The following is a 72,089-nucleotide window of genomic DNA, read 5'->3' on the forward strand; positions in this document are numbered from 1 at the left end:
CACCCGAATGCACCCTTGGACCATGCAGATAAATATTCCTGGAGCCGGGCCTGTATGTAAGAAGCTTATTGGAAAGTTGTCTGAACAACGCAAAATAATTTTGGTCAAATGATGCAACTTCCTGTGCTGTTGCTTTCTGTGAGATTACATCATACGAAAATTAAAGCGTCCATGCATGTTCTTTTACTGCCTAGCGCCCCACAAATCCAAACACTGGTCCTGCCCCTTGGGCTAGCCACCCTTCCTAAGGAGAGAGGATATGGCAGACCAAGGGCCTTAGCTGAGACCACCACCGGGGAGCAGAGCCTGGACTACTAATGGAGCGAGCTAAAGAATGCATGGAATGTACTTGATTTCACTGCCAGGACTCATGGTCCGGCCCACTCATGTATGTAGAGTAATTTGGGCCTCATGAGGGATGGGGAGAATATTTAACCCCTGTATGCAGGTCAGAGTACCCTCTTTCTCCCGGGATTCAGCAAAGGAAAGAGGTGCAGCAGCGTCATTGTGTAAGGGGAGGGGGATGTGATGGGAGGGAGAGGAAGGGAGGGCTAGAACCGGAATGGGTTCAAGAGGGATATAAAGTTATGCATAAATAGATGTCACATTACAGGGGCTAGGGGGCGATGGCACAAGGGGGGAGGGAGTCAGAGGGCACGGGGTACCAGGGAGCGACCGCCCTGGGATAGCAATGTTTTGGAGAGTTAGCACTAAGCAGAGAGTTCTCCAAGCGCCTGCAATGAAGCTCCATCAATTCACTTCTCTGCACCGGTGCATAAAAACTGTCTGGGTGGGGAAATAGCACCCTCACAGGCTGCCCCACAGTAGGCCTGTACTGCTGGTAAATAAGCAGGGTGCGTCCCACAAGCTTGGTGGCGAGGGCCAGCATGTCAGAGGTACAGGGCCGGCTGACTGTATACACTATTTCCTCGCCTCTTCTCAATCTTCTTCCTAACACTCGCTCCGGAGCAAGGCGGTAAGACGGTGGGGTGTGACAGAGCAGAGTATCAGCTAATTCAGAGTATGGTGCACAGTTTTATGTTGGCACCAAGGTGCTAACGATCCTTGAGAGGCTGGTGCAACAATATAATACACAGGGGGATCAGTCGGAGAAGCCTCAGCTGGATTGGAGGACTGGGGATTTGGCGGCTAATTGGGTAGATGGTGGGTCTGATGGTGCAGGATGAGGTCAGATAATTTGGGAGGGGGGCATTGTACTATGACAAAGTCAAGGTTCTGAGACACATTGCACCCCCACCAAACATTATGCTAAATCGCCCAGCGGTTGCCATTACTCAAGTTGTGTAGTGTATATCTGGTCCAATAAAGCCAAGTCTGGTGTGTTGTAGGACACAGTGGGTCTTTAATCTTCTATATTAATGAGGCCCGAAAAGTCTGAGAACCCGTATCAGAGGTCTATGGGCTCAGGGCCAGATGTAGCAAAGAAACATTTTGCGACTTGCAAATAGCGAGTCATAGCGACTCGCTATTTGCAACTTGCAAAATGTTATGCAGTACGGTGTCTCAGACACCGACTGCGACTCGCTATGGGGTCGCAATGACCCACCTCATTAATATTCATGAGGTGAGTCGCAAATTGCGGCCCCATAGCGAGTCTAGGCACTCGAAAACATGGAGGCCTGCTGTCGTCAGCAGACCTCCATGTTCGTGACTGCTTTAAATAAAGCAGTTTTTTTTTTTTTTAAGTGTAGCCCGTTTTCCTTAAAGGAAAACGAGCTGCACTTAAAAAAAAAACCGAAACCTTTAGTTTCGGTATTTTTTCAGGGTAGGGAGTGGTCCGTTGGACCACTCCCTGCCCTGAAAAAATATTTGTGGGTCCATTCACAAAGTGGAAGGGGTCCCATGGGGACCCCTTCCAATTTGCGAGTGGGTTACCATCCACTTCAAGTGGATGGTAACTGCGACTCCATTTGCGACCGCATATGCGGTCGCAAATGTAATTGCATTCCACTCCGAATCGCAAATAGGAAGGGAACACCCCTTCCTATTTGCGATTCTGAAATGCATATTGCGAGTCGGTCCCGACTCGCAATATGCATTTCTGAATAGCAAAGAGGCTTTTGCGCCTCGCAAACAGCGATTTTCGCCGTTTGCGAGGCGCAAACCCTTTGCTACAGCTGGCCCTCAGTGAGTTAAATTCTGCGCTGCCACTAAGATTAAATGTGGCGCATACCAATCCATCCAGACTTCAGGCTGCCTTTCACTTCGGGTAGCCTTGAAGCCGACGAATAGTTGCGTTTGGAATAGTCCCATAAACAGAACAACCACCTCACAACTGATGTGCAGGCACCGAAAGGAGGAATGGAGAAAAATACAGCAACCAAGCACTACACGGCGTTATACAATATTTAAAAAAACTAAGTGCACTAGTTTTTTCAGTGGTATGTGTAAACCTGGGTAAATCATAGAATGTGGAGCACAAACTCAGCTGTTGGGTGCACCAAGTGATTCAGTTTCCTTTCACTCGAAGTGGCAGCATTAGGGCGTAACCCACCCGCAAGATGGGTAGCTAAATTATACTAGTAGCCAGGACAAGGGTGGAACAGCGAGTCCAATTATCGGCATCAGCGAAAGGTGATAGTCTGAAAGACATAACATCTGTCTTGGCAAGGAGACCAGGGGGAGAGTGTTAAGAGTCCATGCTTGTTGGGACATGTATGATATGAATTCCTAAGTACTTAAAAGTCCCTTTGTGAGTTAGAGATGTGGCTGCCATGTTACATTTTCCACAGAGCCATCAAGAGGAACTAATAAATATTTTCCCCAATTTTCCAGCACTCTTGTTGCATCCGCGTATGGATGCAAGCTTTGCACTATGCAAGTGTCAGGTAATAATGGAGTCCTCGGAAACAGGAGCATGTCATCTGCAAATAAGGATATGCCCTGTTCCAGTGGATTTGCCCCTTGGAAGCCTTCAATTAATGTGTATATTCTCATCCACTCCTCCAATAAAAGTGGGGAAAAGGACTTCTCCGTCAGGTGCTTCTCTCTATGGAAAGTGGTTTGAAAATGCCCACTGACTCTCGTTTGCACTCAGAGTGATGAATACAGGCTCTTCAAGTAGGCAATGACTCTGGGACTCAAGTTTATCTTTTGAAGTACTTGCAGTAGAAACCTCCAGCTTATGGAATCAAAATCTTACCAAAATCTTATAAGAAAGGTACAGGGGCCCAGTAATTCAGTCTCATGACCATAGACACATGCAGTCACCGTAGGCAGTGTTTTTTGCTACACACAAGCATGAAACCAATTTGCTCTCTATGCACTGATGTTGTGAAAACCATGACTGGCTGATTTGAGAGAATCTTTGCAAGGATTTCAGCTTGACATTTATCAGTCAAATCTGTCAGTAGGAAGCCACGCTGTAATTTTACTACATCAGATGGTTAGCGGAAACCAGAACCAGCCTACTCTAACCAGGTCACTCTGAAGCGCCTGACCCTCCAAGAGGCAGCAAACAAAAACGGGATGCTCTCCACAAAATGCCCCTTTGGTGCACCCCCACCCTTTCTCACCTATGGCTTGGCGGGACAGCAGTGCTTCAATTGAGCTGGTGGTTTCCGGTGGGCAGGGGACTACGGCATCTAATTTCTGCACCATCCATTAAGTGCGAGCAAAAGACACATTTGGGAAAATCGGAGGAAGAGAGGAACAAAAAAGTGCTAGGAAGGGAGTTCGCAGAAAGCTGCAAGAGTGAGATGAAGGGCAGGGAGTGGCTGTGAATGGATTTAAGAGGCCTGAGCTGGCTTTAGGATTACGTAGACTCACTATTCCGTGCTCGCATTTAATTGCAGTTGCTGCGCTCAAACGAGAGCTTGGGCACAGACAGGTTTCTATATACAAATTAACCACAGGCGTACTGCATTATTATATAATGTGCTGGAATGGCTGGGTGAGCTGTGTAATATAAGGCTGTGAAATGTACACTGTTAGAAATGGCCCTTTTTCCAGGGTTATCCCCAAACATTTTGCCTTCTTCCTCCTATTTTTTCTGATCTGTTTTTGCTGGTTTATTGTCTCTGCGCACTTTACCACTACTGATCAGTGCTAAAGTGCAAGTGCTCCCTGTGTAAATTGTATTTATGATTGGCATATTTGATTTACTAGTAAGTCCCTAGTAAGATGCACTAGAGGTGCCCAGGGCCTGTAAATCAAATGCTACTAGTGGGCCTGCAGTACTGGTGCCACCCACATGAGTAGCCCTGTGAACATGTCTCAGACCTGCCACTGCAGTGTCTATGTATGCAATTTTAAACTGCCAATTCGACCTGGCAAGTGTACCCACTTGCCAGGCCTAAACCTTCCCTTTTACTACATGTAAGGCACCCCTAAGGTAGGCCCTGGGTAGTCCCATGGGCAGGGTGCAGTGTATGTTAAAGGAGGGACATGTACTGATGTGTGTTACATGTCTTAACAGTGAAATACTGCTAAATTCAGTCTTCTCTCTCATAGGTGAACATGGGGGCTGCCTTTAAATAACTTTAAAGTGCAGATTCCCTTCAAAAGCAGATAGAAATGTGGAGTTTGGGGTCTCTGAACTCACAATTTAAAAATACATATTTTTATTGAAGTTGGTTTTTAGATTGTTAGTTTTAAAATGCCACTTTTAGAACGTAGGCATTTACTTGCTTAAACCATCCTGCGACTTTGCCTGTTTGTGGATTCCCTCTCTGGGTCAATTTGACAGTTGGGTGGTTTACACCTCTCCTCTAGACAGTGACACAAAGGGAGCTGGGACGTAGCCTGCACATCCTGATTAGCCATCTGAGCTAGAGTGGAGGGAGTGGTCACTTACACTTGAAAGGACTGTGCCTGCCCTCACACAATGCAGTCTCCAAAACCCTGGTGTATGTCTTGGGCATGGCCTGGACAAGGAAGGATCTTGCAAACAACTGAGACTTTCCTTTTGACGTTTGCCAACTTCAAAGGCAGAAAGGGGTATAAGTATTGGACCCAAAACCCCATACTTTTAGAATCAAGAAGAACCTCAGCCAAGGAGGATGGCTGAAGAGCTGGAGGAGAAGTACTGTCCCTTTGCTGTGTTGCTTTGCTGGATTGGCCTGCAGTTGCTGCTTCTGCCTTAAAAGAGAGCTAAATGCGAACTTTGCTGTGTATCCTGCTTGAGAAAGTTCTCCAATGGCTTGGAGTAGAGCTTGCCTCCTGTTAGAAGTCTCAGGAATATCAACGACTTCAGTTTCATCTTCCTACAGCGCTGGGAACTGTGTGTTTTGTGCTGTTCAAGGACAAAAACCACCACAATGCTGTCAACGACGCTGCTGGCCTGCACCATGAACTGCTTCCGCACGGAGCCGCACTGCCCTGCTTCGCAGCGCAACACTGGTCTCACCGACGCCACCATCAGGCAACTTCACCAAGCCACTGCTCGCACTGCGACCTGTGGGCCCTGCACTCCGGCATCACCTTGCTCACACCGCAGCCTGGGGATCCCGACGCCACCGCTCCTGCAGACTCCGGTGCCACTACCTGCACCGTGGCCTGTGGACACTGCTTGTGAGGAACATGAAGCACCGTCCCGTACTGCAGCCCCGGTCCACCGATGCCAGTGTCATCTACAGATGTCCCTGTCTGCACTGTGGATGCCGCACGGAGGCCATCCTGTGGCGCACTGCCGACTTGGGCCTACCGACGAGAGCGCTTCAGCAAGGATGCCGCCACTGCCTGCACCGTGACCTGGTTACACTGCACGTTGCACTGCCCCGCTTCACACCGCAGCCCGGGTCTCACTGACGCCACTAGACACCATCATCGAGTCGATGCCTGCACCGTGACCTGTGGGCACCGCACGTCGCATCATCCCGTTTCGCATCACAGCCCCGACACCATCCACACCAGTGCTCCTGACTTAATCAGCCCGGGCTTTGATCAGCAAAGCGTGTGACTTCAAGGGCCTGATGACCCCCGCAGTGACTCCGGAACCGACAGTGACGCCAGCGAATCCGCTCTCCGGATCTCATCGCGAGGATCACAACGTTCTGCAATTCCAAAGGTACTGTTTGCGGGTCTTTCTGACACCGTAGCCAGCCTGCAATGCCTTGGCTGGCCTGAACTGTTGGTTTTATTGATCATGACGCTGTGATAGTCCTAGGTGGAGCTACTGACTTCAAGGAACTGTATTTTTAAGTTATTTCTAGCAAAATTCATATCTGTATAACTGTATGTTGGTTTTTGATCATTCTGGTCTTGTTTTATATGGATAAATATTGGCTATGTTTCTAAAAACTGGTGTGGTGTCCTTCTGTACTGTTTTCACTGTGTTGCATGCAAATGCTTTACACACTGCTTCTGCGATAAGCCTGACTGCTTGTGCCAAGCTACCAAGCAGGTGAGCAGGGGTTATCTCAGCGGGTATCTCCCTCATCCTGACGAGAGTGAGGGTCCCTACTTGGACAGGGTACAAACCGACTGCCAACTAGAGACCCCTTTTCTAACACTAGTCAACGGTGAGGATAAAACTTGCATTTGCACTTGACCTACAGTGATTGGTGTACACTACTACCATATCGCAGACCACTACGTGCCACATACAGATTTTTGATTTTCTTTTCTCTTTGACCTATTTTTGATCTTGAGTTCAAGTGAACTCCATCAAAATCATGTCTTAGTCAAGAGCATCATCAGTGGGATCCCAGGATTTGATTTTTGAGGAGGATAGGTTGGAAACCTACGCCCTTAAGGAACTGAAGGCAGTTTGCAAAAAGCTCTAAGTCCAAGGCAGAGGTCTCACCAAAAAGGAGGAGCTACAAAAAGTGCTGAGGGCCTGGGTAGCAGCCAGTGGACAGTCTTTGGATTCAATGGGGGAGTCTGTGGACCCAAATCCTAGGAAGATGTGCTGAGGGTGCAGGAGCTGCTGGGGGGGGGGTATCCCCTGGGTCAAGCAGCAGCGATGGAGCAAAACGCCTTACTCCAGAGGAGCTGGAGGACAGGAGAGAAGCTAGGAGGCATCAGATAGAATTGGGGAGATTAAAAATAGAGGCTCAGAGGGAGCAGCGAACCATGGAGGAGAAAAAGATGCTTTTAGACCATGAGCTTAGAGTAAAGAAGCTGGATGTGAGGCGCAGATCCAGCAAGGATGGTGGCAGCAATACCTCAGTGCAGTCAGATAGAATTGTGCACATTCCTAAGAACGTAGGGAGAGACTACAAGAATGGAGAGGACACACAGAGGTTTGTTTCAGGGATATGAGGCATTCAGCCACATGAATAGGGTCCCTGAGAAGAATTGGGGGGCAAGATTGTGGAACCACTTTACAAAGGAGGGGAGGACACTTTACTAGCTTTGGGTAAGGGGTACAACCTCACCTATGCTGACATGAAGGAAGCCCTTCTCACCAGGTATGGCCTCACTCCTGAGAAGTACAGGGATCAGTTTAGAGGGAGTAAGAGTAAGAAAACTGAGTCCCAGACCTGGTTGTAATGTGTAGATTCGTTTTGCAGAGCACTGGATGGTTGGATGAAGGGCAGTAATGTGACAGATTTTCAGGGGCTGTACAACTTGATTGTGTGGGAGCACTTGTCTAGTCTGTGTTTTGCAGAGCTGTGCCAGCACTTGACAGATAGTAAGCTGACTGACTCCAGGAAGCTTGCTATGAAGGTGGGCCGCTGGGTGAGTACCAGGGTCCAAAAGGAGGTGTATGGGGAGGCTCCACCAAAAGTGGGCAGGGTTTCCAACAGAGGAAGGAGAGGGAGGTCATGGGAGTCACAGGCAGGCCCTAGGATAAGAGGGGAGAAAAGGGGTCCCAGGTCCCTTCTGACAGGAAGGAGGGAGGTTCTGGTGGGTGATGGCCCCGGGCATTCCATTTTCAACCCCGGTGCTTTGAGTGTTCCCAGTTAGGACGCATGAAAGTGGACGGTGTCTGTCCTAAGACAACCCCCACTGGTGGCCTCTCCACCGAGGTGGCCAATGTGGCCTAAGGGGGAGGTAGCCCCCAGAGGCAAGTCATAGATCATGCCATGATATCTCTTAGTTGGGAGGTGGACTCAGAGGGTGAGTTGGTGATCCCCGAGGGTGGGAGTCGTCACTTCCACCAGGTGACAGAGAATGGGGTCCCAGTCACTGCTCTGAGGTACAGTGGGGTTAGCCATACCAGGATGGTGGAAAGGCTTGTCTCCCCAAGGCAGTATACTGGCCAGGTGTGTAGGGTGACACTAGCCTATAGGCAGGACTTCTTCCGTCCTATGGCCCTGGTATCCCTAGAGTGGGGTGAGGAGGTGACCCAGAGGCGAGTCTTAGTCAGTCCACAGATGCCCATAGACTGCCTTCTGGGGAATGAGTTGCCCCAGGTGTCAAGGGAACTAGGACGGGTGGCCCCCAGAGGCACTCTCACAGTTCAGCTGTCTGGGAGTACCACTCCAAGGCAGAAGGTACAGGGCGCCAGCAAGAGAGACAGGAGGGGGGAGGACCCATGTCCTCTGCTCCTCCTGAGGGTACAGACCCTCAGTTGAGTAACCAGTCTCAGGATAACATACCTGGACTGGTGGGAGGTGAAGTGGAAAAAGGATGCAAGTCACCTGGGGTTATTGCCCCCCACTTTTCTAAACCACAGAGACTAGAGACCCTAGGATGGCCTGGGGCCTGGCTGTTGACACTGACAGCTGTCAGTGGCCTCTGTTGGTTGTTATCCTTGTGGTCAGAGTTTTCCCTAGGAGGGGAACTGAAGTCAGACCCCAGGGGTGGCAGGGGCCACATCACACTGTTGGCCATGGTAGAACTGTCTGCCTACTGGGATGCATCTGTGAGCAAGGTAAGGTTAGGTGCTGCACAGATGGAGTCCTCGGATGAGAAGAAGGGTTCCCCCAAGGTTAGTTCAGTGGGCCTGAAAGTGATGATCGAGGGTTTCACCTAGGTTCAGAGAGGCGTAGAACTGGCAAGAGCCCCTGCAGTAGTGGGCCATTGTCCAGGTTGTATCGCCCTGGGCAGGGAAGTCCAGCAAGGTATTGATTGGCCTACCCTGGCTTTAGGCTGAGAGGGGGCTGTGCTGGAAATGGCCCTTTTGCAGGGTTACCCCCAAACTTTTCACCTTCTTCCTCCTGTTTTTTCTGATTTGTTTTTGCTGTTTTATTGTCTCTGCGCACTTTACCACTGCTGATCAGTGCTAACGTGCAAGTGCTCCCTATGCAAATTGTATTGGTGATTGGTTTATCCATGATTGGCATATTTGATTTACTAGTAAGTCCCTAGTAAAGTGCACTAGAGGTGCCCAGGCCCTGTAAATCAAACGCTACTAGAGGGCCTGCAGCACTGGTTTTGCCACGCATATGAGTAGCCCTGTGAACATGTCTCAGACCTGCCACTGCAGTGTCTGTGTGTGCAATTTTAAAAAGCCAATTCGACCTGGCAACTTTACCCACTTGCCAGGCCTACACCTTCCCTTTTACTACAAGTAAGGCAACCGTAAGGTAGGCCTTAGGTAGTCCCATGGGCAGGGTGCAGTGTATGTTAAAGGTGGGACATGTACTGATGTGTTACGTGTCCTAACAGTGAAATACTGCTAAATTAAATCTTCAGTGTTGCAAGGCCTATCTCTCCCATAGATTGACATGGGGGCTGCCTTTAAATAACTTTAAAGTGCAGATTCCTTTTGAAAGCAGATAGAAATGTGGAGTTTGGGGTCTCTGACCTCACAATTTAAAAATACATTTTTTAGTGAAGTTGGTTTTTAGATTGTTAGTTTGAAAATGCCACTTTTAAAAAGTAGGCATTTACTTGCTTAAACCATCCTGTGACTCTCCCTGTTTGTGGATTCCCTGTCTGGGTCAGTTTGACAGTTGGGCTGTTTACACCTCTCCTCTAGAGAGTGACACAAAGGGAGCTGGGGTGTATGCATATCCTGATGAGCCATCTGAGCTAGAGTGGAGAGAGGAGTGGTCACTTACACCTGAAAGGACTGTGCCTGCCCTCACACAATGCAGTATCCAACCCGCTGGTATGTGTCTGGGGCCTGGCCTGGACAAGGAAAGAACTTGCAAACAACTGAGACTTTCCTTTGAAGTTTGCCAACTTCAAAGGACGAAAGGGGTATAAGTATTGTACCCAAAATCCCATACTTTTAGAATCTTTCTGGAATCAAGAGGAACCTCTGCCAAGGAGGAGAGCTAAAGAGCTGGAGGAGGAGGGCTGTCCATTTGCTGTGTTGCTTTGCTGGATAGGCCTGCAGTTCCAACGTCTGCCTTAAAAGAGAGCTAAGGGTGAACTTTGCTGTGTATCCTGCTTGAGAAACTTCTCCAAGGGCTTGGAGTAGAGCTTCCCTCCTGTTAGAAGTCTCAGGGATATCAAAGACTTCAGTTTCATCTTCCTACACCACTGTGAACTGTGTTTTGTGCTGTTCAAGGAGAAAAACCACAAAAATGCCGTCAACTACGCCGCTGGCCTGCAACGTGACCTGCTGACGCCGCACGGAGCCACATTGCCCCGCTTCACACCGCAACCCTAGTCTCACCAACACAGTCATCGGACAACTTCACCAAGCCACTACTTGCACCGCGACCTGGGGGCTCCACACTCTAGCATCACCTTGCTCACACTACAACCTAGGCATCCCCAACGCCACTCCTGCTGACACCGGCGCCGCTGCCTGCACCATAGCCTGTGGACACCACTAGTGAGGAACACAAAGCACCGTCCCGTCCCGCACCACAGCCCTGGTCCTCCGACACCAGCATCTTCAACTCCAGTGTCGTCAACAGACGTCCCTGCCTGCACCGCGACCCATGGACGCCATACGGAGCCCGTCCCGCGCCATACCGCCAACTTGGTCCTACCGACAACAGCCCTTCAGCAACAACGATGCCGATGCCTGCACTGTGACCTGGTGACACTGCATGTTGCACCGCCCCCCTTTACACCGCAGCCCTGGTCTCACAGACGCCGTCACCGAGCCGCTCCCTGCACTGTACCCTTTGGGCAGCGCACGTCATACCGCCCTGCTTCACACCACAGCCCTGACGGCATCCGTGCCAGCGCTCTCGACTTCATCAGCCCGGAGTTTGATCTGCAACGCGTATGACTTCAAGGGCCCGACGACCCCTGCACCGACTCCAGAACCGACAACGTGACACCAGCAATGCCGCTCTCCGGATCTCATCGCGGGGATCATGACACCCTACAATTCCAAAGGAACTGTTTGCGGGTCTTCCTGACAACGTAGCTGGCTCGCGATGCCGCAGCCAGCCTGAACTGTTGGTTTTGTTGATCATGACACCGTGATAGCTCCAGGTGGAAATATCGACTTCAAGGAACTGTATTTTTAAGTTATTTCTTGCAAAATTCATATATGTATTACTGTATGTTGGATTTTGCTCATTTTGGTCTTGTTTTACACAGATAAATATTGGCTATTTTTGGAAAACTGGTGTGGTGTCCTTTTGTAGTGTTTTCACTGTGTTACTGTGTGTTATGTGCAAATGTTTACACATTGCTTCTGAGGTAAGCCTGACTGCTCGTGCCAAACTACCAAGGGGATGAGCAGGGATTATCTGAGCAGGTATCTCCCTTATCCTGACTAGAGTGAGGGTCCCTACTTGGACAGGCTACAAACTGACTGCCAACTAGAGACCCCATTTCTAACATACACGTGTAGTTGTTTGCACAGTTTAAGAGTGTACCTTATACGGCGGTGTACAGCATTATACAATGTGCAGATGTGGTGGTGTATCCGGGTGTTATGGGTGTGTGCAACATATATTGGGTGTTGCATGTAAGGTTTTGTCATTGTGTGTGCAGTTTCATGGTGGGCCATGTACCACTGTGTATAGTGTTATACAAAGTTGAGATGCGATTGTAGGAGCAGTGTAATACAAGGGAGTATATGGTACATGTGTGGCTGTGTGCACAGGTTAATTGTACTATATTATTATACAATATGCAGACGCTGTTGCGTGGGCTGAGTAGTACGAGGGGGTGTAATATACGGGTGCGGTTGTGTGTAGTTTCATGGTGGGCAGTGTACTGCGGTGTTCAGTATTATACATTGTGCAGATGTGGTCGTCTGAGCTGTGTAATATGAAGTGGTTTAATGTAAATGTGTGGTTATGTGCACAGTTTTCAGTGTACAGCAGTTCTTAACTGGAACCGTTAAGGGGACACCGGCACTTCTGTTTCGGCATCAGGCAATTACTGTGAGCAAAAAAACACAGCTTTTGTACAGGTGGAAGAATTGTGGCCCAGCTATGGTGGGGGAAGAGTGGGCTGGAAGTAGACACTTACCCAGAAACAGAAAGTAAAAAGATAAACCAGAAGTAAGTGGTCACCTGGAGGGCTGGAAGCAGATGCTTGTCTGAAAGTAAAGGAAAATGGTACACCAGAATGAATAGTCACCCGACGGGTTGGAAGCAGACTTACCCGCATGTAGAAGGTAAAAAGGTTGCACTGGAAGTAAAGGTCAAACGGCTAGGCTGGAAGCAGATGATACACTTGCCCATGGCATGAGGGCAGAGGCAATTACAATGCACAGAATGTAGGGCACAGTGCTTATGGTTAGGGGCATTGAATGTAGGGCACAGTGCTTAAGGGTACGGCTATGAGCACTGAATGTAGGGCACAGTACTCATGGTTACATTAAGGAGGGCACAGGGTCACTGAGTAAAGAAAATAAATAGTTTATAAGGATCGCTTGTAAATTGCTAAATAAATTGCGGTCTATCAGTGTGGTCCAAGTTTGTGGGATCCAGGAGGGGGGGCCAAGTGGGGTGTGCCTCAGCTATGCAATTTAAATATCCATTTTTTTCCTTCAAATTTTCTGCTCGGCTTCCCACATATGTTAGCGTACCGCCAACAACTCGTTCACCATCACGAGGAGTAGCCAACAGGTGGTTCAACTAGTTGCACATGAAAGAATTCCTCCTCAGAGTGGGGAGTCCGAGTCCCCCGAAATGCTAAAGGGCGTGAAGAGGCTTCAAATTACAGCCCTCCCCCAAATAGCCCAAGAAGATCTGTGCGATATTGGGAGCCTCACTGGCCGTGCGAGTCTCCTCTTGGCCATTCAGTATCTGGACGGGGAGTCGCTAAGGGTACGGGCTCGTACTGAAGAAGCAGTACTTCACTATATGCCGATAATAAGCGGGCGACTCCTCGAAACCCGAGGAGGAGCCGTGCATGCTTGTCTTCGCATGCTCACACCCCCTCTCCGCTTGCTTGGCCCGCCCTCGTTGCACTCACTCGAGTACAGGAGTGAAGAGCTGAAGAAGGTGCCGTGTAACGGACCTCGATAACATGAGGCCTTTACAAAACCCCGATGCTGTGAGCCCCCTCCAGGGAAAATGAGAGAGGGGCAGCAGCGCAAAGCTGCGCCATGACCGTCCAGCCCCAGCCGTCCTGAGGCCGAGAGCACCCGCGCCATGAGCGGCTCCGCGCCGGAGCCCTTTCAGCTCCGGGATCTCTGCCTGTCGCTGCTCGGCACCGGCTCCTTCCTGTGCGACATGGCCGTCGACCTGTGGGTGGCAGGGAGCTACTTCAGCGAGGGCCGCTACAGCTGGGGCGGGCTGGTGTTGGCTCTGTTCGGCCTGTCGTCGATCTCGGTGCAGCTCTTCAGCTGGGGATGGTATCGGGCGGACGAGAGGCAGCGAGAGGAGACCATGGAGGCGACCCCCGCCCAGGAAGGCGAGGAGCCGGAGCTGTGCCTGGAGGACTTCACCTCCTACCGACTGCTGTCCTCCCCGCGCTGCCGGACCCTTCTGCACGTCTGTCAGCTGGGCTTCCTCCTCAGGTAGAGACCGTGGGGCGGGGCTGATGGCGCGTCCTTCAGCAGGTAGCTGTGGGAAAGCTCCCTGTCTGTCAGCTAATGTGACTAAGCACATGCTGTGTTTAGGTAAGAGCCGGGGTTTCTGGCTCTTTAATGCCCTTTGCTCCTCGGGTGACGATGAGTCCGTTTGAGTCATGGCACTTAGTGCTGAATATTTGATATATTAACCAGGTAATTGCTAGGTGCGGCAGGAGTATGTATGTACATAGATTATGCTACACCTCACGATGCACCAACACACTTTGTAAGTCGGTTGAACGCTGCTCTGGAATTCTTAGCGTAAGTGATTCAATCAAGCAATATGCAGTAATTCTGCATTTCTGCCAGTTCTGTGTGAGGATGTTAATGCCATATTTCCAAGTTATATCGATGTACTGTCATACATAACGAATATGAGAGCACTGAAAGGCCTCCAAGGATCCCAATAACCTATGGCCGTAGGCACATGACAATAATATTTTCTTTTTACTATTGTAGACAGATGTCCATCTTTCCCACTTTCACGTGGATACAAAGTAGTTTTGAAAATACCAGGCAGTTATCCACTAATTTGTGTTGGAATAAACTTTGGGCCTTATATGTTTTAAAATAAGTCACTTTGCCCAGTTTGAAAGCATAAACCAATAACAACCAAAACAAATATAACAACAAATGCAATAATAATAAAAATACTAAACTGCTAAAAACCCGAAGAGCCTCACGAGAACATGCATAAACAATACACACAATTCAAAAAAACACGCTACACACAGTTATATTGCAATAACTGTAGACATTTTAATTTTAAAAAAACCTATGTACAGCAAGATGTAAGAAACACAAAGTATTCAATTTTGCAACAAGTACTGCTTTACCTTTTTTTTTTTTTAAAGGTACACACATTTTGTACTTTGTTAATTTTTTTTGGGGGGGAGGTTTGTTCTAAAACTTAACACTTAGTATCTTTAGAGACATACTTCCAAATGTATCCAGGTGATACCTTGGGAGAAGTATTTTGCAGTCACTGCGTGATCAAAAAAGACTTGTGCATTGATTGTAGGAAAAAACAGTAGACTTGATTTTGGTCCCTTGTTCAAAATCTTCCAGACAAGTCATAGGACCTATTATATACATAAGTTACTGACTCATGTTCACCCAATGCAGCTTGGCCTTTTTCCTCTATACACGATTGTTTTTCCTTAGGGCACAGATGACACAACTGCTCTATTTTGTACCTTAAACAGTTTTTTAAATCCTTTTTTTGGGACCCATTCTGTAAAATAGCAACGTGGTCTCTAGTAGTATAATGATACCTGGAAGAGTTCATTCTCTCTTAGCTCAACTTACTGAAGTAGATGAATGGCCACCTCGCTGTACAAAAAGGAAAATTAGTTGGCAATTTGATTGTCTGGAGGCATTGTATGTTTTTTGCTTGGGCCCATTCCAACTCCTTTTGAGACACTCACTAACATTTGTTCTTTTTCTACTTACACACACTCACAAGAGCCATATATCTATACGCTGCTGGTATGCAGGCCTTTGCTGTGCACACCACTGTGCCGGTCATTTGTGCACCTACAATCATCCAGGATTAGACATTGCATCAGGCTCAAGCCTTACTAATAAACATAAGGAGTGGAGGCACTGGGGTACCCACGTTCCCCCAATAAAAATATGACCAAGAATAAGCAGAGTTAAGCCTCCTCTTCCCCCTGATCTCCCTCATGGTTTAAAAAAAACTCACACCGCAAAACATAGACAGGTCGCAGAGGCTGGACAAAAGAAAAAGGTCTGCATGACGACCCCTCCCCCCCCATTGGATCAGAACAAGGTTCCCAGCCACTCTTCTCCAAAACCATAGAGAGGAAAGGAGAAAAGCAAAATGGAAACGGAAGGGAAAAAGGGAAACGTGCATGTGGAATTCTCTGTGGGAAAGATGATGGCACGAAGCATGTCTCATGGTGAAATGTCCTAGGAACCAGAGTATTCTTACTGGAGGGCTTTGTTTAGGTGTCAGTGGTAATGCAGACCTCCCTCGATACAATTTGATACAGCTTGTGTCTAGAATATTTGTGGGCTGAGTGATGTGCTGAAGTTGAAAAAAGACATGTATAGATTTCTGAAGATTTTATGTATTGGGCTTTTGTAAGTGCAAAGCAGTTATTAAAGTCCCACAGCGGCAGGCCTCGGGTGTACTTACTGAAAAAGGAATTGTCAGTTAGCCCACCTAATGGGAAGAGAAAGTAGGTTTCATTTCCTAATTGACACTAACAGGATATCAGAGGTGGACAAACTTTGTGAAGGATTTTGCAAGTCAAAATTTGTGCACCATGAATTGAAGAAGAAGTAATGAAAGGAATGATATGAAATTGCCACGCTGCCACATCATCCTCACAGCGCTACATAAATGGATAATGCTGCTCAGTATACTGATTCTACACAGGGCTAGATTAGGCATTAAATCCTGTTTCTTGTAACTTTGATAACGAACATATGAAGACATGCAAGGGCAGCATCATAGTCTGTAATTTAGGTTGACGACTAGCATGCATTTAGAATGATACTTTTTAGTGCAGTGAAGACGAGGCTCTGTAACATTTGTAGGCATTGTCTGGTGGGATGTTGTGTCCAAACAAGCATGTGCTGACAATACAAGGTTATGTTTCCAAAGTGCGCAATGTGCACATCACAGCTGGTTTCCAGTAAATGCTATTTAAGGATTTCATCGTAGGACAGTGGCATGCGAGATGAAGAAGTGTTAACCAGGTGCCGAAAGCCCTTCTCAAATACCTTACCATGATTTTGTGGATGGATTACTGTTTCTGGCCAGTGATTAGAAATGTGGTTGGTGTTTGCTGGAACCTGTGGTCTTTCTTATTTCTGGAGATCCTATCTCCTCTGAAATCCTTTGATAAAGAGTGGACAGTTGTCCGGTCCCACATGTGGTAGCAGTGATTGTGAAGTGAGGGTGACTACACAACTGCCCATTCTAGTTGCAGGGAGTGACGGGCTGTGGAAGTGGTGCATGAACTTGTACTGCCTTTGAAATATTGAGGTACCAGCAGCTCAGGAATCTTTTCTGGCAAGATGAAAACAGATTATCTTGCTGTCTGTAGCTGTGGTTGTGAAAGTGGTTGGGGAGGAGACTACTCCATTCCCTATGCCTCAATTTTTGGAGATCACGTTTGGGCGAAAGTACTATATTCTAGCAAGGAGCATAACTCAAAAAAATCTGGCGAATTATTAACAGCATCGAAAGAAGCTCCCACATTGTGAACAATTCAAACATTACAGGACAATATGGGTAGCCTTTCTAAATGCCATTTCTTCCGGCTTCCAGGAAATAAAAAATCCAACCCACCACCAGACATACAGAACACCATCTTCAGAGTTCAAGATGAGAACAACTTGGACTCAAGCAACCAGACTGTTTGGGATAGTGCTCTTCGCGCAGCAGAGTCAAGATTTAAAGAAGATTTACTATCATATTTACCACCTCAAGTCTTTAGGCACATAGCAAAAGGATGTTGTGATGGTGCATCGGCGCCAAATAGCATTCATTTGGCTATTTATAAGACCAGCCCATCATTCTGGGCTGCCAAACTGTCCCCAGTTTTTAACCACATACTTCAGAGTAAACTGGTGCTAGATTCCGGGGGAGGCTCTATCATCAATCCCATCTAAAATGGGGGTGATAGGCCTCGGAATTACAGACTCATAGTGCTTCTCAACAATGAAGTCCACAATTTTGCCTCTTTGCTTCTGCAAGACCTAACGATGTGAGCAATTGACAAGGAAATAATTCCTATAAATCAAACAAGCTTTTGTTGAAGGACAGACACTATTACCAACATTCTACCTCTCTCCCGTACAATTGACCAACAATTGAAGAGGCGACTATCCTTAATCTTTGCTTTGTATAATTCACAGCTGCTTTTGACTATGTCCAAAGAAACAAGTTATACGCCAAACTAGTTCATTGGGAAATACCGTTTTGTTTTTTAGGGCCATCTAATTATACACCAACACATGGCCAGAAGAAAGATCGGTGAAGGTTCTTGTATCACAGGAAAATAAACACCCACAAACATCTGAAATGGGGATGCATTTTGGCCCTTCAATTATTCAATTGTTATTTGGCCTGTCTGACCCCAACCTGTCAATTCTCACCCCACTAAACTTGGTGGCCGACCACTGTCTAACATGTTATAGACAGATGATGTTCTACTTGCAAGCCACAGCAAAGTGGGTCTGCAAGTACTTACTGATGTTCTAGCACTGTACTGAATAACAAATGGAATGGAAATAAACCTACAAAAACCTAGTTTAAGGTGATTGAAAACAAAATTAAGAAAAATAAAAGTTAAACTAATTGAGAAAGTGGATGAGTACAAGTGACTTGGGTTGATCGTTGATTATAAAGGTTTGTTTCTGCATGTAAGCAAAAGCTTAGAGTGAAAGGATGCATACTCACAGCAGCATTTCCAACTCTGTAGGAAACACTTAGGGACAGATTTAATAGAAAGTGGCACAGCAGTCCCGACGCTCCACTTTTCTTGCGTCGCCCCTGCCCCACGTAACGACAGCATGGCTGCGTTATATTTACAATGTGGCGCACCATGGTGGTCATTTCCACAATATCATCATAATTCATGAAGCTTTTGTGGCACTTTGCTGGATTAGCTAGTGCAGCAAAGCACTAGGGGGGCCCATAGGTCACTATGGTCCTGTCACAGTAATGCCTGCCCCGAGCAGGCGTTAAAACTGATGGAAGAAATGTTGCAGTGAAATCTTGTAGATTTCAATGTGACATTTTTTGCGTCCTCCCTGTGTGGGAACGCCCCCTTGCATACATTATGCCTGGTGCGGGCATAATATTGCTCAAGAGTTTTTAAAGTGGCGCAGGGAAATGGCCCCCTTAATGCCACATTAGCGTAAAAAACAATTACGCTAGTGTGGCGCAAGGAGGCGAAAGGGCCTTGTAAATCTGGCCCTTAGGAGTTCCTTCCCTGACACCACTGGTGAAAACGGTATCTGCAAAATTGCTACCAACGTTAAAGTATGGGAGTGAAGTGTTGCAGGGTCTGTGCTCAATGTTGCAGGACAACATAGATTCCAAAACCTGTAGGTACCTTTTTATCTTGCCGAAACACTCATTGCCAATGCAGATACGTTTAGAGTTTGGTATGCTGAAGAAAACCATAGCTAGACAGGGGGCCTTCATAAAATCTGCCACAAATTAAGAGCAACAACACAAAAATCGCTTAACAAAGTGCTATGGCCTGAAATAACAAAGGGCCAGGAACATTCACCAGTGAGGATATACTTGAACATCTCTCTGCACTTTGGGACGCGCCAGTCATCTATACAACATTTACAAGATCACTGAACGGTGTGATGAAAAAACTATAACTAAACCGGGATAAAGCAGGACTGACAAAACAAACCAACACATGTATGCTGCTAAACAGTTGTATCATTTTAAGAGATTAACCACATTTTGGAATGAAATATCATCCTTTCTAAAACAAAACTTTTCGATTTAGTTATCTTTCATCATTTAACCATACTCTACAATGGTTTAGGAATAGTGAAATCATGACCAGCAGATTATGTTGGTTGGTAAAGGAAAACTTAACCCACTTGTTTATATACTTCCGACCCTTACGAAGGACAGGAGGGAGCTACTACGCCACCCCTTTATTCAGCGTAACATTCAATCATGCAGGCATGCAATAATAGCACGTTTTGATTTATCAGATACCATCTTTAACTGTCAGTTCACAAAGTTCTTGTTAAGGACTGAGAAGAGGATAAAGAATCTAACATGAATATCAAGGTAGGCAATCCTAGTAAGCCCTAAACTTTGTGAAGTTTCAGAAAAGGTCTGAGAACAGGATCCGGTTCCTTATGCACATTTGTTTAGAACGTCAGCCCAAGGAATGAGTAAACTTACCATCATAAAATCCTCTATGAACCGTAATCTATTACATTATCTTAGAATTTATGACATCACACACTTATGCTTTTTGACATTTTGATTTGTGTTTGAACAAGTATAATACTTAATACTTATAATTGTTTATCCTTGATTTGTATAGACCACGATTTGAATGAGTTATGCATACTAAAACGTGATTTCTCAATAAGTGATGCCTCCATTAACAACTGACTTTTGTGAAATGTTTGGTCCTTGTTCCATGTAGAGACCTAATCTTTGAGCCTCGTGGAGGTAACTTTAGCTTCTACAACCCTGGCTAACGCATTTAAGGCCCTATTAAAGTGGTCCCCAGTAATGAAAAGGCCTTTGCTTTTGAGTGACACTTGTTCAACTGTGCAGCGGTGTCTACCACAGATCTGGAACAACATCGTTGTTTCTACCAGGACCCTCCTAACCCTGCTGTAGTTCAGAAATGATCTGAAAACATATCTCTTTAAAGACATTAAATTACGATGTAGGAACAGTTCATTATTACTCGTTGATTCCATCTTTGCCTTTGACACTGTACCTCACGCCACAGCCTTATGCCTAGTTTGCACTAAACAAATACCACATGCATACTTACTGGACATTAAACCTTTACTATGTAAAGGTCAAATGCCACCAATGAAGGAGGAGGAAATCCATGTCCTTGTATAAGATCAACTAAATATAATTATTCCAAATGTTCCTAAAGTAGCTAGGCAAGAACCGCAGGAGGCCCCAAAAATCAAAACACCAGCATGGCTATAGATAAGTGCTGGGCTCGGTCATGCAGTTCTAAAATCTGAAGATTATAAAAATAACTGAAATTGAGGAATTAAATCCCAGGAATTGTTGATTTGTTATCAGTTATGGAAGAAGCAATCTTCTCAAAGCCCCCTGAAATCTACGTATGGTAAGGCTTACCCAAGGAAACCCAGCAGTACTGAAAATGTTCCTGACTTGCACTGAAACCATGAGAAACTAAATGACAGGGGAGATGGTAAATTACAAGTGCTCATTAAAGGAAAAACGACAACCAACCAACTGTGTGAGCCGGCTGCCTAACCTGCCTAAAATTTTCAAACATGGGTCACCGAAACATTTGAAAGTATTTTTTGCTTTACTCTTGTTCATTTTTCAGATTCATAGTTCCCACCCTGCATTTTCCCTGCCCCTCTCTTTCCTAAAGGCACCCTTTGGAATAGTTGTATTATTGGTGCCAACTCTTCCAATCTCTTTTGTTCTGTGCTACTGTCTTAGCTCTCAACAGCTTTCTTTTTCAGTATCAAGTGATCCATGGATATTTATGTGCTTGCACCTTGCCTTTCTTTTTATGCCCAGGGCAAAAGGCAAAATAGCCAACGAGTAGTATAGTAAAAATCTTGGAAAATTAAAGCAGTCGATATGGATCTAAATTGTAGCTGGAATGGGGTATTTTAGAAAAAATAAATAGATAGGTTCCACGTATAGTTGATAATATGTAGAACCTCTAGACAATAGTTAAATAACAAAAACATTTTATATCAAGCAATGGCAAAGCCAGTAGGCGGGCTGTTTATTTGGCATGCGGATTGAGTGTGTGCAAGCCATAAATACATCTGGTGACTAAAGAGCAGGCAAAGGCATCTGACAAATAGATGCTGCAGAAAAAAAGAGTCACTTTATTTAAAATGTTCTTTTCTGATCCTTTATCCACACTCGCTCCCCAGTGATACAAGTCTCCTCACCAACAGATTTCAGATGTAAACTAGTCCATCATGCATTCCAATGTAGGATGAAGGATAAACCTAAACAGCCAATAGAAAAACAGTAAGCTTAACTGGGCTGGACTTATCCAAGAGGCAACTTAAAATGTTTCAAGCCAATAGATACATGTTATGTACCAAAATAAGCCAATGGCTAACCCAAACCCCTTTATAGTAAGTACAGAATACAGGATGTTCTTCATAAATATCAGAAGCTTCATATATGTCAACCCTATCCTAAAAAGGAGGAATGATGGCTTGGCATAAACTAATGGTTTAGATCCTATAAAGCAGTGTTCCCCAACCCCCGGGCCGCAGACCGGTGCCGGTCCGTGGATCAATTGGCACCGGGCCGCCCGAGGAATTTCAACTTAATTTCACTGTGGCGGGCGGCCGAGGCGCAGAGCATTGCGCCCTCCCAAGCGGGCCACGGAAAAATTATCAGACATTTACCGGTCTGCGGCGATAAAAAGGTTGGACAACACTGCTATAAAGAACATAGGGACACAGACCCTACTAAAAAGGCTTGTAGTTTATATTCTGTTCTTTTTAATTTATTCTATATGTAGTTCATTTGAACCACACAAAACTAATGTAAAAATTCTAATTGCGTCATTTAAATCGCTCTGCAGAATATGTTGCGTCATAGTCCACACGAATGGCTTCAGGTTTTGTGCTAGTGCTTATAACAGTATATCAATTATATGTTTATGCGTCCCTGGCAGATCTCCTAATTGGGTCTCCATTGGTTGTCTTATTAGACGCTGCTGGCTGGAGCTACTTGTGGTTTCCAGAGTCGATACTACCATAAATATATCCTTGCTCGAAATACTCGCATTACATTTCTGTTTACTATTCGAGAAATCCTTGAAGAGGAAATCCTTTTAGAAAGAAGAAATTATTATGAAATAATACTGAAAGATTTATGAAAGCTTAGATCCTTCTGCTCTCTGAGATCTGATGGCATGTGGCACCTTGTGTGATGCCCTTCGTTCCCTGATCGTAGCATATGACACACATAAAACTGGTTTACCCCGAAATCACAATATTATATTAAGTACAATAAAGATGTTCTGCTGTAACAGGCTAAATATATTACAGGGCTGGAATATATGATGACCTCTGCTCACACATGGCATGTCTCATTTTGCAACAAGTTATATTCCACCTCCTTGATGCACTTGAGTAGCTCCTATTCTCTGATTAATCCAACAGACAAGGAGCTCTGTCATCCTCTGTTTTTAATTATATAACATAGGCGTACATTATTTGAAACACTGCTCATTGTAATTGCAGGGTGGCAGTCTGAGAGGGACATCCCCTAACTGATCGTTTGCCTGTTAAGTTTCTGAGTACAGAAATGTAAGTTACAAGATCAGAGTGTTCAGTAGCAAGTGCCTAAAATGGACCAGTTGCACAATGACAGTTTGCAGTTGCCCTAGACATGCACTCAAACAGGACAGCTGTTGTACAACTAAACAGCAAGTGACTCCCTTGCAAGTAGGATTTTGTTGTTACGCCTGGGTGAAACTCACATCATACTGTTGATCGAACTTTATCAGAAGAAGTGGTCTAAATTCACTTAACGAAGACGGACTGAATCATATAACACGCTTGAGAAGGTGACCAATAATAGCATGCGTGAAACGTGACTAAAAATGCTTAGTCTGCTTAAACAATAAACATGACTATATTAGTCACGTTAACCTGGCTTCCAGGAAACATTCTTACCATGGATAGACTTGCATAAGCCTGCTTATAGTGATAGTTAGGGGGGGGGGGGGAGGGCTCAATACTTGCTGCGTCTCATACCAGACCTTTCTGAGGACATCCTGAAATATTTCTTCAATTTGTCAGGTTTCACGAATGTTTGTTCCTTAATTAACACTGAACCATAGATCCGCCATGCCCAATGTGTCTGACTGGAGATGCCTGTGTGAGCCTTCAAGATGAACAGCAGGGTGGGTAGAGGGGGTTCTCCTCAGTGCACCTCACCCCTGACCTATTTGAAATAGTGGTAACAAAATATTCATATTACAAAACCCGTTTTCAAAGTATTTGACATTAAAACACTAAGATGTTGAACCAGTTCCAGCAACCCTGGTGTGCGTTTAACATGGCCTATCATTTTTCAAAATGGTCAAACATCTGCCCTCACTTATGCCTTTCTTTTACTTTCATTTTTTCATTTGCCCTTTCCAACTAAATAGAAGAGCTACAGCTCTAAAAAAGGTTTAGTAACTATGGCGAGTGTCTGGTGTCAGTGGGCAGATCGTTCCAGATTTCTTCTCCCAGATCTTGAATGTTCTGCCCACTGACACTCACCATAGTTATTTAACCTTCTGTAGAGCATTAAAGGCCCACGTGCCCAGAGTGCTTCGTTAAACTCACTATGCAAGGGAGTCCGTTTGAACTTTACGGCCCTCATTTGGCACTCGCTGTGTTCATATGTTCCCACGGTTTTATGTCGTGCATTCAGAGGCCTCTATTAAACCGTCCTTAAAAACACTTTAAAAGCCTTATGTTCCTTCTGTATACTGTTGGCCCTATTCACAAAGATATTTTCAAGCGTAACAATACGTTTTTGCCGAAATCACCTCCTGCAAGCAATTCACAAAAGGATTTTCTGGCAAGTGTAAGATCGCTTCACAATTGCAGGGTTCCCTCCAGGAGTGCGAGAAATCCCAGGAAAGGGGATGGGAAGCTGGCGTTACAAGAAACGATCTGTTTTCTACGTGTGCGAATGTCTACAAACGTACTTTTGTAAGCATTCTCAAACTGAAATGTAATTCCTTCCCACCGTGGAAATGGTCAGATAGTTACTTCAGCAAAGAGCTGGAGTAACTGCCCTTCCAGGATGGGACAAGGAAGGTTTATGTTTTTCTTTCAGAAAAAAAAAAGAAAAGGAAAAAGAGGAAAATAAACGTGCATTTGCGCAGTAGGCTCCATTCCTCCTGTTCGGCAATCTTAACCGTGAACATTTCCAGACCGGAGAAATTGGAACCTGCAGGAGACGTCACATGACATTCCCTGCTTCCAGCTCAGCTTTTCGGCATACTTGAGTGAACCGTAGCAGAATAAAGACAACATGCCCCAGTCACTCCTGTATATGTGTTTACTGATTGAATGTATCGATAGGTACATCCGTTGGTCAGTGCTAGTATGCAGTGGATTTTTTAAGTGAGCTTCTTAGATTACGTTTACGGAGTTTCTAAACTACTATAATAGGATTTTATATCTTCTACTGGTTTCGAATTTACTTAGAGGGACTGGCCATGTTCTTTTGACCATATGCTTGACGTATGCATTCTGCCTAACAGGACATAACTCTCCATGTAAGATTCTTTTAAACTGGGACAAAATATCTCCGAAAGCAGTCTCAAGCTTCATTATGTCTACACTTAATACACAATTGTGAAGTATGTTTTTTATTTTATGGGTAACATCCATTCACGTACATTGTATCTCACTGGAGCCAGTGATTAAAAAGGCTGTTTTGGAGACGGACACAAGGAGGGACTATCATGCACTTTCAACATTATCTGTGCTTCTTGTTCTCACTTCGTTCAGCCGTGGTGCCTGTCTTTTCTTCCCAACATTTGTTTCACTTTAAGAATTCCTGGACCCATGTTTTCCCGTTAACTACATCTATTTCTATTTTCATTCTAGCTGACCTTGCACAATACCTGAGGTCAGCTACTGTATGCTTTAGTGCACATTCTCAGGGAAAAAAGGAGGAAGCTGTGATTTGCACAATGCTAATTGTTTTACAGGCGGGGAAGCGCAAAGCATTGTGGGTATTGGCTCCGAAATATTAGTCACTCTTCAAACATTTGAAGTGACCTTTCTAAACCCGCATAATGGGCAGAAAGAATATCTGTCCATTGACAGAGAACACAATATGGATAGGCATATAAAACTGTTGATAGCAGATAAATCTAAAAGGAATTAAACACAGAGAAAAGATGGTAGCTGGTGTAAGAAGATGGAAAGTGCCCTGGAGACGAAACAGGAAGAAAAACAGCTATGGTAAGCTTAGAAAGAGACCGATCTAATGTAACAGAGAGAGAAAAAGATACGTCGGGAGATAGCAAAGGTAATTTGGAAAGAGCTGAGCGGGAGACAAATACATTTAGGAAGAAGGCAATGAAAACTTTGTTTGCTTACTTAAAGTTGGAGTCACATTTATGTAGTTATTTTTACATTGCACTCCACCTAGGAATGACATAACTTTGGCCCTGTTTGATGAAACGTCACAACATTTTGTTGAAGCTTGATTAATTGGCTTTATCTCCATCCTGGAAGGGCTCCTGAAGATCATGCAAGGGGCAAACCATTATAGGGATGTGAGTGCCCTAAAAGTGTCAGACTCCATATTAATCAAGTAGAGACATTTTTTTTCCTGTGGCAAAAAAACGCTGGATACTTGAAGAAGGTAAAGCAGCCTGGTCCCAATTGCAGTCCTTTTTTTTGTTGTTAATATCAGGTCAGTAATTTCTGCAATAAAGCAAAACCTAAAGGTCGAAAGATGGCAACAGATATCTTGTCAGTTGGGCATCATCTTTAATTTGACAAGCGTCGCTCCAGATAAGTGTACAAAGGATGCACACAGACAATCCAGTGTGACCCCCTCCACCCCCCCTCCCAAATCCAAAGATTCAGCACTGGAGTGGAAAACAAGCAATAGACTTGAGGGAACCTGGTAGGGGTGAGGCACTTATTTGAAAAACAGTGGGTCCTCAGTCATAAACAATAGTTCATGAATCAAACAACGATGTATAAACTCACATCTCTAGGATTACAGAACAGTTTCACCACTGGATGGAGGTCAGAAGCCATCCACACTGGAGTTGACAGCAGAGAAATAACACAAGCCAAATAACCACAAAAGACCATGCCAAGATGGAGGGGCTGCGAATGAAGGGACATAAGAACAACATCAAAAGGTAAAAGCAGAGAGAAGCTGAATGTGACCTAGAATGACGCAAATAAGCCAGTCAATAAACACCGTTGCTAGGCCTTAAGGATTCAGTCTTGTCTTTTTAAGCTGTCTCTTCTGCTGCCGAACCAGAATCGGAATGATCACCATCCTCAAAGTGTACTAGTGTCTCTATAGTGGATCAGCTAATATCTATGTAGGATTGGACGTGATGCTACTTGGAATGACGTCCTGTAATACTGTTAATCCTCAACCTGCAGAAAGAATCTGCTTTCTGTATTTGCGATAAACCCCAAATGAGTGCTAACGCAGGCCTGCCTTTGTAGATCATGCTTTTTTATGAAAACACCTGCCTGTCGCTCTCCCTGGATGTGTCCATGCCCCCCAACAATCATCTGGTTCTCACTGATCTCTGACTAATGCTGACAGATCTGGATGCCACCTTGAGTGTCCCGTAGGACATGGTAAATGCTGACCCCTAAAATTGAAAAATAAAGGCATGTCCCCGGATGAACAAAATGTTCTCCTTCATTCTGTTTTTGTAGGTACTCAGTTCCTTAGATTGCCTGCAATCCAGGAGATCTGATGGGCTGGCTGAAAACTGATTTTCTTTCTTCCTTCAGTCATTACAGGATGTTAGGAACTCGCACCTGCATCATGGTAATTGTTCAGGCATGTTGAAGTCAATAGAAAAAGTATTGTTTGACCACAGGGAGGATCTGCTGTTCCTCCGAGGGGTATAAAATCAACCTAAATTTGTTGCCTTAAAAAAGATCCTGTATTTTTCAAATGAGTCACAGATGCGCCATTTTGAATTTTCAGTGACAGACCCTCTATTCTGTGACTGGATCCAGTGGAATGTGACATGAGCACAGAGATAGCCTGCTTTGGCCTAAGACCGTGCACAGGAGGTTCACTGGGAGAGGGCCTATGTGTAGGACTTGGTTACATGCCACACTCGGTTTCCAGTGATGACATTGCAAAACTCTTGCAGGTTAGTGGAAATGAACATGGCCTATATTATATATCCCTACTAAAAAGACTGTGTGTGCTGCATTTAAAGTATATCACACAAAATATATTGGTTTTGTATGCATTTGTCCCAACACGGTCTGTGGGGTCCACATCAATCCAGGTTTTCAGGATATACTCTTAAAACATTTGTATACAGTGAATCTAAATGTAACATATTCAACTAGTGGTTATCTTGAAAACGTGCCCTGGATCTGACCCTCTTGAACTTACTTTTAACACTCCTTGCTCACTATAAACAACATTGCTTAGCCCAGGTATGAAAGCCAATCTCTTTTTAAATGAGTTCCAACATTGCATCAGTTTGGTCACTGCATTAATTTAGGAGCCTCTTCCCAGCAGTAAAAGTAACAGTACGTTTAGAATGACTAGAGTACTATAGTTTTCCTGTTGGGACGTCTGACGAAGCCACAATTAGTGTTCGGCACCTACTGTGACTGACAAGACTGTAGATGTCTTATGACCTGTGTGCCTGAAGGTCAGTGACTAAGCACGCTAAGTGGAAGAAAGTTCCAGTAGGAGCCAAGAGTAGTTGTGGAGAGCTACAGAGTGGACAATGGCCTTGCACACCCTAGAGGGAGGAGTGAATGGTTGTGGTTCCTGCTGTAGTGCTTTAGCCTGGAAGGGACCTCTTTGGATATTGTTCAGGACCCTTGGTGACTCGTAGGACAAAACAGTGCAGCTATAGGTCAGTGTCTTCCTGATTTCACAAATTCTCTACGAGCTAGATGTAGCTGTGAATAGAGAGGTGCAGTGTACAACCTGGATTCGCCAGAGTCGTAGTAGAGAACTAAGTGCACAATGTGAAACAGGCTGGCAATGTAAGGCCGATATCCCATGTGAGTGAGAATATACACAGATGGTGTGCCTAAATGTTGTTCATGTTGGCCCCTTCAGATCTCACCAAAAGCCAAGTACTAAGCAGTACTTTCCACAGAGGGATTATTGATATGGCAAACCATTCTGGACTCCAGAAGGAAACAAGAGCACTAGCCACAAACTCATGTGACCCACATTTTAACACTGATTTATTGTTTTCCCCTAAGGTAAACGAGAGATGGCCCGAGATCTCACCAAGGTAGGTGAGAGGGACTTCTAGATCTTACATTGAGAGATAATGTGACCTTTCAGTGTAGTACATTAAAAAAAAATGAACTTAGAGCTCATCACATGGCGATAGAGAGCTACTAGAGACAGTTCTTAGTATATAAAGGAATGCCTGATATTCAGTTTAGAATTGAATACTTGTCATGCAACCTGATTTTCCAACCATCTGGGGTATGACTGCTACATACTCGTTTATTTAGGTTGATTTTCTACCTAAAGTCAATGAGATGGTCTGCGCTGAGGCCTACTGCAGCAGCAATTTGGGATTTGAGACATAAAGGATTATGTATGACACACCCTGCTGTGTTAGTGTTTGTTTTCATAAAGGATGTTTGCCTTGGGCAATAGGATGTGGTTATTTGCTTATACAGCACACAGAACTTAACATAGAACCAGTTTCATTTTGTTATATGAGAACAACTTTGTTTGGTTTCCCAAGTCCTACCAATTACAGTTTAAATAAAAACGGGGCTTGTTTTGTTTTGACCGAGTGGTTCAGAGCAGAAACTTTTAATGACAATTTTTGTCTGTTGCCAAAGAACTTGGAAGGGTAGAAGTGTCTAGATAAATAATTTGCTGCTGGTTGGGCAGAGCAGTGTCTCGCTGCCTGATCTAGTAGTCCCGGTACGAGGCATGGGTAGCCTCCCAAAACGCAGCTTCTTGCGAAACCTAGCAGCACAAGTATTCAAGCATGTTAGCTCGATCCTGTTTGGAGATGCACAGTTCAGTGAAAACACAAAGATTCAGGTGACATCCATCATAAAAGGGTGGGTGCCAGGTACGAGGAACTGGAGTTACAATATAGAACGTTTTCACCCAGAAAATAAACACACATAAAGGCAATGGAGGGATCAACAACTATATACCAAATAATCCACATTCCCTCTTGGAGACATACAGAAATTTCTGTTTTTCCAAACTCTGACCACCCAAGGATCTTCGCAACAGCATCATCCCTCAAAGATGGTTCATTTGAAAATTACATGAACTCATTTAACCCCCATACAATTCCTGTTGAAAGAAGAACTTCTTTAGCTGCTGGCACGTTTGCTTGCCTAACTGCAGAAAACTAGCCCCTTCTACTAATGAAACTCACATTAAACACCACATACAGAAGATATAGCCAGCTATTGGCCCAGAACTTATCTCTGTTTCCATGAAAAGAAGTGCCTGAAAAGGCCATAGCAGTACATCTACAAGCCCACATTGAGCAACACCACTTCCATCGCCCTCTGTAAACCTTCGATCTAGATTCTTCCCTGTATTTGTAACTCCTCCAAGTTGATGACACCCATTAGATCATGTACAATTAGGAACTCCAGTCTCCTAGTCCTCTAGTATCCATCAGTGTCCATCAACACAGTTGACCACCATACCTGATCTATTTTTACACATGGGCATAGGCTGCACCATCCTGCAGTACTCCAGTTCCTTTCTTTCTAACAGACTGTAACAGGTGTATGTGCAGTCTTCAAAGCCACCCCCTTACAATTCACTTGTATAGTCCCTGTCAGCATAACTAAACGGTGGATTTTCGTCCACCAAAATAAAGGCAGCATCCAACAATAACTGAAGGATTAATTAGAAAAAGTAAAGCACCATCTAAGACCTAGCTACAATCATGAATGTCCATACTTTACCTCTAACTTAATCCATTAGGTATGTGTTTACCCTCTCTGCATTGCCGTTTCTGACACTGATAAAATTCACCACTGTGTTCCTAGAAGGATGCTCCCAAACACTCCCTGTGTGAAAAACAATAAAATCAATTACAACACGCATCAGATCTAGACTATCTGCACTAATTAAAACTTCAAAAAATGAAAAGACCTGCTTCCGTTCCCCCAAAACACTACAGGCCCTGGTTCTTCCAAATAGGGTTGAAAGAGCTGCTCTCCTTTGGGGCGTAATGGACACCACTCTTCTTCTACAGGAAGCTGTCGACATTGCTCTATGCCTTATTGAAACATGACCACATCACCCCTGTTGAGAAAAAGTCTGTTTGGCTCCATCTGCCAATTAGGATTCCATTGAAAACATCTTGTTTTTCTACCAACTCACCCTGGAAGGTTCAGGTTACTTCGCCAAGAGACTAGCTAGCTATACCTCATGACTCCTTTTCTACAAAGGGAGGAAAGGTGGCGAGGCCTGTAACTAGGAAGAACTACAAAAGACACTAGCAGACCTTCTCTATCTATACTTCAAACCATTCACTCCATCACACATAACTTCAGATAAAAACCGAATAACTAAGTTATGTTCAGCCTGACATTTGACCACAGCCATTCTAAAACCTACGACAAAGGAAGTAAACTTCACCCTTGACCAAATGTGACCGCACCAGAACGCCAGAGAAAGTTTAACACCAGGGTCTTCTCTTCTTATGTGATGTCCTGCACAGGCTTAAAACGTATGACCTCGGCCAGAGACCCGGAACTTACTTCTACTCCTGAATGCTGCACTTTGGAGCCTTATTTAATCCCTGTCCTAATGCTACCTTGGTTTCTCTCTCTGCGTCATTAGGTTTCCTTTGCTTCCATAAACATAAATGTAATTTGTTTATGGTCTTGTACTCCTGACATATGTTTTTGTTTCACGGCTTTCTGAAGTTAGGTAACCGCAATAAAAGTGCTTAATGCAAAATATTGATGGAATAAGTAATTGCTGTGCATGAAGAATAAATGCTCTTAATCTCACTAGCTCCTTTTAGTCAAATGCTCATTAGCTACAAACTCCCACTGACTTCTCTCTTTCAGGTGTATGCATGCTCTGGAGGTGGGATTCCAAGCCTACAGAAAAGGGGCAAAATATCCGGCATATAGCTACTATGCTTATTATCTGACACATGACATAAGCATGCTCCGGCTGGTTGAGACATTCATCGAGAACGTGCCTCAGCTCACATTGGTTCTGTACATTGTTCTGTACAATAATGGAGCGGCTACTTACCAGTGTGAGTATGATCTGCTAGATGGTTTTTATTTCATACAAGTATATGGTAGCTACATGTTTATTATGAAACAACTAGGTTTTATTTAAAGGCTGACCGGGTGCTCTGAACTAGAGAAAGCATTTGCCATGCCAATAGGTCTGGCTTATGACTGAATAAATGGGTTTGGTTACTTAACATATCATCACGCAGACACTGTAACTCATCTTTGCATTCATGCATCTATTCCTCCATCCACTGACTCACTTTTGCATTCACTCTCTGGCACAACCGCAATAAAACTCTTACAAACTAAACAACACATGCAAAATAAATGAAAAGCAAACAAGTAGAAATAGAAACCATACTGTGTCTAAACGCGATGACTCACTCATTCTTGCTATCTTTCTCTAGCACCACCACAATGAAATACACAGAAACTCAACAACACGTGGAAAATAAATTGAAAGAATACAAGCATGTAGGAAAATGCCTCTTTTTGACATGCTTAGCCCCCACTTTTTGCCTGGTATCGGATGTAATTCAGACTGAAAGTGCACTGGGTTCATGCTAACCAGGTCCCCAGTGCCAGATCTCTTTCCCAAAATCACACAGTTGTTTCCCCAATTGCCAAAGCCTTTAGAACCCTCTATAAGTCCCTACTAAATAGTACCTCTGGTACCTAGGGCCTGGGGTACTAAAGAAGGTCCCTAAGGGGTGTAGCACAAATTGGGCCACCCCAAGGGACCCCTCACCAAGCACATGACCGGCTGTCATTGCAGGCTGCGTGTCTTGGTGCAGACAAAAGTGACAACATGACATGGCACACAGCCTATGTCCCATGCCCCCTAATACTGCATGCAATATACGTAAGTCACCCCTCTAGCAGGCCTTACAGCCTTAAGGCGGGGTGCATTATATCACATGTGAGGGCACATCTGCACAAGCAGATATGCCCCTGCTGTGTCTTTGTCGATTCTCAGACATAGTGAAGCCATTTTACATGCATTTGCTGGACATTGGTCAATACGGGTGCATGTATTACATATATTTTTTTACTGTAAGCTTGTGGCAGACAGTTAAGCCCATAGAGCCTTCCGAAGCAGTTCTAGCAAGAATTATTACAGTGCAATTAATCTACTACTTGTGTCTGTCTAAAGGAGTAACCAACACCAAAATCCTTCCATACAAAGATAATAAGATTTCATGTACTGAAATACCTGACTGCAGGCTTTAACGTGGTGCAAAAACAATCCTCCCTAAAGGTCTATTGACTTTAACCTATATCTGACATAGAGGGCAAAACAGCATACTGCATTTGTTTTAGCTGTACACAATTAGCAGTTTAGACCTACGGCACCAAAATACCTTATCATAGTGAACAGTTAAGGTTATAGCTGTTATCATTAGCTTGTCACCTTTACCAATTCGGGCTTACTGTATTGGGTTTAAGGTTTACCACATGGCAAACACCAGGCATGTACTGTAATTTTGTATACTTTTGCATTAATAATCCCCCCTTGTCTTTAACACTTTTTTACTATTGATAAGTCAGGTCTTCTTGCTTGGTCATAACTTTTTATTATAAAGAGGTTACACATAACAAATCTGATGTAAATCTTCCCCAGTGAACCGACAAGCCTTATAGCCTTTACCACTGGCTTGATACTATAACCAACATAGGCCTTCTGAAGTATGCCTAAGCTAGCAACCATCATGTATACAGTTATAAAATAAAAAATATGTACAAAATTACAGTTGGCAAAACAGTATACAATCCTTTCTTAATATGGTAATCATCTACTCCATGGGTTTGTCAGAGTGGGTGACAAACACCAAAACCCTTGTCTGCTACATATTCTGTGAGATTACATGTAACAAAATACTTGTCAATAGCCTTTTACTCAATGTGATAACCCATTGTAAAGGTCTACTGGCTTTCACAAATACCTTTCACAATAAATAACTTGGACCTATTAACTTTGTCATAAGTTTTTGTAAGAAACATATCATGGCATTGAACATAACCTTTTCCAGTGCACCAGTCAGGTCTCTAGCTTGTCACCATAAACAACTAAAGAATACAAAAAGTAAACAAAACGTAAAGTATGCACAACAATTGATGGAAGTAATGTTTGAAATAATCTCGGCCACTGGTAAATTACTCAGGGCTGCATCACAGTCCATTATTTTGTACACCAGGCCACCTCAGTTTGGAACCAGCCATATGCAAATCAGTGTTGACCCTGCTCGAGTCAGAACAGTCCAGCCAGAACTGCCAGGCCATGTCCTCCCTGAACTGCAACACAAGCAACCCAAAACTGGTTTGGCCCTTATTAGGGCTCAATCAGTTGGGTATAACTTGGATCGAGTGGCACAGAGTGCATTTGTTCCATTTTGCATACCTGTTGGGTGATACACTGAAGTATATAAGATAGTGATGGATGAAATACTTGAATTAATCTCAGCCACTATTAATTGCTCGTTCTGCATCCTAGTCCATCATTATTTTGCACACCATGTCATCTCGGGTAGGATCACGCATTATGCAAATCAGTATTGACCCTGCTCTAGTAGGAACAGTACAGGCTGAATTGCCAGGCCTGGTTCTCCCTGAACTGGAAAACACGCAACCCAAGACTGGTTGTACACTTAATAAGGCTCTTCAGTCGGATATAGCTTGATTCCAGTGGCACACTGTGTAGACCAACTCAAGCCTTCTGTTTTGAAGCTTATGCACATCTTTCTCTGCATGCTGCCATACAGAGTAATAACAATCCACCCATCAATGGATTGATGTTGACATATGCTTTTCGCAATAAATACATCTGGTCTACTGCTTTTATCACGATATTTCATAATAAACAGATGCAGTCTAGAGCCATGATCGTTGGCTTGCCGCCATAACCAACTAAGTCCTGCTATATTGAGCATAAATATTTCCACAAACCAAAATGTGCAATAAAAGCAATTTTTTTGAAGAAGCACACAACTTCATCCCAGTGAAATCCTGTACTTGAGCACTAGCATGTAGATGGAGCGTAAGCCCTTACACAGTTATACTCTGAAAGCTCTTGTTTGTTGATCACAGAAGGTTTGGCAACAGCTGTGCTTTCAATCCAGACCTACAAAGGGACATTGGTGCTCTCTGGTAAAGTACCCTTGTTGGCTAGGCAGTAGCCTACATTTATTTTCACCTGTTCTTCCCATTTCAGGGCCAATATTAGGAGGTATGTGGACTTTAATTCTAGAGTCATAAGAAAATACATGGTAACCATTTCTTGTTTCTAGAATATGCCCTTCTGTGCTTCTTTATTTAGGTCTAGCCCGCAAGCGCTCTGACGTGCTTTAATCTCTGTGGGCTTTTACCCACGCCCACCGCACACCCATCACTGTTACTCGTTCATGTCTTGCCTTTCAAAAATTCTTTGTTATCATTGGTAAATGTTTTGTTTGTCCCTCCTTGAGGCAGTTTAGTTACCGCCTTAGCTATTGACCCTGTTACATGGATAATTGCACGTTTGCCAATACGTTTGACTGCAAGCAAATTTCTTTTTCCTTTTGTGTCTCTCCTTCACGCTCTTGCTCATGGCGGCGATGGCACTTTAAATCGGCTTGCTTATGTCAACCGTTTTACTTTTCATTTTTAATTTATGCGGGAAGAAAAGTCCAGTTAGGAATTTACAACACTAATGCTTTAACTCGAGCAAACGAGAGACCCATTGCATTACAAATGCTTGTTTTATTTAAATGTTGCAGTGCATTGTTCAAGATGACTAATGCACTCAGTTGGTGGTCAGCATCAAGCCTTGGCTATATGCATATGCAAACGGCCTATTCACAAACTGATCTTTGTAGTATGTTTAGAAATACTACTAAACATACTACAAAATCTTATTAAAAAATTTACACATAGAGGCCTTGCCTCTCCTATCTTTTCTGTGGAGATCTCTGCCATGTGTGCAAAGGTCTTTATGTCTTTAGGTCTTTTAGGCAGGTATTCGTTTTAGTAGAAAAATGTGAGTGGAACCTAAGGGAGTGGCCAGATGATGTGGAATATTTACTGCTAAATGGGAGTGGTTTATGGAAATGTAAGGAGGGATTTAGACAGAGTCCACGAGGAGGTTAGGGTGGAACAAACAACCATCCACAAAAGATTAAGCCCATTGCTATTCACAAATTGCATTTCTAAAAAGGACCCATGAAAGTTGTAAATGTATTCCAGCTCAGCCTTGGAGTAAGTCCAGCATCACATATGGCCACTCACCAGTATTGCACCACACTCCCAGAAAAAGAAAAAAAAGTGGAAGAAAATAATTACAATAAGCATTCATAGGAAATAATGTAAAATCAATAAAATATATATATATATATATATATATATATATATATATATACATATGTACACACATATGTATATATATATATGCTATTTTTTAGTCAGTGTGTTTGTGTATGTATTTATATATATATATATATGTGTGTGTGTGTGTGTGTGTGTGTGTGTATATATATATATATATATATACACACACACACACAAAAACACTTTGGCTAAAATAAATAACAAACATTGACATTGATTCTGCACATGACTTTAATCATTTTACTGTGAGATACAAATAATTTACAGTATGTGGGACTTTTAGTTTTTTAAATATCCTTTAGAAATGTTTTATAATTACATTTAAAATTAAAAAAATAACAATTATTCAATGGAATTTTAAGCTAAAGTGCTGTAGAATTTTATTTTATTCGTTCTAAATTTTCTCTACATTTTCCCTGCATTTTCCCATAGGGAGACATCTGCCCATGTATGAAAAGATACTAGTAGTAAATTTGCACTCGTAAATCCTGTTTCCCCCTGAATTTAGAGAGTGGTGGAGTACATTTAGACCCAGAAATGATGAATTACAAAAATTGTAAGGTTACTACAAACTGTAGTAATAGATCTATACATGAATAAATTTACACAAGTACATTTACCTTTGTGAATAGGGCCCAAATTGTGCTAAATTAAGACAAACTATTGTTGAATTGGCTGTTGGACAACACGAAATTGAGATAATATTCTTCTGTCCCAACTTCATATCGGAGACTGGCATTCAGTGTGATAATGGTCTCACAGTTTTCAAAACTGAAAGCGCAATGAATGGATTGGTGCTTTGATGGGCAACCTGAAATAATTTCAGATATTTTACACGTTTTACAAACTTGTGTGTGAATATAAATTGATCTGACCTAACAACCTTCTTCTTGTAAGAGCTGCAGAGGAAGTCTAAATTGGAATAGAAGAATTCCGTGAGGTACATTTTAGTTTGTATACAGCCAGTTAGTAGAAAACATTTGGTCCTTGCAGCAAGGGTTACATCTCTTAGGGGTGTGGTGCTCAGTCTTTAACAGAGCAAGCTGATAATTCCAAAAAGAGGTACAGCTGATCAAAATTCTATTGCATTTTGTACATCTGTACCTTGCAAGAAAAGGAAAGAGTGGAAGGGGAGAAAGCACCGAAATGCAGAGGATGCTGCATAGTAACTGTACTGCATTGATTAAAGCCCCTCATAGAGGCTAGACAAGGGCTTTACAACAGCGAGCATCAGCTGTCTGTAGAGGTGGAAATCAAAAACACGAATGGTATACTGGAATAATCCCTAGAGCTGTAACTGTTACAGTTTGGTCCAGTTGTTATAGACTGATTAGCGGCCCATCATCCTCTGCTCAGTTTTTGAAAAAAAAAATTCCAGCGATGCAGGGTTGGACAAACTCTCTCTAGCCATCTGGTCGCGTTTTGGACTTGATCTTGGGTGTCCCACTGGCCAATGGGCATCTGATTTTATGATTTGGGAGCAGATTATTTCTCTGAAGCAAATGTTATTGCTTTATACTAAACAGACATGAATAATATTTTTAAAACTGCCTGGCCCATATAGTCTGGACACGTCAACGAACAGCAGTTCTCACACTGTAATGATGTCACCATTAGGGCGACAGTGGGCAAATACAGCAGAAGCATCCGTGAAGTTAAAAGGAGTGGGAATCTGAGGGAAAACAGATTCTCAAGTCATGTTTTAATTAGTCCTTTGTGGGTATCTCCATCATAAATGTGTTTGCAAAACAGCAGTTTAAAAGGCCACGTGAATAGATAACTCCTAACTGAAGAAAGGATCACATTAGGGTTACTGACAAATAATATGTAGCAGTGTTTATACAGCACGAACTAGATGGTGTGCAGCAAAGCGTTGCAAGGTAGCGTGCTACGTACACATTTAAATTTCACAGACACATAACATTTCATGTATTTAGGAGCAAACCATTTGGTATAGGTATAAATTAGTGATTTGCCCAGGATCATACTGTTTTCCGAAAGTGCCAGAGCAGCGACTATAATCGAAGTCCACAGGTTCCAGAGTCGGCAGCTCAGTCTCTAGACCATATCTACAGTATAAATTATATCAAACTGACCAGCAATCATTTGTTTACGTTGCAAAGATTTAATGAGATTTATGAGAGATGAAAAGGCGACAGGAGAAATGTGTTTGGAAACACCTGAAGATATTACGATGTAGCCCAAGTACACACCAGTACAGTCCAGATGCCACATTAGCTATGCTAAGAGGCGAAGTAAGGCAGACCTATAGCAGGGCAGCCAAAGTTCTTTACATCCTCGTCCTTGCACATGAAAACCCAGGTGAAGGGGGCCTTTGCAGGCTTTCAACAAATGCGGATCAGACAAGGCACATAATGAGTATGTGAGCAGCGCATCAGTAGATGAAAGCAGGCCCAAAAACCTGCCTCGCCTCTCTAGTTAGTAATTCAGCAAAGGTCCAGGAACCTCTTGCTATATCACCACAGGTGAAACATCCTTTACCACGCATTGCCGTTACCACGCAAGTCTTTACCACGCATGTGCCTTTACATCAAAATGGTTAGTCTATATCAGGTATATATAAAATATAGGTTTCACTTACCTGATATATATTTTTGTGGTAAAGGCGTGTGTGGTAAAGGCATTCCTCTTAATTTCATACATCCTGGCCACTGGGACCAGTCACGGCAGTAAACAGCCTGAACCCCACCAGTACGCAGCTTATTAGGAAACACCTTAGAAGAAGATGCATTTGTGGTCTTGGTTGTCATGTTCATCTCCAGTGTATATTGTGATTGCTGGCAAGGCGGTCAATTAAGTTATATGAAAACTGCTGATATTAACTGCAATCTCAAAGTCGCAAGTTTGAATCCTTGCAAGGCCATCTGTAATTTGCAGCACTGCATCTACATGGAGCATTGTACATATTTATTTGTACTCACTAATTTTGAGGAATCCAAGAATGCGTCACACAGCCTCGCTGGATGGCTGTGAAGAAGGAACCATGTTTCTGACCTCATTATGCATATGCATTGCTGGCTCTAGTATCAAGAGATCTTGGCGCATTAACCCTGTGGAGCCCTGCTCCCCAGATTAACATTGTCTGCCACAGTAGGTGACCTCACTGGAGACTGATGCACGAGTTTCCTAGCTGGAGTTCTGCGTGTTTTGTTCCTCGGCAGAGAGAGGGGTTGAACCCACAGTAAAATGCCTTTTTAAGAGATTAACTACCACCCACTTGTTCAGTGCATGACACAGGCTGCTAACTGACTTGGTAAATCCGTATAGTCTTTCATGACTGGGATTTCTGAGCTGATATAGTTTAGTTAGGTTTATTTGAGCGAGAGGTAGAGAGAGAGCGCAGCAGGGAGAGAATGAGAGGCCATGTGTCACCTTATATAATGGTTGGAGAATCTGATGTATATCTACAACTCCAGAGATGTTTGTAACCAGTAACTGCTTTTAGAAAGCTGTCTCTTTTTCTGCTCAAACAACGGCTCTGTTGCTTTATCCCCCACACCTCTCTACCATAATCCATCCAGTAAATTTTACCAGGTTGTTGTGTGAGTAAATCCGACCAGCAAAAATTTCATTGGACTATTTGCCCATTTTTCCAAGTTACTGGGCATTACCAGGTAGTAAAATTACCCCAGGATGAATGCAGTAAGTTTTTTTTTTTTTTCTTTTTTTCCTGGGGTAATTTGTTTCTCCAAGGTTATGATGAGGGATAACATGCAGAATCGGTTTATACTTACTTAGAGTGCCTTTCAGCCACTTCTCTTCATCCATTGGGCATTTGTTGTGCCATTCACATTTTGCTTCTTCCCACTACATCCAACCTACTCTTCAGCCCATTACAGCATGGTACAGTGGGTCAGCTACAGGTTATCTTCATTTTGAGTGACAGCATTTTGCTCTCTCACAATGACACATCCACACACAAGTTAGTTCCCATCAGTGCCAGTGTTGTTGTTTTTACTTTATATTTACTTTAGTGTTACCTTTGTGATTAGAGCCTGAGTTGAAAGCATGATGTGTTATACCAGATGTGAGCACATGCCACATTCCACAATTTATGAGTTCCTGTCTCCTGCTATTGCTGTTGTAAATTCCTTTTGGCGTGTCCTATGTTTATATGACTTCACATCATAAGAGATTGTGTCAATTTGAAACTATTCCTTCAAAATTGTATATATGAACTCATAAATGGATGATTCTTCAGAACACGTTTATTTTGGACTCCGTTTGACCAATGGTTGTTCAATAACCTATTTCCTCCTTTACTCTGTCTCTTTGTTTTTTCTTCTCTCCTTCTATATTTCTTCTTTCTTGATTTCCTAATTTCTTTTGCATTAGTCTATCATTTTTTCTTTCTTTCAGTCTTGATTTCTTTCTCTCCTGCCCTCTTTCTTTCCTTTGCTCTTGTCTTCATTCTTTCCTTCGTTGTTGCCTTCTTTCTGACTTTCCTGCTTTCTTGCTTTTTTCCATCCTTCTTTTTTCTGTCATTTTATCCTTTTTTCTTTTTTCTTCTTTCTTTCTTGCCTTATTTTTTCTTTTTCATGCCTTTTACCTTTCCTTCGTGCCTTTTGCCCTTTCTTTCTTGCTTTAAGGAAGGAGGTTGGCAGCCAGTGGCAGAACAGTTGGCTTTTTTTAGGTCTGTGTTTGCCAAGGCCTTTTGATTTTACTGAAAGGCTGTGTATGACCTAGTTACTTATAGAGGTGTTCAGCTACACAAATAGCCATTTGTCTGTGTTCGTGTCATTCACATTTTTCTCCAAACCACTTGAGCTTGCATAAAGGGGCGGTGCGTCGCCCCAAATCAGCTGTTGGCTTACTTTACTATGCGTTATGCAGTTCTGCCCTTTCACAAGGAGCACATCCAGACACAAAGTAGTTTCCCTCAGTGCCAGGGAGTACTATGGTAATGTGTGGTTTTTGGAGACCATTAAGCATTTTTGCCTTTTTGTTATATCTTTTTAGATTGACAAATGTCTGGCATCTTCCCAAACAATAAAGTTTTGCATAAACCATGACAAAACAAAACTGCTGCTCAGCAACACCAGACCTATTATTTTCCTAATGCTTGTTTGCCATGTTCCAGTACCTTCAGGAAGTATCCAGAGAAATTTGTGCGCGGAAAACTGCCATGCTCATGACATGACAAGACTGCACAAGTATTGGCAAAGCCAGTAGGTCTCTCCTTTGGGACCTACTGGTTTTGTCAATACATTTCTGCCATGCTGTACAGAATCCCTGATGCTGTGCAGCATAGCTAAATAAAAAAAAAATAGCCTATTGCATAATTTTGTAGGCACACGCACCTACCTACACATGACACAGACACTTTTTGGTCATTTTATTTTCCGATCTAACCCAGATCGTCAAATAAAAAGCTTAAAGCCTTTGTTTAAAAGGCAGGTACGAGTGGAAGCACCATGGGGTGGGAGGGGTGGCAAAGAAACAACGCAGGGGACAGTGGGGGGCTGAAGCAGCTCAGAGGGTGCAGTTGAAGCAACATGGAGGGTACGGTACGGTAGAGCAAACGGGTGGGAGGTAGAAAGTGCAAGGTGGAACTGGATGGTGAGATTAGCACACCGGCGAGAAAGCCACAGGGACAGGAGGGAGCACACAAAAGCAAGTTCATCACGGAGGGGGCAGCAGAGTATCACTTGGGCGAGAGAATGCAGCATTGAAAGGGGACGAGAAGCACACTAGCGAGACAACTGGAAAATACAGGCACTTGAGTTGAGTGCTTAAACAAAAAGAAAAAGTAGCGCCTGAAAAAGCAAGCAGTGTTAGGACACAGCAATGTGTCCAGATTCCTGGTGAGAGCCAAACACAAGTAGAGGAAGAAAATCTTACATACACTATTGAATAATAAGCCCACCAATGGTAACGAATAGATGGGAAGCTAATAATATCTCTCACAACAGACAGTGCATGCGTAGTCTAGTAGGCAACACCTAAAAATGAAGGCCGAGGAGAACTTGATGAACTAATGCTGTAGACCAAACAGTGGGGCCTGACTGTTCTGTAATGAAGACCGACAAAGTAGCCACTAGTGCATGTACGCACTGACCCGAACGTTAAGAACGTCAGGTTGTCCCCACATATTACACTGTGTTTCAAAAGGAGCCTAGTGAAAACTGTATTAGTTTTACTAATCTATTGGACCTTAAAGTGAATAAAAGTCTTATACTTTTTATAAAGTAATGCATTTCCTGGGCTGACCCTTAAACCACAAATCTGGTTTTATGCTACATTTCTTTTTAGAAATCCCATCACTGCTTTAGAAACCATAGCAAGCTGAGCCCATTTAGTCTATTGTATGGCGGATTAGTCTGTGGATTAGGGGTGATTGCAAACTGGGCTGCATAGGATTGGTCTGGGCTGCTCAATAGTGACCTACCCTGTGCAGTATTGAACCTGGCAGTTGAGCTCTGCTGATAAGGCATAACCGAGGACCGGACAAGAAACTGTTGCAACAATTTCTGTTTAAAATAATCCCACTTAAGACCTGATCCTTGGATACCCCGGCCCTCGAACCATGTGATGCCTGCCAAAATTGTTACATTCAATGATACAAAAAACTTAGATCTTCTTCTTTTCCATAAGCGATGTTTAGTAGTTTATTGGCTGATTATGTCGAACCTGATGCAGTTTTAAGATATACAAGACCGCGTTAATCGCATTCAATCTGTTGACAATAGAACTCAATATTAACTTTGGTGACACTCCCTTATACAGTTCTAGTCATCTACCATATAAAGACCTATTATTCTACAGTATCGCGGAATATTTAAATTTAATATGTTTAATCTGATTATGTTACACTGCATCCAAAGTCTCTACTCATAACGCCTTCATAAAATAAGCATTGACTGCTTGACCCCCTCCCTACCTCTGAAGAGTCAAGAGCCAACTTGCAGCTTCTGATGCTTTTAAGCTGAGTTATAGTATCTTCATCTCCTAGAGTGAGAGGGGCAGCCTAGTACCCACTGGGTAGATCAAAATCTGAAGAATAAACCTTAAAGTGTAGCAGCACTCTTCTAGGCACAACCATGACAGCAGATGCTGAAGCAATGACTGGAGCGGCAAGTATTCTTGATCCCATGAGTACAGGGGGGGATGCACTGATTATTGGGGCCTCATTGGCATTCACTACTGTAAGTTACAGCAAGTATTACCTTGTTGTAAGTGATTGCCATCAGCATGATGGCTTTTTCCAACTATTGTGGAGATATGGCTAAATCACGATAAGGCTAGGAGGAAGTCAAAACTTCTTAAAGTATTTGTCAGCCTTCTGGTGGGAAGGGGCAGAAAACTGAGCAGCAGGGAACAAGGAGAAATATCTGGCGTGGAGTGGCTGATAGAGAACTGTTGGAAGATAAGGAGCAAAGGGTTGCGAGTTACCTATCTGACAGATGGAAAATGGGTTTGTTTCCTCTATTTGTGCCAATGAAACTGATATGTGGCATGGGTGGTGATTGTAACACAGCAATTAATAAAGCATCTTTCACTTATTTTGTGGTGGCATTGGCTGCAAGAGGGGAGGCAAAAGAAGTTGGGTAGAATTCCAAAATCAGTCGACATGCTGATGTGGTTGAAGATGCATTCAAGCATCTGTACCAGAGGCACTTGTGGAATTGTTTAAAGTTTTGTCACACCAGGTTTGGCCGGCATGGCAGTGGCACTGCCTGACAAATCAAAAGCTGTCTGCTGTGTTGGAGAATGTTTTCCTCTTGAGCAAGACCTTGCATGGCAATCTTGCCCTCCATTATCTTATTCCAAAAACAGACCCCCAAAATGGAGGTGGGGGGAGTCTGCCTTTCTAAATTACATTATTGATGTAACCCATTTACTGGAAATTTTCTTTGAGTCTGTGGGTGGACATACCTAGAATTTTCTCTCATGGCAGTCGTGGTCGAAAATGACATATTTAAACAGAACAAGAGTGAATACAGCAGTCCATTTCTCCATGCAATGGTTTCCCTAATGGTGGAACCAGTGGTGGTTTTCCATAAAAAAAAAAGTAACACAATACCCCATCCTTTAAATCAGATGGCAAAATTGATAGTTAATCACATATCACATTTCAGCTCTCCTCTGAATGAGGCAAACAGTGGAGGTAGATGATCTCAAACTGGAGTCCTTATTCTCCAATGTCCTTGACAAATTTGTTTTTGCATTGGATTGTACTGCAGCATTAATACACCACTTACTACCCCTATGTGGGCCGCTCAAACACTTGCCTACAGGAGTGCCATGTTACACCATGTATGGTGTGTAGTTAGAAGGACTTTTTTTTTATCCTCTACGGGAAGTATTTCCATGTTGTGCATGATGACCACCGAGGCACTGTTATCCTGTTATAGGGTGCAGTACATAGTAGGGTGCAGTACATAGCAGTGTGTCGGATGATGAAGTGTCAGAGACAGATGTGCAGTTTGATTGCTTTTCAGTATGCTGTTAGTTTTGAACAGCTCTGCGGATCCTTTTATGTTGTTTCATATGATATAGTCTGCTTAGCTACTTACTGAACTCAGTTGTCCAAGCTGGGATTTTATGTATTGCTGGGATCCTGAACTGGCATGTTGGATGGAGAGAGAAAGTGGAGAGATCTGTAGGGGTTGGGCATTTTATTATCATCACATATCTGAGTGTCTAGGTGAGATGTAAAGATGTAAAGAAGCTTTTGTATTGTATAGGTATTTGGGACCTGCAGGGAATGGACTATATTAAAGTCCTCCAAAACTGTCCAGTAATGCATGACATATCTCTTCTGGTAATCAATGCCTGTTCATTTGGTGGTATTTTTTTTTTTTTTTGGCTGTACGATGCTGCTGATGGACACCCTTCATAGCAGATATGTATAATGTTAATTTAATAGGTATAAGATACAATTTGTTGCTGACTGCTGTGTATCATTTTAGCATTATTGTGGGCCATAGCAGTTATATATGAAGCCATAATAACTATATAATGTCACAGCATCACATAGGTCAGCCAGTTTTTGCTTACGTGCTTAATTGAAGCAGTTTGCTGGTTGAATGTCAGCATCTTGTGGATTATAAACTGAGAGACTAGCAGGATCAGTTTCAAAAACAATGCAACACCTTAATGGTAAGCATATGCACTTTAAGGATAAGCACGTCACTCACCATTACAAAACTGGAGACGAGCCTGGCAGGGAATGAATTCTTGTAGTTTCTAATTTACTTGCCTAGTAATCACAGCCTTTCATTTATGATTCTGCCAAAGATTTTCAACTTGCAAATAGCTATGTGCCCATGTTAAATTTGATGCTTGAGTCAAAAATAAGTGAATAATCCTTCCACCAGAACATCATAAGCTTTGAAATGGTAAAGATTCTGAATCCGGAGCAAACCCATCAACCTCATCAATTAGGATTGATAAAGCGTAGCTAATCACCAACAGGGCATCCAGGCGCTTGAAGTGCCAGGAAGAAATGGGACAGCCTTTACTTTGCTCAAAAAATCTTGTTTGAAGTGTTTTTCTATTAAATCTTTTTTAGCAGACATCAGTTTGAGGAAAGTGCATTTCAAGCCTCCTTTTCCACTTTCCCAGTGATTAGACTTGTTTGAGGGATTTAAAAAGCCTAGACCATAAACACATGTTCGCAGTAAAAAAGCAAGAATTGGCAAAGCCAATAGGTGTTGCTAATGTAAGAGCTGTTGGCTTTGCAATGTGTTTTAGCCATGTTGTACACCAGCGTGGGTGCTGTCCTCCATGGCTAAATGTTTGCGGTGTAGAGGAGAGTGGCTAATCAGGTGGCTTAGAGTGATGTGGTGTAAAGTGGAGTAGGATGTTGTAGAGTGGAGGGGCATAGAGTAGAGTAGATGGGCATAGAGGGTTGTGAAGGTTGTGCAATAGAGTGCTGTGGTATGTCGCGGAGGGGCATGGAGTGGTTTGGCAGAGTGGAGTGTCGTAAATTGGCGTGGTATAGACTGGAGTGTCATAGAGTAGAATATCATGGAAGCATAGATTGAAGGGTCATAGAGTGTTGTGGAGTAGGTCAGAATGGTGTGGAGTGAAGTAAGGTGTTGTGGAGTGGAAGGGCGTAGCACAGAGGAGAGTAAAGTGGAGTGGCGTAGCTTGGATTGGTATAGAATGTCGTAGAGCAGAGTGGTTTACAGTGTCATAGAGTGGAGGATTGTACAGTGGAGTGCCGTAGCGTGTCATAAAGTGGACAGGTGTACAGTGTTGTGGTGTGGAGTAAAGTGTTAAAGAGTGGAGTACTGTAGAGTTGTTCATACATTGTAATGATACAAAAGTTAATACAAGCCGGTATTACATAGGCAGATATGTAACATCATACCTAAGGAGTACTGTAGAGCTGAGTGGCATAGTACAGAGGGGAATAAAGCGTCATTGAGTGGGGTGACGTAGAATGGATTAAAGTGGCGGAGAGTCACAGAGTGGAGAGTCGCAACATTTTTTAGAGTTGAGTGGCGTAGGTGGAACCGGATAGGCTGTCATAAAATGGAGTGGCATAGAGTGGAGTAGCATAGAGTTCAGGGGCGTAGTGTTGAGAGGGGCAGAGTGGCATAGTAGAGTAGTGTGGCGTAAAGTGGAGTAGACTGGCATAGAGTTGAGTGGCATAGTGTCTAGTGACAGAGTAGAGTAGCGGAGAGGGGAATAGAGTGTCCTAGTGGGTTGAGGAGTGTTGTAGAATGGACTGGTGTACAGCGTAGTAGATTGGAGTTTTGTAGAGTGAAGTATACATGGTGTGATAGCACACTGCCATTACAGACAACATATTTTGAACTCAAATGGCCATTCAATTTGCACAAACATACAGTTTTACTGATAAAACTATACAGTGCACAAACGATAATGTGTGTAAATTTGTTTTGATTGTATTAAAATATTTATTTCCTGCATGCTTCACAACTACAAAAAATGTGCTCCATTTCTACTTTGCTAATTCTGATATACTGTGAAATATTTGCATATTTTGTTGTGTGCTAGGAAAAATTACAGCCTTTTATCTCATATGGGTACCCAGCAGGATTGTCACATAAATCCTCTCACTTTGAAGTCTAAGAAAGAAAAGTAAACACGAAGTTCCTTCAGAAAACAGAGCCTGACATTTGACCTCGGTCTTTGAATGCACAGCAAATGTGACAAGATAAGAACAAAATGTAAAGTCCTGTTTACGGAATGGTAGTACTTGTGAAAAAATACAAGGAGCACGGGTAAACAGTCTATATTCTACAGAATGGACTAACTCAAGATGGGCAGCCTACAACAAATAAAGCAAGCAAATGTGAGTTACAGACCACAAAGCCAATGGTAAACAGTGGGTGAAAAAATTCCCAGGGAAGCTTTCTGAATGTCTCCAAGGCTTCTTCTGAGGCGCACAAATTCACCCTACCTTACATGAGCAAGAAATAAAAATAAAAAAATGTTTTGAAGCCCATAGCTAATAAATTCGGCATAAGTGATGTGTGTTGAGTGTTACATTTTTTACTTCATGTCACTCCACAGCTTTATGTTTTTATTTACCTCGTCCTGCCAGTCATTCAGTGATATTTTATCTAAAATATGACCTGGGATTTCTCCTGATCTTTCCATTGCAGCTACCTCATGGCAGGTTGTGTGTGTTTGCCTTTTTCGTCCTTACCTACTCCTTTCACGTTGAACTTTCTTAATCTCTCCTCCCAATACATTCAAGAAAAGATGAGGTTCAGGGCATCTGGTGTGATGTCTCCTCTTTTTGGGCTGCTCGGGCCGAGTTGGCCCTTGGGTCAGTGCCTCCACCGGAATCATATTAACAGTTGTTCCCTGTTACTGTCCTAGTTTGTATTACCTCTTCCTAACCTAACCCCATTCTTACTATAGCACCACCTTCTCCTGGATGGACTTGTTCACCCTGTTTAAAGTCCTGTATTGCAACAGCTTTACACAAATAGTTTCCTTTGACTTTCATGCATTTTACTGTCACTGCTTCATGGTTAGGGCTTGGCTACATTTACATTATCAAAGACAGAGGCTAGCTCCATTAAGGCCAAGTGAACAGCTTAATTTTCTGCCACAATATAAAGAGTGCAATATAATAGATGACTTGTCCCAAGCTCATGAGTGAGCTCAGACAGGATATCTCGGTTGATGCCCCTTTCTTCTGACTGTACTTGAAGACATGAGACATGACAATGTAAACCTACCTTCTAATATAAATAGAAATATAACAAAATGTCTGAGTACTTCCAGGTCTGGAAAACAGATATGTAATTTTTGCAAGCAAGGGCTGTCCTATCTTCTGCAGTTCTTATAAACCTCCCTTCTGCTTTTCCATATGGATTAAAGATTCTTAAATGAAGAAGGAATATTTGTTGAAACTCCTTTGCATGACCCACTTGGTCTCACTCAGACCCATAAATAGTTGCAGAATGCTTAACTCAGGGCCAGATGTATCATACAACCGATTTGCGATTCTCAAATAGCGATTTTTAAGAAATCGCTATTTCAGAAATGCAAAAAGGTATGTATGATTTTTGCGATTCGGTAATAGCGATTTCTTAAAAATCGCAAATGCTATTACCGAATCGCAATAAAGAATCTGTCCCCATTCGCACCTATGGGCCTGCTGGCCCATATCTGCGAATTTTTTGCATTTCCAAAATTGCGATTTCTTAACCAGAAATCGCAATTTTAGAAATGGAAAACCCCAGGGTGCTGCTGCACCCCAAATTCTTTTTCTGGGACATGTAAGGTGCACACATGTCAAAAGGGCATGTGTGCTTTACATGTACATTTTAAAAATGCATTTTAAAGGCATTTTAAAATTTTGCACATGGTTACCACCAGGTTCAGTCTGGTGGTAAATAGTGATTCCTAAATGCCCAAATCGCATTTAGGAATGACTCATACATGTGCTAAGAAATCGCAAATTAGGAATCCTTATTTGCGATTTCTTATTTAGAGAGTCGCAATTTGCGACTCTCTAAACAGGGTCGCAATTTTAAGGAATCGCTACTTTTGCGATTCCTTAAAATTGCGTTCAGAATGTCTTTCAAACATTCTGAACTGGCTTTTTGCACCGTTTGCAAATGCAAAAAACCTTGATACATCTGGCCCTCAGTCCTCAGCAACAATATGCAGAACCTGCATTATTCTGTATGGAAAGCACACACCCTTTCAGGGCTGCAGTATCCTAAAAGTCGTCACCTTTATTGGCACAATGGATCGTTCATAACTCAGTCAAACTTCTGTGCTGCAATGCCTGCTTTCTGTGTTAAAAAAAACATGTTTGTAGGGCAGCCATATACGCTACCTCCTCCGATCCATATTCCACTATATAGAGGACTAACCAAAATGTATTACTAGCTGCATCTTTTGGATGCTTGGAAATAAGCCATGGTGTCATCCTTCAGAGAGGCCTCTATGTGAGTAAATCAGTTGCATAAGTTTGAAAGGGTACATTTGAGTTTACCTTCAGGGTTCCCCTTTGTAAGAAATCTTGTGGTGGTTGCATGGAAGTAGTGGATGTAGTCCCCTCCCTCCTCAGAGTTTCTTCTTTGTTACGAATTTTGTTGGGGGAACATGAAGAGGAGTGTCTAATGTGAAATGTTTCTCTCAGTATAGTTACCATTTGAGTGAATTTTAAATTGCACATATGACGAGGTCTTCAGGCACATTCTTTTTAATTTTCGTTTTTCATGCATTTTAATTTGAATTCTTTCTTTCTTTTCAGATTTCAGCATTTGTGTCTCATTCTTCGCCATTTCGTGGGCTGTTCAGGATTACCATCAATCGCTTCGTTTTTTCCTCAAAGATAAGCACAGACTCAGCTGTGGTGCCGTCATTCTCTATTTTATATGGAACCTTTTCCTCATCTGTCCACGGATCCTGTGCATTGCAGTATTCACAGTGCTGTTCCAGTACTACATCTGTGTGCATTTTCTCATCATCTGGAGCGCACTGCAAATCTGGGTCTGGTTGCAACAGACTGATTTCATGAAACTGCCAGCCCTGGAACCTTTCTACAGAGGAACAGTAGCTCTCATACTGTACTTCTCCTGGTTTAATGTAGCAGAGGGCAGAACTGTGTTCCGCAGTTTAATTTATTATGTATTTATAACAACAGACAGTTTGCTCCTGCTCATAACTTGGTGGTACTACAGAGATCCCCTAACTACAGACTGTTATGCACTGCCTCTCTTTGTAAGTACCGTGCTGTCGTTTACAGTTGGACTGTTAATAAGGTGTATGTACTACAACTGGTTCCATCCCAAGAAGGTCCAGGAACTTTGTTACGATGAAGTGGACTCTGAAAAGAAGACGAAGGACCCTGCTTTCAGAAGCCTTGTCAGCCAACAAAAAGCTCAAGTGAACCCGAGAATGTGTCAGCTATCTCAAAATGTCTTCTCTGCCTCGTGCACAGTTCGTGAAACCAGCAGTCAAGCCCTGGCGATTGCAAGGAATGGGTATTAGTGCTAGTGTTAGAGTGAAGATGTTTTCCAAAATCTACCCAGGCGTGTTTACACTACTCAGCTACTGTTGCCTAGTTGTCAGTGCAGTGCTGCCAGTATATTCTGGTTTGCTGGATTGTACTACTTAATAGCGGCCTCCCCACCCCGAGACTATTGTGGTATTCTTAACTCCACACCTACGTACCCTGAAGATATATGTACCATGTAGATATATACATGGAGTTAGGGGAAGAAAATCTAGACTTACTTACCTGTCAATATATTTTTTAAATATTTTGTTTGTGATGCTGTCCCTCGAGATTCTGTGATCACTATTCAGGGTGCACACCTTCTGCTGCTATTTAAGAGATGGTAAATGCTATTTTTGTTTAATTTACAAATCCCTGGGAGAGCCCCCAGTCAGCTAAGCTGTACTGATATGCCTTAGCCACTTCTGAAACTTTATCACGAAATGTATACAGAAGGAAGAAGTCCATCTGTAGACTTGGTGTTATGCATCTGTACGAGGAGGTGCATTCTAACCTTATATACCATAGATTCAGTAGGTGAAATCATTACATGGTCTTACCTCTTTAAGGGACATTTACTCTTTAATGATTGATGTCATTTTCAGCAAACTAATCAGCCTCCATGGTATGAGTAGGCTCACCAGGATTGATACCAGCGGCTTCAACTACATACAAGTCTCTGCACCATGTATACAAACCCTTAAAAGTAACTAACTCGTTTTTGCTCCTTACCTACAAAAGGAGTTAAACTGTTAATCAAAAGGTTTACATATATTGCTGGGATTTAAATTTGAGGTAACTGCTTTTTCTTGGAAAGAATTCTCAGTTCAAGTACTCAGTGTGTGCAGTATAAATCTTTCTATCATTTTGAAACATTTAACTATCTGTTTAACAATGTTTAACAAAGGCTTTGAACGCCACTTTTTGGTTATGGTTCATACCATTAGTTGATAGACTAAACATTTTTGGCATTGCCTCTAATTTTGACCTATTTCACAAATCTGCAAGAAACTGTATGAATAGAATTGTCATTTTTGCAGTGCACACTTTGAGCTAGAGTGGTCTAGAACCGCTGGGAACAGTATGTCTACCCACATATTTTCTTGTATATTTGTGTGCACTTATGCGAATAGGTGGTTGCCTTAGGAAAAGACTTAGGGATGTGCGGTGATCATGGCACAAGTAATAAGGCACACAGCTGAAAACGTAGCTGGGATCACACTTTGCTATGTTCCAAGATTGGGCAGAGAAGAAAGTCTCCATGATCAGAGTTACATGTAATGATGATAAATCATTTGTTTGGGACTTGCTGTGGAAGGCAGGATGATCATGAATTTTCCTGCTGTAGGCCGTAGTTTTCACAGTCTAGAAGGAGCAAGTGAAGCCTCTATGTCGAGATCTCTTCCAACAAGGGATACTCATCCCTAGTTGCATCAGGTTTGAGAAATCCACAGTGTTCTTTGCAGGATGGTAGGTCAAGTGCCATCTAGTGGGTCGAGATAGCAGCGTGCCTGGAAGACCAAGACCAAGACTTACCTCAGTGAGGCTCAGTCATCCTTTAGACAATAATCCATGTAATCAGCAGCCTCAGCTCTGTTTCCTCAACTTTGGGAAACACCCAGGGTTAATGACAAAGCGTCACAGAGCAGCCGTTTGTGAGTGATGGGGCTTCTTGTTTCCTGACCTCGCAGAGGACCCTGCATAGTGGGCAGTGTGATGGGCCAGCCTGAGGAGAAAGAAGGCATGAAAAGGCATGAAGCAGTGCACAGCAGAAAGTACAAAGACTCGAGGCACCTGCAGCAATCAGAAGAGGTGCTCCCAATGGGCCAGGAATGGCCTAGTTAGCTGATTAGTGGGGCTCCTGTCCCTGATGTGGCCTCACAATGACGAGAGCCGTGCGTGGGTTAATAGTAAAGAGGATCGAGGTGTTATTCCAAGGAGTGCAACAAGGAGAGCAGCGATCACTAGAGCTGCTGGCCATGGTGACTCAGAGAGAGGATGAGTCCTGCGGCCTAGTGACTCAAGAGCTACACCCGGGCAGAACCCTGAAGAAAAAGAGAAGTAGAATCTCGGAAGGGGGTGCGGTAGGGGGCCCACAGACTGGACCTCCCTGGGGTCACCTTTGGGCCTCCCTTCTTGCCCAGAACCACAGCGAGAGGCACAAACCGTGTGGAGGAAAGAAGACCAAATGGCAACAGAGGGGGTATGAGAACACCTGAGATGACAGGGAGGAATGGAGAGGGCAATACCGAGGACACACTGTGTAGATTATAGACCTGGGCACCCAGCAATGGGTTAGTTTCAGAGACCTGAGGAATAAATGGAGACCTGCTGTGCCTGCACCCTCATATACAAAGTATATCAAAGGAAGCACAGGGAATAATAATAGGTCCAGAGGACCCAAAATGCTGATGAGGTGTAGTGATTGTCTCTACAACAGCAGCACATTAAAAAAAACCTGAAGCAGACAACACTAGAATTGAGGTCTGAATAGACCTGAGTATGGGTAGGCAGAAACGAGTGGAGGAAATAAAGGACGGCTATCAGCCGTCAGTGTGCCTGGCCCTCCACCCTACAATTAAAGGAACACGCATTGGCTACGCAATATGCCTCACATTTACTTGAGTTGGAGCTATTGGCATTGTAAATGCATAACTGGACTTTTTTGTCACATTAATTGGTCAACCCTGCTGCATATTTTCGTCCTTTCTGCTGCATAATTCCAGTGGCCATGCATATAACTAAAGGGCTAGCAGGTCTACTGGAATATGTTTTTTAAACGAGGTCCTTAAAACACAAACTACTCTCAGGTGCAAAACATATTTCCTTGGCAGTTGGTACAGGCGACATTGCCCGCGGGGCGATGAATAAATAGTTGTACTCCAAGAATGCATGCTTCCTGGATCACTGTTATTTTACTGCAGTCTGGGGAGTAGAACAAAGCACCCATGATATATTCACAGGATTGAGGAGAGCCACCTCACATGATATTAATAATCCTAGTAAAAGTATTAGTTATAAAATATTGACCATTGTTCAGCATAATCAACTGTTGGTTTTATAAATACACACCCACACACAGCTCAGGTTTCACAGACTCAAATTTGTGTAGTTTATCTAGTCAGGTTTCTGCTTTTATTTGCAGTTTGTTTCACATTATAAAAATAAAATACAAGTCCAAGAATGCAGAGCTGAAACATAAAATACATGAGAGAATCATTAATTGAACTAAGGAGCTGGACAACTCTATGAATACTACTCCAAGGGGTGGTTTCCAGCTTGTGCCGCATTATACAAATAAAAGTACAAGTCCCAGAATGAATATGTGTGCTGCAAAGAATGTGTACTAAGCAGATCAGAGTGCTTATAACGATAAAAAAACGTCAAAATAACTGCGATGAATGTTCTTTTTGGAGGGAGAACGTACTTTTGTCTAGTGGAAGTTTGTGGACATCATTCAGTAGCGCAGAGGGTTTATATGCCTGCAGCACAGAATTTGTACTAAGCAGATCAGAGTGCATATAATGTAAAAATGTCAAAATAACTCTGGCAATTAATGTTCTTTCCAGAGAGAGAACATACTTTTGTCTACTGGAAGCTTGGACTCATTATAAAGTAAGGCAGAGGGTTAATTATCTTTCTGGAGAGAGAGAACGTACTTTTGTTTAGTGAAGCTTGGAGTCATCATAAGGCAGCACACAGTGTTAATGTGCCTGCTGCAAATAACGTGTACTAGGCAAATCACAAAGTACATGTAATGTACAAATGTCAAAATAACTCTGGCCATTTATGTTCTTTCTTGAGAGAGAACGTACTTTTATCTGGTGGAAGCCTAGAGTCATAAGGTAGCGCACAGGGTTAATATGCCTGATGCAAAGAACATGTACTAGGCAGATCAGAGTCCATATAATGTAAAAACAAAACTGCCGATCGAGTTCGCTCGCTGAGCGCTGTGAGCGCCATGGCAGCCGCGGAGCGCATACAAAAGAAACAATGTCAAAGCGATACATGTTCTTTCTGGAGAGAGAACGTACTTTTGTCTAGTGGAAGCTTGGAGTCATCATAAGGTAGTGCACAGGGTTAATATGCCTGCTGCAAAGGACATGTTCTAAGCAGTTCAGAGTGCTTATAATGTAAAAGAGATACCGCCAATCGAGTTCGCGCAGTGAGCGCCCTAGCAGCCACGGAGCGCAGGCAAAAGAAAAAAGTAGTTCGCCCACACTGAATTATCTTTGTAACAAGGTTGGTGTCCAAGGCAGTAACCAAACCGCCCCAGGGCGGGACAAACGTAAAGCATTTACCAATGACGTCAAGTGATTTTTGAAAGGCAAAACAACAAACGAATGAAAGTGATGGGCATGATGTAGGCTTGGTTAAACACCCACTATATGTACAACAGGTCAAAGCACTTGCGTGCTCAACCTAAAAAGGAGGCCTTTTCCCCTGGCTCATTTAAGAGACTCCATCGTCAGACAGATCCAGAAAGAAATAGGAAGCAGCGAGTAGAATCAGTGAGTTGCTATGTCCTGTTCCAAAACACACCTAAAAATCTGACAGACTTGAATTGTGCTGCTAGTCTTGCTCCGGAGGTTTCCCTTCCCATTACTCTCTCCACTCCCTGGTGGCGGAGAAGGAGCCCCACAAACCCAGTTAACCTCCAGAACTGCCCTTTCTAATGATGAGGGACATCTGGAAAATTAACTATTTCGAGTAACACACTTGGAGGCAGGAACAGAGGCAAGTCATACAGTATAGCCCAATAGTGCTGAAAAACACCAGAATACCCTTCTACAAAGACCATGTGAAGCAGAAACTCAATTAAAGCCAAAGAACAGGAGAGCAATACAACCACTTCCTTGCCAGTAAGACATTAGACAGAGCAAACTAAATCAAATGAGAGCAAATTAACAAAATAAGCAGATACATTGATGAGAGAAGACCTTCACATTGGAACTAAACACAATGGCTGCTGAAACATCTGATCCAAACAGCAATAAGTTGTGATGCTCCTGATGTTTAAACAGTAGAGACCTTATTTACAAGGTTCTAGCAGCACACTGCACCTCCGGAGCAACATTTGTTTGATGCTCTGGTGGTGCAGTCTGCCGGCCCATATTTACAAGGCAACACAAAGCCACCTTGCGTGGCTTTTCAGGGCATTGTAAATATGGCTCCAATTCATGCATAACTGCATGAAAGTGGCGTTCCATGGGTGTTGCTGTGGCTGTTCCCACAGAACACCCATGGAAACTGACGGAATCTGATGCACAATATTGACGAAGAAGGTCTAGACGACTTCACAGATTCGCTAGCAGAGTTCCCACAAAACCCATCAACAATTGGAGGAGACCTCATTGCTACAGACAGATTAATAGAAACATTCATTTCAGTGACTTCTATATCACATAGAACATTCGTTTTGGCAAATTCGGCAAGGGTTGACATCTGGGATTACGGCATACACAAGAAAAAGTGTGTATTTATTACTCCACACACCACCAACTGTTTTTCCTTACATCTTTATGCCAGCCAGAGACCTGACCTGGATATGGGGGGGATGAGGGGCACAAATGTACTGTGAGGCCCCTCAGCTCAACCACCAGAGGAGATAACTCATGCGTTAATAAAAAAAGAGTAGGAAGAGTACTATGGATGTTAAATGCATGGTGGTTCGTCCAGGTGGATTTAAAAAAAGCAATCCATGCTGAGAACGAACATGTGCTCGGTCACAATTGAATGTGACTCCCTGGCAGGCCTTTAAGCAGATATTAGAAAAAGTGATATCCCATTTAAGATTTAGAGAGAAATGGAGAAATGGTGAGAAATAGAGATTGCCACATCGGAATTCTTAATTGTGCAATTGTAAAAACAATTTGTGGCTTCCATCGACCCTGCCCTACTGAAGCAATTAGAGAAAGTAAAAATGTCACTTAAACAAATAGGACTCGACACAGCAAACCGTACATCACTAGCAATATAAATCGGGCATTTTACTAAATGGGGGATAATCCAGGAAAATTTCCAAATAGAAGAGAAGATTGATAGCTGGAATTCCCCATGTAGTTGCAGTAGTACACTATATAATGTGTGCCCCACGCCGATCAAACAGATCAGCCTGCCATTGATAAATCATCTTCCACTTAGGAAATAAACTATGGAAAACCGTGAGAGCTGAAGTCACCATTGAGTGGAAAAGCCCGCCAGCCAAACTCCCGCGCTCGGGTTACCGCCTGTGCGGCAGCCCCTATTACGAGTTTCCCGCTTGGCCAGCGGGAAATAGCCCCAACATTGACACTGGCTCGTAATTGAGCTGGCGGCAAAGTTGCTATGTGAGAAAGAGCTGTCCATGGGGCCCCCTACACTGCCCAGGACAAGTGCAGGGGCCCCCAGCACCCCATCTCTGCCACCTTTTAAATGGCGGTGCAACCACCATGTAAAAGCCAGCAGAGAGGGGACTCATAATCCCTAGGGCAGCGCTGCTTGCAGACACCGCCAGGCCCTCGACCGGTGAAAAAGTGGTGGTGTCTGCGATCCGACCTTGGCACATTCGTCACGGTAATAATGTGGAGGCTACCGCGAGTCTGGCAGTCCTAGGACCGCCAGACTCGTAATGAGGTCTACAGTCTGGGCAAAACCCCCGTCTCATGGCTTTGCAGGCACATTTTATAAGAATTACAAATCCCTGCTAGCTCATCATTGCCTTAATATGTTTCAAGAGGTGGTACAAGTGAGTGCCTTTCCACCAATCTTGAAATGCCCTTGGCACAGCAATACACAAGACAAGGAGGCCACCTAGCCGGTGCTCCTTCTACTCCTATCTCCTTAACTAAGTAAAGGTGTTTGCAAAAATATCAGCCATGAGAATGTCAAGTGATTTATCATCCCTTATACACGTGGTAGAAGTACCCAGTCCTAGTAGGGTCCAGTTGATAATTGCAAAGGCAAAAGCGCTTGATTTGTTGGACTTGGAATTCTTCCACCAATTTCAAAGAAAGTAAATGTTTAAGCCTTCTTCCTTTCACAGGTAGCGCTGTTATATAATCGTCCTCAAGTGAGAGTAAACCAGGTCTTGTCTGATCCCTTCACCTGTAAGGAGAGCGACCAGGCAGATTGCCTGCTCATCTCCTTCCTCTTCACTCTGGCAGTAAAACCATTCTCAAACTGGATTTGGTGTGATGCACAGGTGACAGGATTCAGTAGACAGAATATAGAAGACCTCATATGCTTATAAACAGATGATGTCCTGCTCTTTCCATCGTCACCTCAAACCACAGGCTTGAGACTAATGAAGATAGTTGAGGCCCATGGAGAAACAGATGACTGATTGATTAACTAGAACAAATAAGCATAATGTCAACAACCAGAAGTGAGTCAGCAGCAAACTGGTAAAATCAACTATGGTCCCAAGTAGACACTTTCAAATATTTGGGGGTACACTTGACAGTGGACTGAGAGATCTATTGGTGACTGACTATTCAGGTTCCTTGTGAAATCCTACAAAGAAATCTTCAGCCATCGAGCAAACTACTTCTAACCATTTTTGGTAGAGTGGCACTGTATAAAATGATTGCATTGTCAAAGCTCCTCTATACTTTACAAAACGTTCCACGTACTCCTTTATACCTTACAGAACATGCCACTTACAATACCGAAGTAACTGTTTTTTTGGGGAGGCAGCAAGGGTTGTTGAAAGGAACCACATTGCTGGCCTAGCGAGGAATCATATCCAATCAATATATGTTGGGGGCATGAGCTTTGTGGCCATCCATTTTTATTACTGGGTCCCCATGTTGATTGTGGTGAATGAGTGTTTGTGGGGAGACAGAGATGACCCATCTTTCTGCCTAAATAGACAAGACATTGCAGAATACTCAGTCGTGTGAGTTCCTATATAATAATACAACCCACAACACACTTTCATCATCCACTAAGGTAGCCTGACACTGCTGGAACGACGCATGGGGATGGATACAATAGAACTAAAAGGTCACACAAAAACAACATCTTAGCAAGGGAATTGGTTGCCAAAACACAGTGCAGCTCACCTTTGATGCCTAGGACAGCACTGACATTTTGGGTAAGATATTGGAAAGAAACCATGTCAAGAGTTTTGCAAAATCACAGGAGGAATTCCAGATAAATACCTCACAATTCTATAGGTATGTAGAACTTGGTCATGCATTTGTTGCAAGCCTCATAAGAACTTTGACACTCCCACAAATTAGTTCTATAGAAGCTATAATTACACTTGGATTCTTAACAAATGGAGCCATCGTAAGGAAATATAAAGCATTAACATCCATTTCCACACACCCAAAGGCCCATATTTAAGAAAACTTAGCACCTCCTTTGCACCACTTTTTCTGATGCAAAAACGGTGCTAACCTAGCGCCTATTTATATTTTGACACTAGACCCATCTAGTGACAAAATATTAGAGTTAGTGCCAACCCACCTTGCGTTGTTTAGCAACAATGATATGCAAGGTAGGTGTTCCCTCCCAAAAACCTTTACCCTAGCCCTCCAGCACCAAATCTACTGCCTGATACAAAAACAACGCACGTCAAGGAACTGAACCAAAAAAATGACGCAAAGTTCGTTTAGCATCAAAATGTAACACCTGGTCAGAACAGGCGTTAAAATGAGGCCCACAAACTACAACATACGGAAAACACACACAAGGTGCTTTGGCAACCCCCTGGACAACATGGATCTGTTATTGCTCCAGCTCGGCACATGCTGTAGACGACAGCGACAACAACGTGTCCTACCAGCACCATCGCAGACAAACACCACCACAGCAGCCACAAAGGCAGCGCAGAAGGAGAGAGAGGATATTTCGATAGCGCGCAACCATCCTTGCACTCAGGGAACAAGATGTAATCGGAATCTACAGTCTGAAACGGGAGTCCTGCTGCACCACATTGCTTCAGACATCACTGCAAGGGTGGAAACTCTAACAACTATTCCACCCAAGACCAAACTCCTGGCTGTCCTCCATATGCTGGTGTCAGGATCGTTTCACACAAGTGGGTGATATCTCCCAGCCAGCCTTCTCACCCTCCTTCCAAAGGTTCCGGACACAATAATCCCCTCACACCCGACCACATCTGGTTCCCCAGCACCTGCTGCTGGAGACCAAGCAAGGTTTCTACCAAATTGCTGGGTTCCCACATGTGCTGGATGCAATGGACTGCACCCGTGTCCAGCTTGTGCCACCTGCTGCCACGGAACACTTCTACAGGAACCACAAACGCACCCATTCCATATATGTGTAGGCCATTGTGGACCACCTTGGGCTCTTCACAAACATCCTAGCAAAATATCTCGGCAGTGTCCATTATGCCTACATATTCTGGCACTCCACCATCAACAAGTGGTTCCAGGATGGGCAATATGGCAATGGGCTACTCGAAAGTAAGCCACCATACCAATCATTACACAGACAACACACCCACCTTGTAGGACAAACAATACATACACTATTCTAAACGAACGAGTTACTTACCTTCGGTAACGACTTTTCTGGTGGATACATTAGCTACCTGTGGATTCCTCACCTAATGAATACTCCCATGGCGCCAGCATTTGACGGAAATCTTCTTACTAGTCTCTGCACGTCGACGAGGACGTCACTCTAGCCCACGCGACGCCGTCTGACGTCATACAGGCAATAAGAAGTCCTCGCCGACGTGCCGATGACAGTACCAACATTTTTTACGTGCATGAGAATAATAATAATAACCCAATGCAATGAAAGAGCAAAGCAACATCTCTTAATATTGTAAATCACACAACATTGCAATAAAATAGCTGTAGATTTAATATAACCTTTTTTTTTTTTTTTAAACAAATAAATATATTCATACATACGAATCATGTATATACCCAATATATATATAGATTTATATATAAATATACACATATATACAAATATCATACATGCAAAATGTATTGCAACTTTGAAGACCAAAAGGAGCACACTCAAGGATTGCTTGGAGAGACCAAAAAGGCAACGGGGAGGCGGGTGGGACCGTGAGGAATCCACAGGTAGCTAATGTATCCACCAGAAAAGTCGTTACCGAAGGTAAGTAACTCGTTCTTCTGATGGATACAACTACCTGTGGATTCCTCACCTAATGAATAGAGTCCCAAAGCAGTACCACGCCCGGCGGTGGGTGCCTAAATGGTCAAACCAAGAAATCCTGCAGCACTGACCGTGCAAAATGACCGTCCCTTCTGACCTCAGAGTCCAAACAGTAATGTTTCACAAAAGTGTGAAGGGACGACCAAGTTGCGGCCTTGCAGATGTCAACCACAGGAACACCCCTGGCCAAGGCCGAAGAGGCCGACTTAGCTCTGGTGGAGTGAGCTCTAATGCCCTCAGGCGGATCCTTCTTTGCCAAAGAGTAACAGATTTTAATTTTAATGCAAAGAACAACCCACCTGGAGAGTGTTCTCTTGTGGACTGCCTTTCCTCTCCTCTTGCCCACGTATCCGACAAACAGCTGATCCTCCAGCCTGATATCCTTCATTCTGTCGATATAGAAGCTCAACGCCCTTTTTGGGTCCAGGCGATGTAGTCTTTCTTCCTCCTTTGAAGGATGAGGCGGAGGATAAAACGTGGACAAAGTGATTGTCTGAGCCAAATGGAAGGGTGAAACAACCTTCGGAAGGAAAGCAGCCTTGGTCCTCAACACCACCTTATCCCCTTAAAACGTTATATAAGGGGGTTTAACCGATAAGGCCTGCAACTCACTCACTCTCCTTGCAGATGTTATAGCTACCAGGAATACTGTTTTAATAACCAAATACCTTAAGGGGCAAGAATGCATAGGCTCAAAAGGGGACCCCATAAGGAAAGTCAGGACCAAGGACAAATCCCATTGAGGCATAACGAATGGTTTTGGAGGATATTGATTCAGAAGACCTTTCAAGAATCTGAGAACAATAGGGGATTTAAATAACGATGGTTGGTCTGGAAGACAAATGAAGGCTGACAAGGCCGACAAATAACCCTTAATGGTAGCTACTGCACAACCTTTCTGCGCTAGAGACAGTGCAAAAGACAAAACATGTGACAGATGAGCATGTAAGGGATCAATCTGTCTCTCTCCACACCACATAACAAATTTAGACCACCTATTAGCGTAGATAGATTTAGTGGAGTGTCGCCTGGCCGCTAAGATAACATCCACTACATCAGGCGGGAGAGAGAAGGAACTCAGGTTGCCCCGTTCAATCTCCAAGCATGTAGGTGCAGACTCTGGAGGTTGGGGTGTAAAACCTGCCCCTGCGACTGCGAGAGGAGGTCTGCCCTGAGAGGGAGACGGAGCGGAGGGCACAGTGAGAGTTGGAGAAGGTCGGAGTACCATACCCTCCTTGGCCAATCCGGAGCTATTAAGATGACTTGGGCCCGGTCTTGGCGAATTTTCCTCAACACTCGAGGAATCAAGGGTATGGGGGGAAACGCGTAAAGCAACTGGTCGCACCAGGTTATCTGAAACGCGTCTCCCAACGCTCCCTGCATCGGATACTGGAGGCTGCAGAATAACGGGCAATGCGCGTTCTCCCGAGTGGCAAACAGATCTATCCGAGGAAACCCCCACATCTGGAAGATTAAACAGACTTGATCTGGATGGAGACGCCACTCGTGGTCTGCCGAGAATTGGCGACTGAGACTGTCCGCACGTACATTCAAGACCCCGGCCAGATGATTTGCCACCAAGCAAATCTGATGGTCCTTTGCCCAGGACCATAGCCGAAGAGCTTCTCTGCAGAGAAGGTACGACCCTACTCCTCCCTGTTTGTTTATGTACCACATCGTGGTAGTATTGTCCGTCAGGACCTGTACCGACTGACCACGAAGGGATGGGAGGAAGGCCTTGAGAGCCAAACGTACAGCCCGTAACTCCAACAGATTGATATGAAACACCTGTTCCTCTGGAGACCAAAGCCCTTTGATCTCCAGATCCCCCAGATGAGCTCCCCATCCTAGGGTGGAGGCATCCGTTATTACCGTGGCCACTGGTGGCGACTGCGCGAACGGCTTCCCCTGTGAAAGATTGTTGCCCGCAATCCACCACTTCAATTCCACAGCAGCATCTCTGGAGATCTTGACAGTACCTTCTAAATCTCCCTTGTGTTGAGACCACTGCCTTCGGAGGCACCACTGAAGAGCCCTCATGTGCCAGCGAGCATGCGTGACCAACAGAATGCAGGAGGCGAACAGACCGAGCAGACGAAGGACCTTGAGGACTGGAACTACCGCTCCATTTCGAAACATTGGAACCAATTCCTGAATATCTTGAATCCGCTGAGGCGGAGGAAAGGCTCGACTCAATGTTGTATCCAGTACTGCCCCTATGAACAGGAGGCGCTGAGAGGGCTCCAGGTGAGATTTGGGCACATTCACCGAAAAGCCCAGGTCGAACAACAACTGGGTTGTTGACTGCAGATGATGCGACACAAGCTCCGGGGACTTGGCTTTGATCAACCAGTCGTCCAAGTAAGGGAATACTGCTATCCCCCTCCTTCTGAGCTCCGCCGCAACCACTGACATCACCTTTGTGAAGACTCGAGGTGCTGAAGTAAGACCAAACGGGAGGACCGCAAACTGATAGTGCTGCGACCCTACCACAAACCGGAGATACTTCCTGTGCGACTTGAGTATCGGGATATGAAAGTAAGCATCCTGCAAGTCGACAGACACCATCCAATCTTCCTTGTTCAACGCCAAAAGCACCTGTGCTAGGGTCAGCATCTTGAACTTTTCCTGTTTGAGGAACCAATTCAAGATCCTCAGATCCAGGATTGGTCTCAACTGACCATCCTTTTTGGGAATCAGGAAGTATCTTGAGTAACAACCTCGACCCTTTTCCTGCTCTGGGACCAACTCTACCGCGCCCTTTGAAAGGAGGACTTGAACCTCCTGTTCTAGCAACAGGAGGTGTTCTTCTGAACAATAAGATGGGCGGGGCGGGATGAGGGGCGGGAACTCCCGAAAGGGAAGGGCGTAGCCTTTTCCCACAATGCCGAGAACCCAAGTGTCCGTTGTGATAGACTTCCACTTGTGGAGAAAACGCTGTAATCTTCCCCCTACAGGAGAGGAGTGAGTGGGAAACGGTGGAAGCCTAAGGCTGCTTCCCCTGCTGCACCCCTCCAGAGGACGAGGAAGAGGCAGAGTGCTGTTGAGAGGCTCCTCTGGTACGGACCCCACCCCTCCCCCTCCCTCTAAATGACCTATAGGGGAGGGAAGAGGCGGGTTGCTGGAACCTCCCCCGAAAGGAAGAGGAATAAGAGCCACGCCCAAATCCCCGAAACCTCCTGAAAATTCTAGAAGAGGCAGAGGAAGAAGGAGCTTGCAGTCCTAACGATTTGGCTGTGGCTCTGCTCTCCTTAAATCGTTCCAAGGCTGAATCTGCCTTGGCTCCAAACAGTCTGTCCCCATCAAACGGGAGGTCCAGCAGGGTCGACTGCACATCCGCAGAGAACCCTGAGTTTCGGAGCCAGGCCTGTCTTCTTGCCACCACAGCCGTGCCCATCGCCCTGGCCACCGAGTCGGTCGTGTCCAGCCCAGACTGGATAATCTGGGTCGCGGCAGCCTGGGCGTCCGAGACCACATCCAAAAGACCCTGGGGAAGCTCCGTGAATGAAGACGAAATATCATCCATCAGCGCATGGATGTACCTCCCCAGAATGCACGTGGCGTTGGTGGCCTTCAACGCCAAACTGCATGACGAAAATATTTTCTTGGACTGCGCATCCAGTTTCTTGGAGTCTCTGTCTCCAGGCACCGTCGGGAAGGAACCAGGCGCTGACTTTGAGGAACAGGAGGCTTGCACCACCAAGCTCTCCGGCGTAGGGTGTCTAGAGAGAAAGCCAGGGTCAGATGGTGCAGCTCGATACCTCCTGGCCACAGCCCTATGAACGGCCGAGGAAGATACCGGCTTCTTCCACACCTCCAACACCGGATCCAGCAAAGCCTCATTAAATGGCAAGAGAGGCTCAGCTGCAGCAGAGGCCGGATGCAATACCTCTGTCAGCAAATTCTGCTTTGCCTCTGCCACCGGCAAAGGCAGGTCCAAAAAGCTCGCTGCCTTCCTCACCACAGCATGAAAGGAAGCAGCCTCCTCCGTATATTCCCCTGGAGATGAAAGGTCCCACTCAGGGGAAGTGTCCAGCCCACTGGCTGTATCCAGACCATGCAGTCCGTCTCCAGAGTCCTCAATCTCTCCCTCCTCTAGGACTCGCTGGTACTCTTGCTCTTCTAAAAGACGGAGAGCACGCCTCCTCGAATGAAGTCTCTCCTCGATACGCGGAGTCGACATGGCCTCCGCCGACGTCGAAGAACGATGGACCAACCGGAGTCACAGGGCAAAATCCTGACTTCGACGGAGGGGCAACCTCCGGGGCCGAAACATCCGAAGCCACCGGAGCGGCCACCGACGCCGGCACCGGCGCCGAGCCCACATTCCCAAAAGGGAGAAAGGGCATAAAGGGTGCCGGCCGAAGAGGCGCAGGATCACCCAACGAAAAGGCCAAGGGCCCCGAAGGACCAGCCGGAGCAGCTCCTGGAGCCATCTGCTGAAAGATGGTATACATCGCATTAAGAAACGCGGTACTATCGGCTCCAGGAGTGGGAAAAGCCGGATACTGGGGTGCCTGGATCGAGGGCGACCCCGACGCCAGCCTCGACGTCTGCGACGCCGGAGAAAACACAAGAGGCTGCACCACCTCAATCACTGACGCCTGACCAGGTGAAGTCGGTGACGCCGGAGAGGGCAACGGCGTCGATGGATGCGGCGTGACCGTGGGGCTGACCTCCCAAGTCCTCCGACGCCGAGCCGAAGGTGACCTCGAACGAGACTCCTTGCTGGAGTGGCGTCGTGAGTCTCTACGGCGCCGGGAGTCTCGATGACGCCGGTGAGACCTTGGCGAAGAAGACTTCTTATGATGTTTCTCCTTCTTCTTTGACTTTGCCATGAATAACTTGGCCTCGCGCTCTTTGAGGGCCTTCGGATTCATGTGTTGACATGAATCGCAAGTCGAGACGTCGTGGTCGGAGCTCAAACACCATAGACAGTCGGAGTGAGGATCTGTAACTGACATCTTGCCCCCACACTCTCGACAGGGCTTGAAACCCGACTTCCTCTGAGACATTGTTACCGCAGAGAAGACTACGCAGCAGACAATACACTGTAACCACGAAGGTAACAGTAACTCCCTCGAAGATAACCGTTTCGAATGCACGGAAAAAAGGGAACTGTCATCGGCACGTCGGCGAGGACTTCTTATTGCCTGTATGACGTCAGACGGCGTCGCGTGGGCTAGAGTGACGTCCTCGTCGACGTGCAGAGACTAGTAAGAAGATTTCCGTCAAATGCTGGCGCCATGGGAGTATTCATTAGGTGAGGAATCCACAGGTAGTTGTATCCATCAGAAACACATGGACAGGGTAACACAGATGTACATACAACAACACATAAGCCACATGCCACACTACACTGCATTCATTGCACATGATACACCCAAATGTACATAATACAGTCACAACCTGACTGGCAAGCCACGTGAAGGACAGGTGGAGCTAAGACCACTTTGTATACAGAAGCTGGGCCAAACCACTACACGTGTCCACTGGTTGACAACTAAATACAGATCCCACACACATAACACCTAGCAAGGAATAGATCAGCTATGTAAATGGCATTGTCCATGTGAACATAAAGAAAGTCACATATAGGCACAGCCCACATTTGTCATGGTGTAGAAGCCTCCAGCGGCACCAATATCAAATGCCATCCAAGTGTTGCCATCACCAACTACATATCACCAAAACATACCAGACATACACATTGTGTTCACCTTCACCTGTCTGGTGCGTTGTGCTGCACACATAGGAATACAACATCACCAGCCATGAAGGACCATGTGTAGGGATGGACACCTCACAGCACACCTACAATCATTCCTGGTAATTCACATTTTCCTGACATGATACCAGGGTACCAACAGGTGACTGCAGCAGCTGGACTACTGACAATGTACTTGGAGCGGACAGAGATGTATGTGAATGAGGAGACATGGGACTTAGCAGGACTGTTAATGCGCTGCAGGGCATTGCAGAAAAACACTTTATTCCCTTTCCTGTCACACGTTTGAACATGCATGCATACATCACCAAACGTATCATACAAATGTGCCACACTATGCCCATGATCCACATGCAGATACATATGCCAGCCAGCAATTGGCAACAACAGCACTTTGTGCAAGGGGGTTAGGGGTGGGAATCCCATGCTACACACAGGGCACAACACCTGTGTCATGGCACACAACACACAAAATAGGTTCAAAGTCCCAAGACAGGTCTAAACTGAAGGGACTGGGCCATGTCAGGAAAGTGGCACAGCATCAACAGCAGTGCCACTGTAATTATGCCCCTTTGCCGCACCCTACTGCCACCATGTGGGTGCCGTATACAATTTGCAATAGTGTCAAGATAATGGATGCCATAGATTGACTCTGTAGGAGTACTGAAAACATACCTGACCATTTCATGCCCAGTGCATAGGGATCCGTTCAAATCTACGGTGTGCCCCCTCCTAATGCCTGCTCTGTGCAGATGTTGAAAGTATGTGTGATAAATCATGTCTAGGAACCTTGGAGAATCCTCTGCACCAATTTTGCTAGTCCTCCTATTGTGTGAATATCCCCTTGTACACATGATGGCTGGCACAGGCATATTCTGCCACAAAGTGTCACTAAGTGTTGCACAGCATGCTTAGTGCCAAATGGAACCATGGCGGCCTGAGTCTGGCTTTGTAGGGCTACCATAGTGTCAATACAGATGACGCTATTGTGGTGCCACAAAGTGTCACTAAGGGGGTGATTCTGACCCCAGCGGTCTTAGACCGCCGGGGCCAGGGTCGGCGGGAGCACCGCCGACAGGCCGGCGGTGCCCCGCAGGGCATTCTGACCGCGGCGCTTTGGCCGCGGTCAGTGCAGGAAAACCGGCGGTCTCCCGCCGGTTTTCCGCTGCCCCTAAGAATCCTCCAAGGCGGCGCAGCTCGCCGAGGGGATTCTGACCCCGCCTACCGCCATCCTGTTCATGGCGGGAAAGCCGCCATGAACAGGATGGCGGTAGGGGGGGTCGCGGGGCCTCTGGGGGCCCCTGCCGTGCCCATGCCAATGGCATGGGCACGGCAGGGGCCCCCGTAAGAGGGCCCCGCAAAGTATTTCAGTGTCTGCCTTGCAGACACTGAAATACGCGACGGGTGCCACTGCACCCGTCGCACCTTCCCACTCCGCCGGCTCGATTACGAGCCGGCATCCTCGTGGGAAGGGAGTTTTTCCCTGGGCTGGCGGGCGGTCTTTTGGAGACCGCCCGCCAGCCCAGGGAAAAACTCATAATACCCTCCGCGGTCTTCTGACCGCGGAGCGGTATAATGGAGGGCGGAATTCTGGCGGGCGGCCTCCGCCGCCCGCCAGAATCAGAATCACCCCCTAAGTGTTGCACAGCATGCTCAGTGCCAAATGGAACCATGGAGGCCTGAGTCTGGCTTTGTAGGGCTACCATAGTGTCAATACAGATGACACTATTGTGGTGCAAGGAGGTGGTAGTTTCCACTAACATTAGGACACAGCCTCAAATATGGACACCCAAGACATATTTTGCATGGTCGAACTGTCAGTCCAGATTTAAATTGACAATCAGCCGGTCCCTGAGGCACTACCCATGATAGCAATGTCAACCACTTCACACCTTTCAACAAAACAGGGTCGCATGCAATACCAAATGCAAGTCTGAGTCACCACTCCACCTAAAACTAACATCTGCCATGGCACATAGGAAACCACAAATATGCATGACAGACACATGTTCTCACATTCCTTTACAGCTGACCAAGGTTACGGCATCCAGCCATGGGTGATGACCCCTTTTGGCAACCCGACAATGGAGGAAGGGCGGGCATACAATGAAGAACGCAGAAGGATTCAAAATGTGGTGGAGAGGACATTTGAGCTCCTGAAGTCAAGGTTCAGGTATCTGGCCCTGACAGGAGGAAGTCTGTTGTATGCACCACCCTTGGTATGCAAGAGGATCCTTGTATGTGTAATCTTGCATAACTTATGTATTTGGACTAATGTCCCCTGGTATGAACTGGTAGATGTCCACAGTGAGGATGAGGATGATAATGGTGCAGCACCAGTGGAGGGAGAACAACAAAACACTGCTGCAGGAGTTTGCAGGAGACAACAAATTGTACTGAACTTCTACACCTAGACACTGTACAACAAAAATGACCCTGTACATATCATCATTAAATCACTTTGCACCAGATTGTCTATGACGTACTCATTCTCGGCTTCATATGCCGCACATCAGCGTCACATTACTCACGCTCATGTGGCTCCTGAAGTCCTAGATCCATGCACCAGAAGTACTAAATGGGGTAATATATGCATTGCACCAATTCAGACCTCTTGCACCACATCATGCCTACTCCAGGCAAGATGTATGCAGGGGGGCTGTACATACAGTAGGGGCTGTTTCAAAATGGTGTACTTGAAACTAAGAAACGAAACTGTGTCACATGACAAGGGGGAACACCATTTTTATCAATGGACCATCATGTACTGTTCACGGTTAGGGCAAAAGGTTTGATCTAAACCCTGCACCATATTCCAGTGGCGTTACATACAGTTAGCGGTGTTGGTCCCAACCCTGCCACATGGTGTGCTGTCTCTCAAATATAGCACCCACATGTTCGCTATGGAGTGCTCTATGGGTTGCAAGACAAGTGGAGCAGCGATGGATGCTGACCCACTCTCCACACATATGCCCCATAGCCAGGAATGATCAATAAAATGTGAGAATGCACCACCACATTAATGTGTGGGTGGAATGTAGGCAGAGTGTGTAGCACTTCCAATGTACATTCTTAGACCCATGTCACACAATTGTATTGTCTTGATATATGCCTTCAGTTAATCTGGAAGTACATGTGAAGACTGCTGTACCGGTGTATTGCCTAGGTAGAAAAGGGTTAGCAATGACACACAATGGTTGGTTTGTGTCTGCAAGGTAACCCAAAAAGGCTGTATGATACAATCACACATGACATATGCAAACATATCTCTCATTGACACTCACATGTCTAACCAAGAGTAAGTGACCTACTGGGACCAAAACCCTAAAATGTCTAGGTCTCCCATATGCAAATCCAGGTTGGGATGTGCATGTAAGTCTAGCAATGTCCAAACATTTCACAGATTCATCCAAAATTATATGGGTGAAGAAGGAGACAGAAATGTTGCTTGTGGCATTTCACATAATCCTAGCTAAGATGACTCTATACACCAACAAGATACACTCATGGTGAAAGTGACATAGGTTTTAGAATGCAGATGTGATTGCATACCCATGTACCCCTTAAGGATGTGGAAGAACAGCTGAGAGACTCCCTCAGACACTTGAAAATACAACATGGGGAGGTCACTCTGACACTACACAAGTGCTGTGGCTGGTGTACTATCATGTGTGTGGAAATCATGTAATCTAGCAAAGGGATGCTATCACGTAGCCAGTAGACGAAGATGTGTTCATTTACAAAGTACTCGGGTATCAAGTAGCATCCTGCCCATGTATTGCGGGACAATGTTGCAGTAGAAGATGTGTACGAAGGGTAAGCAGCCTAAAGAATCCCAGCAATGTAGGATCAAATCAATTCCAAACAAGATATGCTGATAATGTTGGAGAAGGAACACCCTTAGACCAATACTGACTGTACAACACAACACTGTTACCATTTGATCACCAAACAGTTATTCATAGAGGATGTCTAGGCCAGAACATAGCACATTCATGTTTGCAACTTCAAAAACAATGTAGTTGCCCATTGCATACTATTGTGACAGAAGGCAGTGACAGATGACATTATCTGACCCCTGGGTCGGAAAATATAAGCAAGTTATACTAGATATAAATGCCATAATCAAGCTTCATGTGGAAAATACAAACAATGTATAACCATTTGTGTCAAACCATGCAAAATTATGAGACGTGTCCTACATAAACAAGCAGCCAGTACCCTGTACATGCTAGGGCAAGCCTGACATCAGGGCCCGTATTTATACTTTTTTTAGCGCCGCATTTGCGGCGCTTTTTTACACAAAACGGCGCAAACCTACAAAATACAATGGTATTTTGCAAGTTTGCGCCGTTTTTGCATTAAAAAAAAACGCAAATGCGGCGCAAAAAAAGTATAAATACGGGCCCAGGTACCCCAAAGGAAACAAAACATGCTAGGCCATGGGATCACATTTGTGCAAGTGTCTGCCTGCAGGGGACTGCGCAATGCGCTGCTGAAGAGCAATCATCATGAAGGTAGATCCCCACCCTACACCCCCTAACTCCCCTGCCGAGGTTACATTGGCTCTTGACATAGGGGCCTGCTGCTTGTGCACAGTGGACTGAGCTGAGTGGAGCACCACCAACCTGCGTCAGTACATGCAACCGTGGGTCTGTGTGGGCACACAATGATGACTAGGGTGCCATTATTGCCTGACAGCAACCCTGCAATACAGTTGTATGTCATTGTATGTAACAGTCAAAACAAACATGTTATGGTCGATTGTATGTACCAAGTGTGTGCCTTTCACACATATGTCTGAATTCTCAGCACACATGTACTACTTCAATGGTTCAGGCCTGGTACAGTGTATTGGAGTATGCAAAAAATGTAACTTTCCACTAATGAAAATGTATATGTATCACATGATCATACATGGGCTTATATGACCTTTAGATATGTTCCTATATAAGGAAACATAGGTGGCACTGATTTGAATACACAGCCATGAAACAATGGCCAACATATGTCCATGCTGGAAGATAGATTTGGGAGGTTTCAGATCCCATGAACACACTGCTCTGGCATTCATTACACATATTACGCAAAACATATCTTTCTACACGTGTCACATACCGACCTTCATCGACTCATGCCAGTACACCATCTCCTGCATCATATGTGCAAGGGGAACCATATGTTACACATGTAGCATAGCATCATGAACCATGAACAGGATGCAGCACACATGAGTAGGATAATGACACAAAGAGGGTGGAAAGCATTTTGCCTTGTTGCACGATCCTGACACCACCCCTGGGGTGGTGTTGACTTTACTCACAGTCTCTGGTGAACATGTAGTCTTCTATCTGGGGCAACACAATATGCAATGGGTGTTGTTGTGTCACAGCCACACTGATTTCACACACCTTCCAAGCAAAGTGCTGCGTGTGTAGGGGCCATATTTACAAGGTGGTGTTAAGCCACAGTAAGTGGCTAAACACCACGTTGTGTATATGTCAGAGTGCATAACTGTAGGAAAGTACCATCTTGCCTGGCATGTTACCCCCATTGTTCACTGTATATATGTTGTTTTAGTTGTATGTGTCACTGGGACCCTGCCAACCAGGGCCCCAGTGCTCATAAGTGTGCCTGAATGTGTTACCTGTGTAGTGACTAACTGTCTCACTGAGGCTCTGCTATCCAGAACCTCAGTGGTTATGCTCTCTCATTTCTTTCAAATTGTCACTAACAGGCTAGTGACCAATTTTACCAATTTACATTGGCTTACTGGAACACCCTTATAATTCACTAGTATATGGTACTGTGGTACCCAGGGTATTGGGGTTCCAGGAGATCCCTATGGGCAGCAGCATTTCTTTTTCCACCCATAGGGAGCTCTGACAATTCTTACACAGGCCTGCCACTGC

The 72,089-nt window shown here is 44.4% G+C and overlaps 1 protein-coding gene across 1 annotated transcript; it reads left to right on the plus strand.

The window, feature by feature from the left end:
• The first annotated feature begins 13,016 nt into the window (after positions 1-13,016).
• XKR8 (XK related 8) lies at positions 13,017-52,531 on the plus strand. The gene is made up of 3 exons (XM_069225110.1): positions 13,017-13,741; positions 31,301-31,497; positions 49,557-52,531. The coding sequence occupies exons 1-3, from the start codon at positions 13,374-13,376 to the stop codon at positions 50,294-50,296; spliced, it is 1,305 nt and encodes a 434-aa protein (XP_069081211.1). The 5' UTR covers positions 13,017-13,373; the 3' UTR covers positions 50,297-52,531.
• Positions 52,532-72,089: the final 19,558 nt, after the last annotated feature.

This window comes from Pleurodeles waltl, chromosome 3_1 (genome assembly GCF_031143425.1).
Source record: "Pleurodeles waltl isolate 20211129_DDA chromosome 3_1, aPleWal1.hap1.20221129, whole genome shotgun sequence".
Classification (NCBI taxonomy): Eukaryota; Metazoa; Chordata; class Amphibia; order Caudata; family Salamandridae; genus Pleurodeles; species Pleurodeles waltl.

Bases quoted from the DNA above. Each gene is read 5' to 3' on its own strand.
- XKR8 (XM_069225110.1), top strand. From the start codon at position 13,374: ATGAGCGGCTCCGCGCCGGAGCCCTTTCAGCTCCGGGATCTCTGCCTG. The intron at 13,742-31,300 runs GTAGAGACCGTG...TCTCTCTTTCAG, and splicing joins CAGCTGGGCTTCCTCCTCAG to GTGTATGCATGCTCTGGAGG. The intron at 31,498-49,556 runs GTGAGTATGATC...CTTTCTTTTCAG, and splicing joins TGGAGCGGCTACTTACCAGT to ATTTCAGCATTTGTGTCTCA.